The following is a 72,089-nucleotide window of genomic DNA, read 5'->3' on the forward strand; positions in this document are numbered from 1 at the left end:
ATGGCCTTTCCCAACCATTTAAATTTTTCTCTTACAAGTCTAACACTTCCGAAAAACCAATACAATGCCCACCCCGACCAATATATAAAGCTAAACGAACCGTTCACTGGGTACTTATACGTACGAAAATCCCTATAGATCTACCTGTTTTTACATGGAAATAAAATGTGAAAAAAATATTTCTACATCCCATGGCCTTTCCCAACCATTTAAATTTTTCTCTTACAGGGCTAACCCTTCCGAAAAACCAATAGAACGCCCACCCGGAACAATATATAAAGCTAAACGAACCGTTCACTGGGTACTTATCCGTACGAAAATCCCTATAGATTTACCTGTTTTTACAAGGAAATAAAATGTGAAAAAAATATTTCTACATCCCATGGCCTTTCCCAACCATTTAAATTTTTCTCTTACAGGGCTAACACTTCCGAAAAACCAATACAACGCCCACCCGGAACAATATATAAAGCTAAACGAACTGTTCACTGGGTACTTATACGTACGAAAATCCCTATTGATTTACCTGTTTTTACAAGGAAATAAAATGTGAAAAAAATATTTCTACATTCCATGGCCTTTCCCAACGATTTAAATTTTTCTCTTACAGGTCTAACACTTCCGAAAAACCAATACAACGCCCACCCGGAACAATATATAAAGCTAAACGAACTGTTCGCTGGGTACTTATCCGTACGAAAATCCCTATTGATTTACCTGTTTTTACAAGGAAATAAAATGTGAAAAAAATATTTCTACATCCCATGGCCTTTCCCAACGATTTAAATTTTTCTCTTACAGGTCCAACACTTCCGAAAAACCAATACAACGCCCACCCGGAACAATATATAAAGCTAAACGAACCGTTCGCTGGGTACTTATCCGTACGAGAATCCCTATTGATTTACCTGTGTTTACAAGGAATTAAAATGTGAAAAAAATATTTCTACATCCCATGGCCTTTCCCAACCATTTAAATTTTTCTCTTACAAGTCTAGCACTTCCGAAAAACCAATACAACGCCCACCCCGACCAATATATAAAGCTAAACGAACCGTTCACTGGGTACTTATCCGTACGAAAATCCCTATAGATCTACCTGTTTTTACATGGAAATAAAATGTGAAAAAAATATTTCTACATCCCATGGCCTTTCCCAACCATTTAAATTTTTCTCTTACAGGTCTAACACTTCCGAAAAACCAATACAACGCCCACCCGGAACAATATATAAAGCTAAACGAACTGTTCGCTGGGTACTTATCCGTACGAAAATCCCTATTGATTTACCTGTTTTTACAAGGAAATAAAATGTGAAAAAAATATTTCTACATCCCATGGCCTTTCCCAACGATTTAAATTTTTCTCTTACAGGTCCAACACTTCTGAAAAACCAATACAACGCCCACCCGGAACAATATATAAAGCTAAACGAACCGTTCGCTGGGTACTTATCCGTACGAGAATCCCTATTGATTTACCTGTGTTTACAAGGAATTAAAATGTGAAAAAAATATTTCTACATCCCATGGCCTTTCCCAACCATTTAAATTTTTCTCTTACAAGTCTAACACTTCCGAAAAACCAATACAACGCCCACCCCGACCAATATATAAAGCTAAACGAACCGTTCACTGGGTACTTATACGTACGAAAATCCCTATTGATTTACCTGTTTTTACAAGGAATTAAAATGTAAAAAAAATATTACTACATCCCATGGCCTTTCGCAACCATTTAAATTTTTCTCTTACAAGTCTAACACTTCCGAAAAACCAATACAACGCCTACCCGGACCAATATATAAACCTAAACGAACCGTTCACTGGGTACTTATCCGTACGAAAATCCCTATAGATCTACCTGTTTTTAAATGGAAATAAAATGTGAAAACAATATTTCTACATCCCATGGCCTTTCCCAACCATTTAAATTTTTCTCTTACAGGTCTAAGACTTCCGAAAAACCAATACAACGCCCACCCGGAACAATATATTAAGCTAAACGAACCGTTCACTGGGTACATATCCGTACGAAAATCCCTATAGATTTACCTGTTTTTACAAGGAAATAAAATGTGAAAAAATATTTCTACATCCCATGGCCTTTCCCAACGATTTAAATTTTTCTCTTACAGGGCTAACACTTCCGAAAAACCAATACAACGCCCACCCGGAACAATATATAAAGCTAAACGAACTGTTCGCTGGGTACTTATCCGTACGAAAATCCCTATTGATTTACCTGTTTTTACAAGGAAATAAAATGTGAAAAAAATATTTCTACATCCCATGGCCTTTCCCAACGATTTAAATTTTTCTCTTACAGGTCCAACACTTCCGAAAAACCAATACAACGCCCACCCAGGTCAATATATAAAGCTAAACGAACCGTTCACTGGGTACTTATCCGTACGAAAATCCCTATTGATCTACCTGTTTTTAAATGGAAATAAAATGTGAAAACAATATTTCTACATCCCATGGCCTTTCCCAACCATTTAAATTTTTCTCTTACAGGTCTAACACTTCCGAAAAACCAATACAACGCCCACCCGGAACAATATATTAAGCTAAACGAACCGTTCACTGGGTACATATCCGTACGAAAATCCCTATAGATTTACCTGTTTTTACAAGGAAATAAAATGTGAAAAAATATTTCTACATCCCATGGCCTTTCCCAACCATTTAAATTTTTCTCTTACAGGGCTAACACTTCCGAAAAACCAATACAACGCCCACCCGGAACAATATATAAAGCTAAACGAACCGTTCACTGGGTACATATCCGTACGAAAATCCCTATTGATTTACCTGTTTTTACAAGGAAATAAAATGTGAAAAAAATATTTCTACATCCCATGGCCTTTCCCAACCATTTAAATTTTTCTCTTACAGGTCTAACACTTCCGAAAAACCAATACAACGCCCACCCGGATCAATATATAAAGCTAAACGAACCGTTCACTGGGTACTTATCCGTATGAAAATCCCTATTGATTTACCTGTTTTTACAAGTAAATTAAATGTGAAAAAAATATTTCTACATTCCATGGCCTTTCCCAACCATTTAAATTTTTCTCTTACAGGGCTAACACTTCCGAAGAACCAATACAACGCCCACCCAGAACAATATATAAAGCTAAACGAACCGTTCACTGGGTACTTATACGTACGAAAATCCCTAGTGATTTACCTGTTTTTACAAGGAAATAAAATGTGAAAAAAATATTTCTACATCCCATGGCCTTTCCCAACCATTTAAATTTTTCTCTTACAAGTCTAACACTTCCGAAAAACCAATACAACGCCCACCCGGACCAATATATAAAGCTAAACGAACCGTTCACTGGGTACTTATCCGTACGAAAATCCCTATAGATCTACCTGTTTTTACATGGGAATAAAATGTGAAAAAAATATTTCTACATCCCATGGCCTTTCCCAACCATTTAAATTTTTCTCTTACAGGTCCAACACTTCCGAAAACCCAATACAACGCCCACCCGGAACAATATATAAAGCTAAACGAACCGTTCGCTGGGTACTTATCCGTACGAGAATCCCTATTGATTTACCTGTGTTTACAAGGAATTAAAATGTGAAAAAAATATTTCTACATCCCATGGCCTTTCCCAACCATTTAAATTTTTCTCTTACAAGTCTAACACTTCCGAAAAACCAATACAACGCCCACCCCGACCAATATATAAAGCTAAACGAACCGTTCACTGGGTACTTATACGTACGAAAATCCCTATAGATCTACCTGTTTTTACATGGAAATAAAATGTGAAAAAAATATTTCTACATCCCATGGCCTTTCCCAACCATTTAAATTTTTCTCTTACAGGGCTAACCCTTCCGAAAAACCAATAGAACGCCCACCCGGAACAATATATAAAGCTAAACGAACCGTTCACTGGGTACTTATCCGTACGAAAATCCCTATAGATTTACCTGTTTTTACAAGGAAATAAAATGTGAAAAAAATATTTCTACATCCCATGGCCTTTCCCAACCATTTAAATATTTCTCTTACAGGGCTAACACTTCCGAAAAACCAATACAACGCCCACCCGGAACAATATATAAAGCTAAACGAACTGTTCACTGGGTACTTATACGTACGAAAATCCCTATTGATTTACCTGTTTTTACAAGGAAATAAAATGTGAAAAAAATATTTCTACATTCCATGGCCTTTCCCAACGATTTAAATTTTTCTCTTACAGGTCTAACACTTCCGAAAAACCAATACAACGCCCACCCGGAACAATATATAAAGCTAAACGAACTGTTCGCTGGGTACTTATCCGTACGAAAATCCCTATTGATTTACCTGTTTTTACAAGGAAATAAAATGTGAAAAAAATATTTCTACATCCCATGGCCTTTCCCAACGATTTAAATTTTTCTCTTACAGGTCCAACACTTCCGAAAAACCAATACAACGCCCACCCGGAACAATATATAAAGCTAAACGAACCGTTCGCTGGGTACTTATCCGTACGAGAATCCCTATTGATTTACCTGTGTTTACAAGGAATTAAAATGTGAAAAAAATATTTCTACATCCCATGGCCTTTCCCAACCATTTAAATTTTTCTCTTACAAGTCTAGCACTTCCGAAAAACCAATACAACGCCCACCCCGACCAATATATAAAGCTAAACGAACCGTTCACTGGGTACTTATACGTACGAAAAACCCTATTGATTTACCTGTTTTTACAAGGAAATAAAATGTGAAAAAAATATTTCTACATCCCATGGCCTTTCCCAACCATTTAAATTTTTCTCTTACAAGTCTAACACTTCCGAAAAACCAATACAACGCCTACCCGGACCAATATATAAAGCTAAACGAACCGTTCACTGGGTACTTATCCGTACGAAAATCCCTATAGATCTACCTGTTTTTAAATGGAAATAAAATGTGAAAAAAATATTTCTACATCCCATGGCCTTTCCCAACCATTTAAATTTTTCTCTTACAGGTCTAAGACTTCCGAAAAACCAATACAACGCCCACCCGGAACAATATATTAAGCTAAACGAACCGTTCACTGGGTACATATCCGTACGAAAATCCCTATAGATTTACCTGTTTTTACAAGGAAATAAAATGTGAAAAAATATTTCTACATCCCATGGCCTTTCCCAACGATTTAAATTTTTCTCTTACAGGGCTAACACTTCCGAAAAACCAATACAACGCCCACCCGGAACAATATATAAAGCTAAACGAACTGTTCGCTGGGTACTTATCCGTACGAAAATCCCTATTGATTTACCTGTTTTTACAAGGAAATAAAATGTGAAAAAAATATTTCTACATCCCATGGCCTTTCCCAACGATTTAAATTTTTCTCTTACAGGTCCAACACTTCTGAAAAACCAATACAACGCCCACCCAGATCAATATATAAAGCTAAACGAACCGTTCACTGGGTACTTATCCGTACGAAAATCCCTATAGATCTACCTGTTTTTAAATGGAAATAAAATGTGAAAACAATATTTCTACATCCCATGGCCTTTCCCAACCATTTAAATTTTTCTCTTACAGGTCTAACACTTCCGAAAAACCAATACAACGCCCACCCGGAACAATATATTAAGCTAAACGAACCGTTCACTGGGTACATATCCGTACGAAAATCCCTATAGATTTACCTGTTTTTACAAGGAAATAAAATGTGAAAAAATATTTCTACATCCCATGGCCTTTCCCAACCATTTAAATTTTTCTCTTACAGGGCTAACACTTCCGAAAAACCAATACAACGCCCACCCGGAACAATATATAAAGCTAAACGAACCGTTCACTGGGTACATATCCGTACGAAAATCCCTATTGATTTACCTGTTTTTACAAGGAAATAAAATGTGAAAAAAATATTTCTACATCCCATGGCCTTTCCCAACCATTTAAATTTTTCTCTTACAGGTCTAACACTTCCGAAAAACCAATACAACGCCCACCCGGATCAATATATAAAGCTAAACGAACCGTTCACTGGGTACTTATCCGTATGAAAATCCCTATTGATTTACCTGTTTTTACAAGTAAATTAAATGTGAAAAAAATATTTCTACATCCCATGGCCTTTCCCAACCATTTAAATTTTTCTCTTACAGGGCTAACACTTCCGAAGAACCAATACAACGCCCACCCAGAACAATATATAAAGCTAAACGAACCGTTCACTGGGTACTTATACGTACGAAAATCCCTAGTGATTTACCTGTTTTTACAAGGAAATAAAATGTGAAAAAAATATTTCTACATCCCATGGCCTTTCCCAACCATTTAAATTTTTCTCTTACAAGTCTAACACTTCCGAAAAACCAATACAACGCCCACCCGGACCAATATATAAAGCTAAACGAACCGTTCACTGGGTACTTATCCGTACGAAAATCCCTATAGATCTACCTGTTTTTACATGGAAATAAAATGTGAAAAAAATATTTCTACATCCCATGGCCTTTCCCAACCATTTAAATTTTTCTCTTACAGGGCTAACACTTCCGAAAAACCAATACAACGCCCACCCGGAACAATATATAAAGCTAAACGAACCGTTCACTGGGTACTTATCCGTACGAAAATCCCGATAGATCTACCTGTTTTTACATGGAAATAAAATGTGAAAAAATATTTCTACATCCCATGGCCTTTCCCAACCATTTAAATTTTTCTCTTACAGGGCTAACACTTCCGAAAAACCAATACAACGCCCTCCCGGAACAATATATAAAGCTAAACGAACCGTTCACTGGGTACTTATCCGTACGAAAATCCCTATTGATTTACCTGTTTTTAAATGGAAATAAAATGTGAAAAAAATATTTCTACATCCCATGGCCTCTCCCAACCATTTAAATTTTTCTCTTACAGGTCTAACACTTCCGAAAAACCAATACAACGCCCTCCCGGAACAATATATTAAGCTAAACGAACCGTTCACTGGGTACATATCCGTACGAAAATCCCTATAGATTTACCTGTTTTTACAAGGAAATAAAATGTGAAAAAATATTTCTACATCCCATGGCCTTTCCCAACCATTTAAATTTTTCTCTTACAGGGCTAACACTTCCGAAAAACCAATACAACGCCCACCCGGAACAATATATAAAGCTAAACGAACCGTTCACTGGGTACATATCCGTACGAAAATCCCTATAGATTTACCTGTTTTTACAAGGAAATAAAATGTGAAAAAAATATTTCTACATCCCATGGCCTTTCCCAACCATTTAAATTTTTCTCTTACAGGTCTAACACTTCCGAAAAACCAATACAACGCCCACCCGGATCAATATATAAAGCTAAACGAACCGTTCACTGGGTACTTATCCGTATGAAAATCCCTATTGATTTACCTGTTTTTACAAGGAAATTAAATGTGAAAAAAATATTTCTACATCCCATGGCCTTTCCCAACCATTTAAATTTTTCTCTTACAGGGCTAACACTTCCGAAGAACCAATACAACGCCCACCCAGAACAATATATAAAGCTAAACGAACCGTTCACTGGGTACTTATACGTACGAAAATCCCTATTGATTTACCTGTTTTTACAAGGAAATAAAATGTGAAAAAAATATTTCTACATCACATGGCCTTTCCCAACCATTTAAATTTTTCTCTTACAGGTCCAACACTTCCGAAAAACCAATACAACGCCCACCCGGAACAATATATAAAGCTAAACGAACCGTTCGCTGGGTACTTATCCGTACGAAAATCCCGATTGATTTACCTGTGTTTACAAGGAAATAAAATGTGAAAAAAATATTTCTACATCCCATGGCCTTTCCCAACCATTTAAATTTTTCTCTTACAAGTCTAACACTTCCGAAAAACCAATACAACGCCCACCCGGACCAATATATAAAGCTAAACGAACCGTTCACTGGGTACTTATCCGTACGAAAATCCCTATAGATCTACCTGTTTTTACATGGAAATAAAATGTGAAAAAAATATTTCTACATCCCATGGCCTTTCCCAACCATTTAAATTTTTCTCTTACAGGGCTAACACTTCCGAAAAACCAATACAACTCCCACCCGGAACAATATATAAAGCTAAACGAACCGTTCACTGGGTACTTATCCGTACGAAAATCCCGATAGATCTACCTGTTTTTACATGGAAATAAAATGTGAAAAAAATATTTCTACATCCCATGGCCTTTCCCAACCATTTAAATTTTTCTCTTACAGGGCTAAAGCTTCCGAAAAACCAATACAACGCCCACCCGGAACAATATATAAAGCTAAACGAACCGTTCACTGGGTACATATCCGTACGAAAATCCCTATAGATTTACCTGTTTTTACAAGGAAATAAAATGTGAAAAAAATATTTCTACATCCCATGGCCTTTCCCAACCATTTAAATTTTTCTCTTACAGGGCTAACACTTCCGAAAAACCAATACAACGCCCACCCGGAACAATATATAAAGCTAAACGAACCGTTCACTGGGTACTTATCCGTACGAAAATCCCTATAGATCTACCTGTTTTTACATGGAAATAAAATGTGAAAAAAATATTTCTACATCCCATGGCCTTTCCCAACCATTTAAATTTTTCTCTTACAGGGCTAACACTTCCGAAAAACCAATACAACGCCCTCCCGGAACAATATATAAAGCTAAACGAACCGTTCACTGGGTACTTATCCGTACGAAAATCCCTATTGATTTACCTGTTTTTACAAGGAAATAAAATGTGAAAAAAATATTTCTACATCCCATGGCCTTTCCCAACGATTTAAATTTTTCTCTTACAGGTCTAACACTTCCGAAAAACCAATACAACGCCCACCCGGAACAATATATAAAGCTAAACGAACCGTTCGCTGGGTACTTATCCGTACGAAAATCCCTATTGATTTACCTGTTTTTACAAGGAAATAAAATGTGAAAAAAATATTTCTACATCCCATGGCCTTTCCCAACGATTTAAATTTTTCTCTTACAGGTCCAATACTTCCGAAAAACCAATACAACGCCCTCCCGGAACAATATATAAAGCTAAATGTACCGTTCGCTGGGTACGTATCCGTACCAAAATCCCTATTGATTTACCTGTTTTTACAAGGAAATAAAATGTGAAAAAATATTTCTACATCCCATGGCCTTTCCCAACCATTTAAATTTTTCTCTTACAGGTCTAACACTTCCGAAAAACCAATACAACGCCCACCCGGATCAATATATAAAGCTAAACGAACCGTTCACTGGGTACTTATCCGTATGAAAATCCCTATTGATTTACCTATTTTTACAAGGAAATAAAATGTGAAAAAAATATTTCTACATCCCATGGCCTTTCCCAACCATTTAAATTTTTCTCTTACAGGGCTAACACTTCCGAAAAACCAATACAACGCCCACCCAGAACAATATATAAAGCTAAACGAACCGTTCACTGGGTACTTATACGTACGAAAATCCCTATTGATTTACCTGTTTTTACAATGAAATAAAATGTGAAAAAAATATTTCTTCATCCCATGGCCTTTCCCAACCATTTAAATTTTTCTCTTACAAGTCTAACACTTCCGAAAAACCAATACAACGCCCACTCGGAACAATATATAAAGCTAAACGAACCGTTCACTGGGTACTTATCCGTACGAAAATCCCTATAGATCTAGCTGTTTTTACATGGAAATAAAATGTGAAAAAAATATTTCTACATCCCATGGTCTTTCCCAAACATTTAAATTTTTCTCTTACAGGGCTAACACTTCCGAAAAACCAATACAACGCCCACACGGAACAATATATAAAGCTAAACGAACCTTTCACTGGGTACTTATACGTACGAAAATCCCTATTGATTTACCTGTATTTACAAGGAAATAAAATGTGAAAAAAATATTTCTACATCCCATGGCATTTCGTAACCATTTAAATTTTTCTCTTACAGGGCTAACACTTCCGAAAAACCAATACAACGCCCACCCGGATCAATATATAAAGCTAAACGAACCGTTCACTGGGTACTTATCCGTACGAAAATCCCTATTGATTTACCTGTTTTTACAAAGAAATAAAATGTGAAAACAATATTTCTACATCCCATGGCCTTTCCCAACCATTTAAATTTTTCTCTTACAAGTCTAACACTTCCGAAAAACCAATACAACGCCCACCCGGACCAATATATAAAGCTAAACGAACCGTTCACTGGGTACTTATACGTACAAAAATCCCTATTGATTTACCTATTTTTACAAGGAAATAAAATGTGAAAAAATATTTCTACATCACATGGCCTTTCCCAACCATTTAAATTTTTCTCTTACAGGGCTAACACTTCCGAAAAACCAATACAACGCCCACCTGGACCAATATATAAAGCTAAACGAACCGTTCACTGGGTACTTATACGTACGAATATCCCTATTGATTTACCTGTTTTTACAAGGAAATAAAATGTGAAAAAAATATTTCTACATCCCATGGCCTTTCCCAACCATTTAAATTTTTCTCTTACAAGTCTAACACTTCCGAAAAACCAATACAATGCCCACCCGGAACAATATATAAAGCTAAACGAACCGTTCACTGGGTACTTATCTGTACGAAAATCCCTATTGATTTACCTGTGTTTACAAGGAAATAAAATGTGAAAACAATATTTCTACATCCCATGGCCTTTCCCAACCGTTTAAATTTTTCTCTTACAAGTCTAACACTTCTGAAAAACAAATACAATGCCCACCCGGAACAATATATAAAGCTAAACGAACCGTTCACTGGGTACTTATACGTACGAAAATCCCTATTGATTTACCTGTATTTACAAGGAAATAAAATGTGAAAAAAATATTTCTACATCCCATGGCATTTCGCAACCATTTAAATTTTTCTCTTACAGGGCTAACACTTCTGAAAAACCAATACAACGCCCAACCGGAACAATATATAAAGCTAAACGAACTGTTCACTGGGTACTTATCCGTACGAAAATCCCTATTGATTTACCTATTTTTACAAGGAAATAAAATGTGAAAAAATATTTCTACATCCCATGGCTTTTCCCAACCATTTAAATTTTTCTCTTACACGGCTAACACTTCCAAAAAACCAATACAACGCCCACCCGGACCAATATATAAAGCTAAACGAACCGTTCACTGGGTACTTATCCGTACGAAAATCCCTATTGATTTACCTGTATTTACAAGGAAATAAAATGTGAAAAAATATTTCTACATCCCATGGCCTTTCCCAACCATTTAATTTTTCTCTTACACGGCTAACACTTCCAAAAAACCAATACAACGCCCACCCGGACCAATATATAAAGCTAAACGAACCGTTCACTGGGTACTTATCCGTACGAAAATCCCTATTGATTTACCTGTTTTTACAAGGAAATAAAATGTGAAAAAAATATTTCTACATCCCATGGCCTTTCCCAATGATTTAAATTTTTCTCTTACTGGTCTAACACTTCCGAAAAACCAATACAACGCCCACCCGGAACAATATATAAAGCTAAACGAACCGTTCGCTGGGTACTTATCCGTACGAAAATCCCTATTGATTTACCTGTTTTTACAAGGAAATAAAATGTGAAAACAATATTTCTACATCCCATGGCCTTTCCCAACCATTTAAATTTTTCTCTTACAAGTCTAACACTTCCGAAAAACCAATACAATGCCCACCCAGAACAATATATAAAGCTAAACGAACCGTTCACTGGGTACTTATCCGTACGAAAATCCCTATAGATCTAGCTGTTTTTACATGGAAATAAAATGTGAAAAAAATATTTCTACATCCCATGGTCTTTCCCAACCATTTAAATTTTTCTCTTACAGGGCTAACACTTCCGAAAAACCAATACAACGCCCACACGGAACAATATATAAAGCTAAACGAACCTTTCACTGGGTACTTATACGTACGAAAATCCCTATTGATTTACCTGTATTTACAAGGAAATAAAATGTGAAAAAAATATTTCTACATCCCATGGCATTTCGTAACCATTTAAATTTTTCTCTTACAGGGCTAACACTTCCGAAAAACCAATACAACGCCCACCCGGATCAATATATAAAGCTAAACGAACCGTTCACTGGGTACTTATCCGTACGAAAATCCCTATTGATTTACCTGTTTTTACAAAGAAATAAAATGTGAAAACAATATTTCTACATCCCATGGCCTTTCCCAACCGTTTAAATTTTTCTCTTACAAGTCTAACACTTCCGAAAAACCAATACAACGCCCACCCGGACCAATATATAAAGCTAAACGAACCGTTCACTGGGTACTTATACGTACAAAAATCCCTATTGATTTACCTATTTTTACAAGGAAATAAAATGTGAAAAAATATTTCTACATCCCATGCCCTTTCCCAACCATTTAAATTTTTCTCTTACACGGCTAACACTTCCGAAAAACCAATACAACGCCCACCTGGACCAATATATAAAGCTAAACGAACCGTTCACTGGGTACTTATACGTACGAAAATCCCTATTGATTTACCTGTTTTTACAAGGAAATAAAATGTGAAAAAAATATTTCTACATCCCATGGCCTTTCCCAACCGTTTAAATTTTTCTCTTACAAGTCTAACACTTCCGAAAAACCAATACAACGCCCACCCAGAACAATATATAAAGCTAAACGAACTGTTCGCTGGGTACTTATCCGTACGAAAATCCCTATTGATTTACCTGTTTTTACAAGGAAATAAAATGTGAAAAAAATATTTCTACATCCCATGGCCTTTCCCAACCATTTAAATTTTTCTCTTACAGGTCTAACACTTCCGAAAAACCAATACAACGTCCACCCGGATCAATATATAAAGCTAAACGAACCGTTCACTGGGTACTTATCCGTATGAAAATCCCTATTGATTTACCTGTTTTTACAAGGTATTAAAATGTGAAAAAAATATTTCTACATCCCATGGCCTTTCCCAATGATTTAAATTTTTCTCTTACTGGTCTAACACTTCCGAAAAACCAATACAACGCCCACCCGGAACAATATATAAAGCTAAACGAACCGTTCGCTGGGTACTTATCCGTACGAAAATCCCTATTGATTTACCTGTTTCTACAAGGAAATAAAATGTGAAAACAATATTTCTACATCCCATGGCCTTTCCCAACCATTTAAATTTTTCTCTTATAAGTCTAACACTTCCGAAAAACCAATACAATGCCCACCCAGAACAATATATAAAGCTAAACGAACCGTTCTCTGGGTACTTATCCGTACGAAAATCCCTAGAGATCTAGCTGTTTTTACATGGAAATAAAATGTGAAAAAAATATTTCTACACCCCATGGTCTTTCCCAACCATTTAAATTTTTCTCTTACAGGGCTAACACTTCCGAAAAACCAATACAACGCCCACACGGAACAATATATAAAGCTAAACGAACCTTTCACTGGGTACTTATACGTACGAAAATCCCTATTGATTTACCTGTATTTACAAGGAAATAAAATGTGAAAAAAATATTTCTACATCCCATGGCATTTCGTAACCATTTAAATTTTTCTCTTACAGGGCTAACACTTCCGAAAAACCAATACAACGCCCACCCGGATCAATATATAAAGCTAAACGAACCGTTCACTGGGTACTTATCCGTACGAAAATCCCTATTGATTTACCTGTTTTTACAAAGAAATAAAATGTGAAAACAATATTTCTACATCCCATGGCCTTTCCCAACCATTTAAATTTTTCTCTTACAAGTCTAACACTTCCGAAAAACCAATACAACGCCCACCCGGACCAATATATAAAGCTAAACGAACCGTTCACTGGGTACTTATCCGTACGAAAATCCCTATTGATTTACCTATTTTTACAAGGAAATAAAATGTGAAAAAATATTTCTACATCCCATGGCCTTTCCCAACCATTTAATTTTTCTCTTACACGGCTAACACTTCCAAAAAACCAATACAACGCCCACCCGGACCAATATATAAAGCTAAACGAACCGTTCACTGGGTACTTATCCGTACGAAAATCCCTATTGATTTACCTGTTTTTACAAGGAAATAAAATGTGAAAAAAATATTTCTACATCCCATGGCCTTTCCCAATGATTTAAATTTTTCTCTTACTGGTCTAACACTTCCGAAAAACCAATACAACGCCCACCCGGAACAATATATAAAGCTAAACGAACCGTTCGCTGGGTACTTATCCGTACGAAAATCCCTATTGATTTACCTGTTTTTACAAGGAAATAAAATGTGAAAACAATATTTCTACATCCCATGGCCTTTCCCAACCATTTAAATTTTTCTCTTACAAGTCTAACACTTCCGAAAAACCAATACAATGCCCACCCAGAACAATATATAAAGCTAAACGAACCGTTCACTGGGTACTTATCCGTACGAAAATCCCTATAGATCTAGCTGTTTTTACATGGAAATAAAATGTGAAAAAAATATTTCTACATCCCATGGTCTTTCCCAACCATTTAAATTTTTCTCTTACAGGGCTAACACTTCCGAAAAACCAATACAACGCCCACACGGAACAATATATAAAGCTAAACGAACCTTTCACTGGGTACTTATACGTACGAAAATCCCTATTGATTTACCTGTATTTACAAGGAAATAAAATGTGAAAAAAATATTTCTACATCCCATGGCATTTCGTAACCATTTAAATTTTTCTCTTACAGGGCTAACACTTCCGAAAAACCAATACAACGCCCACCCGGATCAATATATAAAGCTAAACGAACCGTTCACTGGGTACTTATCCGTACGAAAATCCCTATTGATTTACCTGTTTTTACAAAGAAATAAAATGTGAAAACAATATTTCTACATCCCATGGCCTTTCCCAACCGTTTAAATTTTTCTCTTACAAGTCTAACACTTCCGAAAAACCAATACAACGCCCACCCGGACCAATATATAAAGCTAAACGAACCGTTCACTGGGTACTTATACGTACAAAAATCCCTATTGATTTACCTATTTTTACAAGGAAATAAAATGTGAAAAAATATTTCTACATCCCATGCCCTTTCCCAACCATTTAAATTTTTCTCTTACACGGCTAACACTTCCGAAAAACCAATACAACGCCCACCTGGACCAATATATAAAGCTAAACGAACCGTTCACTGGGTACTTATACGTACGAAAATCCCTATTGATTTACCTGTTTTTACAAGGAAATAAAATGTGAAAAAAATATTTCTACATCCCATGGCCTTTCCCAACCGTTTAAATTTTTCTCTTACAAGTCTAACACTTCCGAAAAACCAATACAACGCCCACCCAGAACAATATATAAAGCTAAACGAACTGTTCGCTGGGTACTTATCCGTACGAAAATCCCTATTGATTTACCTGTTTTTACAAGGAAATAAAATGTGAAAAAAATATTTCTACATCCCATGGCCTTTCCCAACCATTTAAATTTTTCTCTTACAGGTCTAACACTTCCGAAAAACCAATACAACGTCCACCCGGATCAATATATAAAGCTAAACGAACCGTTCACTGGGTACTTATCCGTATGAAAATCCCTATTGATTTACCTGTTTTTACAAGGTATTAAAATGTGAAAAAAATATTTCTACATCCCATGGCCTTTCCCAATGATTTAAATTTTTCTCTTACTGGTCTAACACTTCCGAAAAACCAATACAACGCCCACCCGGAACAATATATAAAGCTAAACGAACCGTTCGCTGGGTACTTATCCGTACGAAAATCCCTATTGATTTACCTGTTTCTACAAGGAAATAAAATGTGAAAACAATATTTCTACATCCCATGGCCTTTCCCAACCATTTAAATTTTTCTCTTATAAGTCTAACACTTCCGAAAAACCAATACAATGCCCACCCAGAACAATATATAAAGCTAAACGAACCGTTCTCTGGGTACTTATCCGTACGAAAATCCCTAGAGATCTAGCTGTTTTTACATGGAAATAAAATGTGAAAAAAATATTTCTACACCCCATGGTCTTTCCCAACCATTTAAATTTTTCTCTTACAGGGCTAACACTTCCGAAAAACCAATACAACGCCCACACGGAACAATATATAAAGCTAAACGAACCTTTCACTGGGTACTTATACGTACGAAAATCCCTATTGATTTACCTGTATTTACAAGGAAATAAAATGTGAAAAAAATATTTCTACATCCCATGGCATTTCGTAACCATTTAAATTTTTCTCTTACAGGGCTAACACTTCCGAAAAACCAATACAACGCCCACCCGGATCAATATATAAAGCTAAACGAACCGTTCACTGGGTACTTATCCGTACGAAAATCCCTATTGATTTACCTGTTTTTACAAAGAAATAAAATGTGAAAACAATATTTCTACATCCCATGGCCTTTCCCAACCATTTAAATTTTTCTCTTACAAGTCTAACACTTCCGAAAAACCAATACAACGCCCACCCGGACCAATATATAAAGCTAAACGAACCGTTCACTGGGTACTTATCCGTACGAAAATCCCTATTGATTTACCTATTTTTACAAGGAAATAAAATGTGAAAAAATATTTCTACATCCCATGGCCTTTCCCAACCATTTAAATTTTTCTCTTACAGGTCTAACACTTCCGAAAAACCAATACAACGTCCACCCGGATCAATATATAAAGCTAAACGAACCGTTCACTGGGTACTTATCCGTATGAAAATCCCTATTGACTTACCTGTTTTTACAAGGAAATAAAATGTGAAAAAAATATTTCTACATCCCATGGCCTTTCCCAACCATTTAAATTTTTCTCTTACAAGTCTAACACTTCTGAAAAACCAATAGAATGCCCACCCGGAACAATATATAAAGCTAAACAAACCGTTCACTGGGTACTTATACGTACGAAAATCCCTATTGATTTACCTGTATTTACAAGGAAATAAAATGTGAAAAAAATATTTCTACATCCCATGGCATTTCGCAACCATTTAAATTTTTCTCTTACAAGTCTAACACTTCTGAAAAACCAATACAATGCCCACCCGGACCAATATATAAAGCTAAACGAACCGTTCCCTGGGTACTTATACGTACGAAAATCCCTATTGATTTACCTATTTTTACAAGGAAATAAAATGTGAAAAAATATTTCTACATCCCATGGCCTTTCCCAACCATTTAAATTTTTCTCTTACACGGCTAACACTTCCAAAAAACCAATACAACGCCCACCCGGACCAATATATAAAGCTAAATGAACCGTTCACTGGGTACTTATCCGTACGAAAATCCCTATTGATTTACCTGTTTTTACAAGGAAATAAAATGTGAAAAAAATATTTCTACATCCCATGGCCTTTCCCAATGATTTAAATTTTTCTCTTACTGGTCTAACACTTCCGAAAAACCAATACAACGCCCACCCGGAACAATATATAAAGCTAAACGAACCGTTCGCTGGGTACTTATCCGTACGAAAATCCCTATTGATTTACCTGTTTCTACAAGGAAATAAAATGTGAAAAAATATTTCTACATCCCATGGCCTTTCCCAACCATTTAAATTTTTCTCTTATAAGTCTAACACTTCCGAAAAACCAATACAATGCCCACCCAGAACAATATATAAAGCTAAACGAACCGTTCTCTGGGTACTTATCCGTACGAAAATCCCTAGAGATCTAGCTGTTTTTACATGGAAATAAAATGTGAAAAAAATATTTCTACACCCCATGGTCTTTCCCAACCATTTAAATTTTTCTCTTACAGGGCTAACACTTCCGAAAAACCAATACAACGCCCACACGGAACAATATATAAAGCTAAACGAACCTTTCACTGGGTACTTATACGTACGAAAATCCCTATTGATTTACCTGTATTTACAAGGAAATAAAATGTGAAAAAAATATTTCTACATCCCATGGCATTTCGTAACCATTTAAATTTTTCTCTTACATGGCTAACACTTCCAAAAAACCAATACAACGCCCACCCGGACCAATATATAAAGCTAAACGAACCGTTCAATGGGTACTTATCCGTACGAAAATCCCTATTGATTTACCTGTTTTTACAAGGAAATAAAATGTGAAAAAAATATTTCTACATCCCATGGCCTTTCCCAATGATTTAAATTTTTCTCTTACTGGTCTAACACTTCCGAAAAACCAATACAACGCCCACCCGGAACAATATATAAAGCTAAACGAACCGTTCGCTGGGTACTTATCCGTACGAAAATCCCTATTGATTTACCTGTTTCTACAAGGAAATAAAATGTGAAAACAATATTTCTACATCCCATGGCCTTTCCCAACCATTTAAATTTTTCTCTTATAAGTCTAACACTTCCGAAAAACCAATACAATGCCCACCCAGAACAATATATAAAGCTAAACGAACCGTTCTCTGGGTACTTATCCGTACGAAAATCCCTAGAGATCTAGCTGTTTTTACATGGAAATAAAATGTGAAAAAAATATTTCTACACCCCATGGTCTTTCCCAACCATTTAAATTTTTCTCTTACAGGGCTAACACTTCCGAAAAACCAATACAACGCCCACACGGAACAATATATAAAGCTAAACGAACCTTTCACTGGGTACTTATACGTACGAAAATCCCTATTGATTTACCTGTATTTACAAGGAAATAAAATGTGAAAAAAATATTTCTACATCCCATGGCATTTCGTAACCATTTAAATTTTTCTCTTACAGGGCTAACACTTCCGAAAAACCAATACAACGCCCACCCGGATCAATATATAAAGCTAAACGAACCGTTCACTGGGTACTTATCCGTACGAAAATCCCTATTGATTTACCTGTTTTTACAAAGAAATAAAATGTGAAAACAATATTTCTACATCCCATGGCCTTTCCCAACCATTTAAATTTTTCTCTTACAAGTCTAACACTTCCGAAAAACCAATACAACGCCCACCCGGACCAATATATAAAGCTAAACGAACCGTTCACTGGGTACTTATCCGTACGAAAATCCCTATTGATTTACCTATTTTTACAAGGAAATAAAATGTGAAAAAATATTTCTACATCCCATGGCCTTTCCCAACCATTTAAATTTTTCTCTTACAGGTCTAACACTTCCGAAAAACCAATACAACGTCCACCCGGATCAATATATAAAGCTAAACGAACCGTTCACTGGGTACTTATCCGTATGAAAATCCCTATTGATTTACCTGTTTTTACAAGGAAATAAAATGTGAAAAAAATATTTCTACATCCCATGGCCTTTCCCAACCATTTAAATTTTTCTCTTACAAGTCTAACACTTCTGAAAAACCAATAGAATGCCCACCCGGAACAATATATAAAGCTAAACGAACCGTTCACTGGGTACTTATACGTACGAAAATCCCTATTGATTTACCTGTATTTACAAGGAAATAAAATGTGAAAAAAATATTTCTACATCCCATGGCATTTCGCAACCATTTAAATTTTTCTCTTACAAGTCTAACACTTCTGAAAAACCAATACAATGCCCACCCGGACCAATATATAAAGCTAAACGAACCGTTCACTGGGTACTTATACGTACGAAAATCCCTATTGATTTACCTATTTTTACAAGGAAATAAAATGTGAAAAAATATTTCTACATCCCATGGCCTTTCCCAACCATTTAAATTTTTCTCTTACACGGCTAACACTTCCAAAAAACCAATACAACGCCCACCCGGACCAATATATAAAGCTAAATGAACCGTTCACTGGGTACTTATCCGTACGAAAATCCCTATTGATTTACCTGTTTTTACAAGGAAATAAAATGTGAAAAAAATATTTCTACATCCCATGGCCTTTCCCAATGATTTAAATTTTTCTCTTACTGGTCTAACACTTCCGAAAAACCAATACAACGCCCACCCGGAACAATATATAAAGCTAAACGAACCGTTCGCTGGGTACTTATCCGTACGAAAATCCCTATTGATTTACCTGTTTCTACAAGGAAATAAAATGTGAAAAAATATTTCTACATCCCATGGCCTTTCCCAACCATTTAAATTTTTCTCTTATAAGTCTAACACTTCCGAAAAACCAATACAATGCCCACCCAGAACAATATATAAAGCTAAACGAACCGTTCTCTGGGTACTTATCCGTACGAAAATCCCTAGAGATCTAGCTGTTTTTACATGGAAATAAAATGTGAAAAAAATATTTCTACACCCCATGGTCTTTCCCAACCATTTAAATTTTTCTCTTACAAGTCTAACACTTCCGAAAAACCAATACAACGCCCACCCGGACCAATATATAAAGCTAAACGAACCGTTCACTGGGTACTTATCCGTACGAAAATCCCTATTGATTTACCTATTTTTACAAGGAAATAAAATGTGAAAAAATATTTCTACATCCCATGGCCTTTCCCAACCATTTAAATTTTTCTCTTACAGGTCTAACACTTCCGAAAAACCAATACAACGTCCACCCGGATCAATATATAAAGCTAAACGAACCGTTCACTGGGTACTTATCCGTATGAAAATCCCTATTGATTTACCTGTTTTTACAAGGAAATAAAATGTGAAAAAAATATTTCTACATCCCATGGCCTTTCCCAACCATTTAAATTTTTCTCTTACAAGTCTAACACTTCTGAAAAACCAATAGAATGCCCACCCGGAACAATATATAAAGCTAAACGAACCGTTCACTGGGTACTTATACGTACGAAAATCCCTATTGATTTACCTGTATTTACAAGGAAATAAAATGTGAAAAAAATATTTCTACATCCCATGGCATTTCGCAACCATTTAAATTTTTCTCTTACAAGTCTAACACTTCTGAAAAACCAATACAATGCCCACCCGGACCAATATATAAAGCTAAACGAACCGTTCACTGGGTACTTATACGTACGAAAATCCCTATTGATTTACCTATTTTTACAAGGAAATAAAATGTGAAAAAATATTTCTACATCCCATGGCCTTTCCCAACCATTTAAATTTTTCTCTTACACGGCTAACACTTCCAAAAAACCAATACAACGCACACCCGGACCAATATATAAAGCTAAATGAACCGTTCACTGGGTACTTATCCGTACGAAAATCCCTATTGATTTACCTGTTTTTACAAGGAAATAAAATGTGAAAAAAATATTTCTACATCCCATGGCCTTTCCCAATGATTTAAATTTTTCTCTTACTGGTCTAACACTTCCGAAAAACCAATACAACGCCCACCCGGACCAATATATAAAGCTAAACGAACCGTTCGCTGGGTACTTATCCGTACGAAAATCCCTATTGATTTACCTGTTTCTACAAGGAAATAAAATGTGAAAAAATATTTCTACATCCCATGGCCTTTCCCAACCATTTAAATTTTTCTCTTATAAGTCTAACACTTCCGAAAAACCAATACAATGCCCACCCAGAACAATATATAAAGCTAAACGAACCGTTCTCTGGGTACTTATCCGTACGAAAATCCCTAGAGATCTAGCTGTTTTTACATGGAAATAAAATGTGAAAAAAATATTTCTACACCCCATGGTCTTTCCCAACCATTTAAATTTTTCTCTTACAGGGCTAACACTTCCGAAAAACCAATACAACGCCCACACGGAACAATATATAAAGCTAAACGAACCTTTCACTGGGTACTTATACGTACGAAAATCCCTATTGATTTACCTGTATTTACAAGGAAATAAAATGTGAAAAAAATATTTCTACATCCCATGGCATTTCGTAACCATTTAAATTTTTCTCTTACAGGGCTAACACTTCCGAAAAACCAATACAACGCCCACCCGGATCAATATATAAAGCTAAACGAACCGTTCACTGGGTACTTATCCGTACGAAAATCCCTATTGATTTACCTGTTTTTACAAGGAAATAAAATGTGAAAAAAATATTTCTACATCCCATGGCCTTTCCCAACCATTTAAATTTTTCTCTTACAGGTCTAACACTTCTGAAAAACCAATACAATGCCCACCCGGAACAATATATAAAGCTAAACGAACCGTTCCCTGGGTACTTATCCGTACGAAAATCCCTATTGATTTACCTGTTTTTACAAGGAAATAAAATGTGAAAAAAATATTTCTGCATCCCATGGCCTTTCCCAACCATTTAAATTTTTCTCTTACAAGTCTAACACATCCGAAAAACCAATACAACGCCCACCCGGAACAATATATAAAGCTAAACGAACCGTTCACTGGGTACTTATCCGTACGAAAATCCCTATTGATTTACCTGTGTTTACAAGGAAATAAAATGTGAAAACAATATTTCTACATCCCATGGCCTTTCCCAACGATTTAAATTTTTCTCTTACAGGTCCAACACTTCTGAAAAACCAATACAACGCCCACCCGGAACAATATATAAAGCTAAACGAACCGTTCGCTGGGTACTTATCCGTACGAAAATCCCTATTGATTTACCTGTTTTTACAAGGTAATAAAATGTGAAAAAAATATTTCTACATCCCATGGCCTTTCCCAACCATTTAAATTTTTCTCTTACAGGTCTAACACTTCTGAAAAACCAATACAATGCCCACCCGGAACAATATATAAAGCTAAACGAACCGTTCACTGGGTACTTATCCGTACGAAAATCCCTATTGATTTACCTGTTTTTACAAGGTAATAAAATGTGAAAAAAATATTTCTACATCCCATGGCCTTTCCCAACCATTTAAATTTTTCTCTTACAGGTCTAACACTTCTGAAAAACCAATACAATGCCCACCCGGAACAATATATAAAGCTAAACGAACCGTTCCCTGGGTACTTATCCGTACGAAAATCCCTATTGATTTACCTGTTTTTACAAGGAAATAAAATGTGAAAAAAATATTTCTGCATCCCATGGCCTTTCCCAACCATTTAAATTTTTCTCTTACAGGTCTATCACTTCCAAAAAACCAATACAACGCCCACCCGGACCAATATATAAAGCTAAACGAACTGTTCACTGGGTACTTATCCGTACGAAAAACCCTATTGATTTACCTGTTTTTACAAGGAAATAAAATGTGAAAAAAATATTTCTACATCCCATGGCCTTTCCCAACCATTTAAATTTTTCTCTTACAGGGCTAACACTTCCGAAAAACCAATACAACGCCCACCCGGAACAATATATAAAGCTAAACGAGCCGTTCACTGGGTACTTATACGTACGAAAATCCCTATTGATTTACCTGTTTTTACAAGGAAATAAAATGTGAAAAAAATATTTCTGCATCCCATGGCCTTTCCCAACCATTTAAATTTTTCTCTTACAGGTCTATCACTTCCGAAAAACCAATACAACGCCCACCCGGAACAATATATAAAGCTAAACGAGCCGTTCACTGGGTACTTATACGTACGAAAATCCCTATTGATTTACCTGTTTTTACAAGGAAATAAAATGTGAAAAAAAAATTTCTACATCCCATGGCCTTTCCCAACCATTTAAATTTTTCTCTTACAGGGCTAACACTTCCGAAAAACCAATACAACGCCTACCCGGAACAATATATAAAGCTAAACGAGCCGTTCACTGGGTACTTATACGTACGAAAATCCCTATTGGTTTACCTGTTTTTACAAGGAAATAAAATGTGAAAAAAATATTTCTGCATCCCATGGCCTTTCCCAACCATTTAAATTTTTCTCTTACAGGTCTATCACTTCCGAAAAACCAATACAACGCCCACCGGAACAATATATAAAGCTAAACGAGCCGTTCACTGGGTACTTATACGTATGAAAATCCCTATTGATTTACCTGTTTTTACAAGGAAATAAAATGTGAGAAAAATATTTCTACATCCCATGGCCTTTCCCAACCATTTAAATTTTCCTCTTACAGGGCTAACACTTCCGAAAAACCAATACAACGCCCACCCGGATCAATATATAAAGCTAAACGAACCGTTCACTGGGTACTTATCCGTACGAAAATCCCTATTGATTTACCTGTTTTTACAAGGAAATAAAATGTGAAAAAAATATTTCTACATCCCATGGCCTTTCCCAACCATTTAAATTTTTCTCTTACAGGTCTAACACTTCCGAAAAACCAATACAACGCCCACCTGGACCAATATATAAAGCTAAACGAGCCGTTCACTGGGTACTTATACGTACGAAAATCCCTATTGATTTACCTGTTTTTACAAGGAAATAAAATGTGAAAAAAATATTTCTGCATCCCATGGCCTTTCCCAACCATTTAAATTTTTCTCTTACAGGTCTATCACTTCCGAAAAACCAATACAACGCCCACCCGGAACAATATATAAAGCTAAACGAGCCGTTCGCTGGGTACTTATACGTACGAAAATCCCTATTGATTTACCTGTTTTTACAACGAAATAAAATGTGAAAAAAATATTTCTACATCCCATGGCCTTTCCCAACCATTTAAATTTTTCTCTTACAGGGCTAACACTTCCGAAAAACCGATACAACGCCCACCCGGACCAATATATAAAGCTAAACGAACCGTTCACTGGGTACTTATATGTACGAAAATCCCTATTGATTTACCTGTTTTTACAAGGAAATAAAATGTGAAAACAATATTTCTACATCCCATGTCCTTTCCCAACCATTTAAATTTTTCTCTTACACGGCTAACACTTCCGAAAAACCAATACAACGCCCACCCGGATCAATATATAAAGCTAAACGAACCGTTCACTGGGTACTTATCCGTACGAAAATCCCTATTGATTTACCTGTTTTTACAAGGAAATAAAATGTGAAAAAAATATTTAAATATCCCATGGCCTTTCCCAACCATTTAAATTTTTCTCTTACAGGGCTAACACTTCCGAAAAACCAATACAACGCCCACCCGGACAAATATATAAAGCTAAACGAACCGTTCACTGCGTACTTATATGTACGAAAATCCCTATTGATTTACCTGTTTTTACAAGGAAATAAAATGTGAAAAAAATATTTCTACATCCCATGGCCTTTCCCAACCATTTAAATTATTCTATTACAGGTCTAACACTTCCGAAAAAGCAATACAACGCCCACCCGGAACAATATATAAAGCTAAACGAACCCTTCACTGGGTACTTATCCGTACGTAAATCCCTATTGATTTACCTGTTTTTACAAGGAAATAAAATGTGAAAAAAATATTTCTACATCCCATGGCCTTTCCCAACCATTTAAATTTTTCTCTTACAGGGCTAACACTTCCGAAAAACCAATACAACGCCCACCCGGACCAATATATAAAGCTAAACGAACCGTTCACTGGGTACTTATCTGTACGAAAATCCCTATTGATTTACCTGTTTTTACAAGGAAATAAAATGTGAAAAAAATATTTCTACATCCCATGGCCTTTCCCAACCATTTAAATTTTTCTCTTACAGGGCTAACACTTCCGAAAAACCAATACAACGCCCACCCGGATCAATATATAAAGCTAAACGAACCGTTCACTGGGTACTTATCCGTACGAAAATCCCTATTGATTTACCTGTTTTTACAAGGAAATAAAATGTGAAAAAAATATTTCTACATCCCATGGCCTTTCCCAACCATTTAAATTTTTCTCTTACAGGGCTAACACTTCCGAAAAACCATTACAACGCCCACCCGGACCAATATATAAAGCTAAACGAACCGTTCACTGGGTACTTATCCGTACGAAAATCCCTATTGATTTACCTGTCTTTACAAGGAAATAAAATGTGAAAAAAAAAAATTCTACATCCCATGGCCTTTCCCAACCATTTAAATTTTTCTCTTACAGGGCTAACACTTCCGAAAAACCAATACAACGCCCACCCGGAACAATATATAAAGCTAAACGAGCCGTTCACTGGGTACTTATACGTACGAAAATCCCTATTGATTTACCTGTTTTTACAAGGAAATAAAATGTGAAAAAAATATTTCTGCATCCCATGGCCTTTCCCAACCATTTAAATTTTTATCTTACAGGTCTATCACTTCCGAAAAACCGATACAACGCCCACCCGGAACAATATATAAAGCTAAACGAGCCGTTCACTGGGTACTTATACGTATGAAAATCCCTATTAATTTACCTGTTTTTACAAGGAAATAAAATGTGAAAAAAATATTTCTACATCCCATGGCCTTTCCCAACCATTTAAATTTTTCTCTTACAGGTCTATCACTTCCGAAAAACCAATACAACGCCCACCCGGAACAATATATAAAGCTAAACGAACCGTTCACTGGGTACTTATCCGTACGAAAAACCCTATTGATTTACCTGTTTTTACAAGGAAATAAAATGTGAAAAAAATATTTCTACATCCCATGGCCTTTCCCAACCATTTAAATTTTTCTCTTACAGGGCTAACACTTCCGAAAAACCAATACAACGCCCACCCGGACCAATATATAAAGCTAAACGAACCGTTCACTGGGTACTTATACGTACGAAAATCCCTATTGATTTACCTGTTTTTACAAGGAAATAAAATGTGAAAAAAATATTTCTGCATCCCATGGCCTTTCCCAACCATTTAAATTTTTCTCTTACAGGTCTATCACTTCAGAAAAACCAATACAACGCCCACCAGGAACAATATATAAAGCTAAACGAGCCGTTCACTGGGTACTTATACGTACGAAAATCCCTATTGATTTACCTGTTTTTACAACGAAATAAAATGTGAAAAAAATATTTCTAAATCCCATGGCCTTTCCCAACCATTTAAATTTTTCTCTTACAGGGCTAACACTTCCGAAAAACCAATACAACGCCCACCCGGACCAATATATAAAGCTAAACGAACCGATCACTGGGTACTTATCCGTACGAAAATCCCTATTGATTTACCTGTATTTACAAGGAAATAAAATGTGAAAAAAATATTTCTACATCCCATGGCCTTTCCCAACCATTTAAATTTTTCTCTTACAGGGCTAACACTTCCGAAAAACCAATACAACGCCCACCCGGACCAATATATAAAGCTAAACGAGCCGTTCACTGGGTACTTATACGTACGAAAATCCTTTTGATTTACCTGTTTTTACAAGGAAATAAAATGTGAAAAAAATATTTCTGCATCCCATGGCCTTTCCCAACCATTTAAATTTTTCTCTTACAGGTCTATCACTTCCGAAAAACCAATACAACGCCCACCCGGAACAATATATAAAGCTAAACGAGCCGTTCACTGGGTACTTATACGTACGAAAATCCCTATTGATTTACCTGTTTTTACAAGGAAATAAAATGTGAAAAAAAAAATTCTACATCCCATGGCCTTTCCCAACCATTTAAATTTTTCTCTTACAGGGCTAACACTTCCGAAAAACCAATACAACGCCCACCCGGAACAATATATAAAGCTAAACGAGCCGTTCACTGGGTACTTATACGTACGAAAATCCCTATTGATTTACCTGTTTTTACAAGGAAATAAAATGTGAAAAAAATATTTCTGCATCCCATGGCCTTTCCCAACCATTTAAATTTTTATCTTACAGGTCTATCACTTCCGAAAAACCGATACAACGCCCACCCGGAACAATATATAAAGCTAAACGAGCCGTTCACTGGGTACTTATACGTATGAAAATCCCTATTAATTTACCTGTTTTTACAAGGAAATAAAATGTGAAAAAAATATTTCTACATCCCATGGCCTTTCCCAACCATTTAAATTTTTCTCTTACAGGTCTATCACTTCCGAAAAACCAATACAACGCCCACCCGGAACAATATATAAAGCTAAACGAACCGTTCACTGGGTACTTATCCGTACGAAAAACCCTATTGATTTACCTGTTTTTACAAGGAAATAAAATGTGAAAAAAATATTTCTACATCCCATGGCCTTTCCCAACCATTTAAATTTTTCTCTTACAGGGCTAACACTTCCGAAAAACCAATACAACGCCCACCCGGACCAATATATAAAGCTAAACGAACCGTTCACTGGGTACTTATACGTACGAAAATCCCTATTGATTTACCTGTTTTTACAAGGAAATAAAATGTGAAAAAAATATTTCTGCATCCCATGGCCTTTCCCAACCATTTAAATTTTTCTCTTACAGGTCTATCACTTCAGAAAAACCAATACAACGCCCACCAGGAACAATATATAAAGCTAAACGAGCCGTTCACTGGGTACTTATACGTACGAAAATCCCTATTGATTTACCTGTTTTTACAACGAAATAAAATGTGAAAAAAATATTTCTAAATCCCATGGCCTTTCCCAACCATTTAAATTTTTCTCTTACAGGGCTAACACTTCCGAAAAACCAATACAACGCCCACCCGGACCAATATATAAAGCTAAACGAACCGATCACTGGGTACTTATCCGTACGAAAATCCCTATTGATTTACCTGTATTTACAAGGAAATAAAATGTGAAAAAAATATTTCTACATCCCATGGCCTTTCCCAACCATTTAAATTTTTCTCTTACAGGGCTAACACTTCCGAAAAACCAATACAACGCCCACCCGGACCAATATATAAAGCTAAACGAGCCGTTCACTGGGTACTTATACGTACGAAAATCCTTTTGATTTACCTGTTTTTACAAGGAAATAAAATGTGAAAAAAATATTTCTGCATCCCATGGCCTTTCCCAACCATTTAAATTTTTCTCTTACAGGTCTATCACTTCCGAAAAACCAATACAACGCCCACCCGGAACAATATATAAAGCTAAACGAGCCGTTCACTGGGTACTTATACGTACGAAAATCCCTATTGATTTACCTGTTTTTACAAGGAAATAAAATGTGAAAAAAAAAATTCTACATCCCATGGCCTTTCCCAACCATTTAAATTTTTCTCTTACAGGGCTAACACTTCCGAAAAACCAATACAACGCCCACCCGGAACAATATATAAAGCTAAACGAGCCGTTCACTGGGTACTTATACGTACGAAAATCCCTATTGATTTACCTGTTTTTACAAGGAAATAAAATGTGAAAAAAATATTTCTGCATCCCATGGCCTTTCCCAACCATTTAAATTTTTATCTTACAGGTCTATCACTTCCGAAAAACCGATACAACGCCCACCCGGAACAATATATAAAGCTAAACGAGCCGTTCACTGGGTACTTATACGTATGAAAATCCCTATTAATTTACCTGTTTTTACAAGGAAATAAAATGTGAAAAAAATATTTCTACATCCCATGGCCTTTCCCAACCATTTAAATTTTTCTCTTACAGGTCTATCACTTCCGAAAAACCAATACAACGCCCACCCGGAACAATATATAAAGCTAAACGAACCGTTCACTGGGTACTTATCCGTACGAAAAACCCTATTGATTTACCTGTTTTTACAAGGAAATAAAATGTGAAAAAAATATTTCTACATCCCATGGCCTTTCCCAACCATTTAAATTTTTCTCTTACAGGGCTAACACTTCCGAAAAACCAATACAACGCCCACCCGGACCAATATATAAAGCTAAACGAACCGTTCACTGGGTACTTATACGGACGAAAATCCCTATTGATTTACCTGTTTTTACAAGGAAATAAAATGTGAAAAAAATATTTCTGCATCCCATGGCCTTTCCCAACCATTTAAATTTTTCTCTTACAGGTCTATCACTTCAGAAAAACCAATACAACGCCCACCAGGAACAATATATAAAGCTAAACGAGCCGTTCACTGGGTACTTATACGTACGAAAATCCCTATTGATTTACCTGTTTTTACAACGAAATAAAATGTGAAAAAAATATTTCTAAATCCCATGGCCTTTCCCAACCATTTAAATTTTTCTCTTACAGGGCTAACACTTCCGAAAAACGAATACAACGCCCACCCGGACCAATATATAAAGCTAAACGAACCGATCACTGGGTACTTATATGTACGAAAATCCCTATTGATTTACCTGTATTTACAAGGAAATAAAATGTGAAAAAAATATTTCTACATCCCATGGCCTTTCCCAACCATTTAAATTTTTCTCTTACAGGGCTAACACTTCCGAAAAACCAATACAACGCCCACCCGGACCAATATATAAAGCTAAACGAACCGATCACTGGGTACTTATCCGTACGAAAATCCCTATTGATTTACCTGTTTTTACAAGGAAATAAAATGTGAAAAAAATATTTCTACATCCCATGGCCTTTCCCAACCATTTAAATTTTTCTCTTACAGGGCTAACACTTCCGAAAAACCAATACAACGCCCACCCGGACCAATATATAAAGCTAAACGAACCGTTCGCTGGGTACTTATCCGTACGAAAAACCCTATTGATTTACCTGTATTTACAAGGAAATAAAATGTGAAAAAAAAATTTCTACATCCCATGGCCTTTCCCAACCATTTAAATTTTTCTCTTACAGGGCTAACACTTCCGAAAAACCAATACAACGCCCACCCGGAACAATATATAAAGCTAAATGAGCCGTTCACTGGGTACTTATACGTACGAAAATCCCTATTGATTTACCTGTTTTTACAAGGAAATAAAATGTGAAAAAAATATTTCTGCATCCCATGGCCTTTCCCAACCATTTAAATTTTTCTCTTACAGGTCTATCACTTCCGAAAAACCAATACAACGCCCACCCGGAACAATATATAAAGCTAAACGAACCGTTCACTGGGTACTTATCCGTACGAAAAACCCTATTGATTTACCTGTTTTTACAAGGAAATAAAATGTGAAAAAAATATTTCTACATCCCGTGGCCTTTCCCAACCATTTAAATTTTTCTCTTACAGGGCTAACACTTCCGAAAAACCAATACAACGCCCACCCGGAACAATATATAAAGCTAAACGAACCGTTCACTGGGAACTTATCTGTACGAAAATCCCTATTGATTTACCTGTTTTTACAAGGAAATAAAATGTGAAAAAAATATTTCTACATCCCATGGCCTTTCCCAACCATTTAAATTTTTCTCTTACAGGGCTAACACATCCGAAAAACCAATACAACGCCCACCCAGACCAATATATAAAGCTAAACGAGCCGTTCACTGGGTACTTATTCGTACGAAAATCCCTATTGATTTACCTTTTTTTACAAGGAAATAAAATGTGAAAAAAATATTTCTGCATCCCATGGCCTTTCCCAACCATTAAATTTTTCTCTTACAGGTCTATCACTTCCGAAAAACCAATACAACGCCCACCCGGAACAATATATAAAGCTAAACGAGCCGTTCACTGGGTACTTATACGTACGAAAATCCCTATTGATTTACCTGTTTTTACAAGGAAATAAAATGTGAAAAAAATATTTCTACATCCCATGGCCTTTCCCAACCATTTAAATTTTTCTCTTACAGGTCTATCACTTCCGAAAAACCAATACAACGCCCACCAGGAACAATATATAAAGCTAAACGAGCCGTTCACTGGGTACTTATACGTACGAAAATCCCTATTGATTTACCTGTTTTTACAAGGAAATAAAATGTGAAAAAAATATTTCTACATCCCATGGCCTTTCCCAACCATTTACATTTTTCTCTTACAGGTCTATCACTTCCGAAAAACCAATACAACGCCCACCAGGAACAATATATAAAGCTAAACGAGCCGTTCACTGGGTACTTATACGTACGAAAATCCCTATTGATTTACCTGTTTTTACAAGGAAATAAAATGTGAAAAAAATATTTCTACATCCCATGGCCTTTCCCAACCATTTACATTTTTCTCTTACAGGTCTAACACTTCCGAAAAACCAATACAACGCCCACCCGGAACAATATATAAAGCTAAACGAACCGTTCACTGGGTACTTATATGTACGAAAATCCCTATTGATTTACCTGTTTTTACAAGGAAATAAAATGTGAAAAAAAAATTTCTACATCCCATGGCCTTTCCCAACCATTTAAATTTTTCTCTTACAGGGCTAACACTTCCGAAAAACCAATACAACGCCCACCCGGACCAATATATAAAGCTAAACGAACCGTTCACTGGGTACTTATATGTACGAAAATCCCTATTGATTTACCTGTTTTTACAAGGAAATAAAATGTGAAAAAAATATTTCTACACCCCATGGCCTTTCCCAAAGATTTAAATTTTTCTCTAACAGGTCTAACACTTCTGAAAAACCAATACAACGCCCACCCGGAACAATATATAAAGCTAAACGAACTGTTCACTGGGTACTTATCCGTACGAAAATCCCTATTGATTTACCTGTTTTTACTAGGAAACAAAATGTGAAAAAAATATTTCTACATCCCATGGCCTTTCCCAACCATTTAAATTTTTCTCTTACAGGTCTAACACTTCCGAAAAACCAATACAACGCCCACCCGGAACAATATATAAAGCTAAACGAACCGTTCACTGGGTACTTATCCGTACGAAAAACCCTATTGATTTACCTGTTTTTACAAGGAAATAAAATGTGAAAAAAATATTTCTACATCCCATGGCCTTTCCCAACCATTTAAATTTTTCTCTTACAGGTCTAACACTTCCGAAAAACAAATACAACGCCCACCCGGACCAATATATAAAGCTAAACGAGCCGTTCACTGGGTACTTATACGTACGAAAATCCCTATTGATTTACATGTTTTTACAAGGAAATAAAATGTGAAAAAAATATTTCTGCATCCCATGGCCTTTCCCAACCATTTAAATTTTTCTCGTACAGGTCTATCACTTCCGAAAAACCAATACAACGCCCACCCGGACCAATATATAAAGCTAAACGAACCGTTCACTGGGTACTAATCCGTACGATAATCCCTATTGATTTACCTGTTTTTACAAGGAAATAAAATGTGAAAAAAATATTTCTACATCCCATGGCCTTTCCCATCCATTTAAATTTTTCTCTTACAGGGCTAACACTTCCGAAAAACCAATACAACGCCCACCCGGACCAATATATAAAGCTAAACGAGCCGTTCACTGGGTACTTATACGTACGAAAATCCCTATTGATTTACCTGTTTTTACAAGGAAATAAAATGTGAAAAAAATATTTCTACATCCCATGGCCTTTCCCAACCATTTAAATTTTTCTCTTACAGGTCTATCACTTCCGAAAAACCAATACAACGCCCACCAGGAACAATATATAAAGCTAAACGAGCCGTTCACTGGGTACTTATACGTACGAAAATCCCTATTGATTTACCTGTTTTTACAACGAAATAAAATGTGAAAAAAATATTTCTAAATCCCATGGCCTTTCCCAACCATTTAAATTTTTCTCTTACAGGGCTAACACTTCCGAAAAACCAATACAACGCCCACCCGGACCAATATATAAAGCTAAACGAACCGTTCACTGGGTACTTATCTGTACGAAAATCCCTATTGATTTACCTGTTTTTACAAGGAAATAAAATGTGAAAAAAATATTTCTACATCCCATGGCCTCTCCCAACCATTTAAATTTTTCTCTTACAGGGCTAACACTTCCGAAAAACCAATACAACGCCCACCCGGAACAATATATAAAGCTAAACGAACCGTTCACTGGGTACTTATATGTACGAAAATCCCTATTGATTTACCTGTTTTTACAAGGAAATAAAATGTGAAAAAAATATTTCTACACCCCATGGCCTTTCCCAAAGATTTAAATTTTTCTCTAACAGGTCTAACACTTCTGAAAAACCAATACAACGCCCACCCGGAACAATATATAAAGCTAAACGAACTGTTCACTGGGTACTTATCCGTACGAAAATCCCTATTGATTTACCTGTTTTTACTAGGAAACAAAATGTGAAAAAAATATTTCTACATCCCATGGCCTTTCCCAACCATTTAAATTTTTCTCTTACAGGTCTAACACTTCCGAAAAACCAATACAACTCCCACCCGGAACAATATATAAAGCTAAACGAACCGTTCACTGGGTACTTATCCGTACGAAAAACCCTATTGATTTACCTGTTTTTACAAGGAAATAAAATGTGAAAAAAATATTTCTACATCCCATGGCCTTTCCCAACCATTTAAATTTTTCTCTTACAGGTCTAACACTTCCGAAAAACAAATACAACGCCCACCCGGACCAATATATAAAGCTAAACGAGCCGTTCACTGGGTACTTATACGTACGAAAATCCCTATTGATTTACATGTTTTTACAAGGAAATAAAATGTGAAAAAAATATTTCTGCATCCCATGGCCTTTCCCAACCATTTAAATTTTTCTCGTACAGGTCTATCACTTCCGAAAAACCAATACAACGCCCACCCGGAACAATATATAAAGCTAAACGAACCGTTCACTGGGTACTAATCCGTACGATAATCCCTATTGATTTACCTGTTTTTACAAGGAAATAAAATGTGAAAAAAATATTTCTACATCCCATGGCCTTTCCCATCCATTTAAATTTTTCTCTTACAGGGCTAACACTTCCGAAAAACCAATACAACGCCCACCCGGACCAATATATAAAGCTAAACGAACCGTTCACTGGGTACTTATCGGTACGAAAATCCCTATTGATTTACCTGTTTTTACAAGGAAATAAAATGTGAAAAAAATATTTCTACATCCCATGGCCTTTCCCAACCATTTAAATTTTTCTCTTACAGGGCTAACACTTCCGAAAAACCAATACAACGCCCACCCGGACCAATATATAAAGCTAAACGAGCCGTTCACTGGGTACTTATACGTACGAAAATCCCTATTGATTTACCTGTTTTTACAAGGAAATAAAATGTGAAAAAAATATTTCTACATCCCATGGCCTTTCCCAACCATTTAAATTTTTCTCTTACAGGTCTATCACTTCCGAAAAACCAATACAACGCCCACCAGGAACAATATATAAAGCTAAACGAGCCGTTCACTGGGTACTTATACGTACGAAAATCCCTATTGATTTACCTGTTTTTACAACGAAATAAAATGTGAAAAAAATATTTCTAAATCCCATGGCCTTTCCCAACCATTTAAATTTTTCTCTTACAGGGCTAACACTTCCGAAAAACCAATACAACGCCCACCCGGACCAATATATAAAGCTAAACGAACCGTTCACTGGGTACTTATCTGTACGAAAATCCCTATTGATTTACCTGTTTTTACAAGGAAATAAAATGTGAAAAAAATATTTCTACATCCCATGGCCTTTCCCAACCATTTAAATTTTTCTCTTACAGGGCTAACACTTCCGAAAAACCAATACAACGCCCACCCGGACCAATATATAAAGCTAAACGATCCGTTCGCTGGGTACTTATCTGTACGAAAAACCCTATTGACTTACCTGTTTTTACAAGGAAATAAAATGTGAAAAAAATATTTCTACATCCCATGGCATTTCCCAACCATTTAAATTTTTCTCTTACAGGTCTAACACTTCCGAAAAACCAATACAATGCCCACCCGGAACAATATATAAAGCTAAACGAACCGTTCACTGGGTACTTATATGTACGAAAATCCCTATTGATTTACCTGTATTTACAAGGAAATAAAATGTGAAAAAAAAATTTCTACATCCCATGGCCTTTCCCAACCATTTAAATTTTTCTCTTACAGGGCTAACACTTCCGAAAAACCAATACAACGCCCACCCGGAACAATATATAAAGCTAAATGAGCCGTTCACTGGGTACTTATATGTACGAAAATCCCTATTGATTTACCTGTTTTTACAAGGAAATAAAATGTGAAAAAAATATTTCTGCATCCCATGGCCTTTCCCAACCATTTAAATTTTTCTCTTACAGGTCTATCACTTCCGAAAAACCAATACAACGCCCACCCGGAACAATGTATAAAGCTAAACGAACCGTTCACTGGGTACTTATCCGTACGAAAAACCCTATTGATTTACCTGTTTTTACAAGGAAATAAAATGTGAAAAAAATATTTCTACATCCCATGGCCTTTCCCAACCATTTAAATTTTTCTCTTACAGGGCTAACACTTCCGAAAAACCAATACAACGCCCACCCGGAACAATATATAAAGCTAAACGAACCGTTCACTGGGTACTTATCTGTACGAAAATCCCTATTGATTTACCTGTTTTTACAAGGAAATAAAATGTGAAAAAAATATTTCTACATCCCATGGCCTTTCCCAACCATTTAAATTTTTCTCTTACAGGGCTAACACATCCGAAAAACCAATACAACGCCCACCCAGACCAATATATAAAGCTAAACGAGCCGTTCACTGGGTACTTATACGTACGAAAATCCCTATTGATTTACCTGTTTTACAAGGAAATAAAATGTGAAAAAAATATTTCTACATCCCATGGCCTTTCCCAACCATTTAAATTTTTCTCTTACAGGGCTAACACTTCCGAAAAACTAATACAACGCCCACCCGGAACAATATATAAAGCTAAACGAACCGTTCACTGGGTACTTATATGTACGAAAATCCCTATTGATTTACCTGTTTTTACAAGGAAATAAAATGTGAAAAAAATATTTCTACACCCCATGGCCTTTCCCAAAGATTTAAATTTTTCTCTAACAGGTCTAACACTTCTGATAAACCAATACAACGCCCACCCGGAACAATATATAAAGCTAAACGAACCGTTCACTGGGTACTTATCCGTACGAAAAACCCTGTTGATTTACCTGTTTTTACAAGGAAATAAAATGTGAAAAAAATATTTCTACATCCCATGGCCTTTCCCAACCATTTAAATTTTTCTCTTACAGGTCTAACACTTCCGAAAAACCAATACAACGCCCACCCGGACCAATATATAAAGCTAAACGAGCCGTTCACTGGGTACTTATACGTACGAAAATCCCTATTGATTTACCTGTTTTTACAAGGAAATAAAATGTGAAAAAAATATTTCTGCATCCCATGGCCTTTCCCAACCATTTAAATTTTTCTCTTACAGGTCTATCACTTCCGAAAAACCAATACAACGCCCACCCGGACCAATATATAAAGCTAAACGAACCGTTCACTGGGTACTTATATGTACGAAAATCCCTATTGATTTACCTGTTTTTACAAGGAAATAAAATGTGAAAAAAATATTTCTACACCCCATGGCCTTTCCCAAAGATTTAAATTTTTCTCTAACAGGTCTAACACTTCTGAAAAACCAATACAACGCCCACCCGGAACAATATATAAAGCTAAACGAACTGTTCACTGGGTACTTATCCGTACGAAAATCCCTATTGATTTACCTGTTTTTACTAGGAAACAAAATGTGAAAAAAATATTTCTACATCCCATGGCCTTTCCCAACCATTTAAATTTTTCTCTTACAGGTCTAACACTTCCGAAAAACCAATACAACGCCCACCCGGAACAATATATAAAGCTAAACGAACCGTTCACTGGGTACTTATCCGTACGAAAAACCCTATTGATTTACCTGTTTTTACAAGGAAATAAAATGTGAAAAAAATATTTCTACATCCCATGGCCTTTCCCAACCATTTAAATTTTTCTCTTACAGGTCTAACACTTCCGAAAAACCAATACAACGCCCACCCGGACCAATATATAAAGCTAAACGAGCCGTTCACTGGGTACTTATACGTACGAAAATCCCTATTGATTTACCTGTTTTTACAAGGAAATAAAATGTGAAAAAAATATTTCTGCATCCCATGGCCTTTCCCAACCATTTAAATTTTTCTCTTACAGGTCTATCACTTCCGAAAAACCAATACAACGCCCACCCGGAACAATATATAAAGCTAAACGAACCGTTCACTGGGTACTTATCCGTATGAAAATCCCTATTGATTTACCTGTTTTTACAAGGAAATAAAATGTGAAAAAAATATTTCTACATCCCATGGCCTTTCCCATCCATTTAAATTTTTCTCTTACAGGGCTAACACTTCCGAAAAACCAATACAACGCCCACCCGGACCAATATATAAAGCTAAACGAACCGTTCACTGGGTACTTATCCGTACGAAAAACCCTATTGATTTACCTGTTTTACAAGGAAATAAAATGTGAAAAAAATATTTCTACATCCCATGGCCTTTCCCAACCATTTACATTTTTCTCTTACAGGTCTAACACTTCCGAAAAACCAATACAACGCCCACCCGGACCAATATATAAAGCTAAACGAACCGTTCACTGGGTACTTATATGTACGAAAATCCCTATTGATTTACCTGTTTTTACAAGGAAATAAAATGTGAAAAAAATATTTCTACACCCCATGGCCTTTCCCAAAGATTTAAATTTTTCTCTAACAGGTCTAACACTTCTGAAAAACCAATACAACGCCCACCCGGAACAATATATAAAGCTAAACGAACTGTTCACTGGGTACTTATCCGTACGAAAATCCCTATTGATTTACCTGTTTTTACTAGGAAACAAAATGTGAAAAAAATATTTCTACATCCCATGGCCTTTCCCAACCATTTAAATTTTTCTCTTACAGGTCTAACACTTCCGAAAAACCAATACAACGCCCACCCGGAACAATATATAAAGCTAAACGAACCGTTCACTGGGTACTTATCCGTACGAAAAACCCTATTGATTTACCTGTTTTTACAAGGAAATAAAATGTGAAAAAAATATTTCTACATCCCATGGCCTTTCCCAACCATTTATATTTTTCTCTTACAGGTCTAACACTTCCGAAAAACAAATACAACGCCCACCCGGACCAATATATAAAGCTAAACGAGCCGTTCACTGGGTACTTATACGTACGAAAATCCCTATTGATTTACCTGTTTTTACAAGGAAATAAAATGTGAAAAAAATATTTCTGCATCCCATGGCCTTTCCCAACCATTTAAATTTTTCTCGTACAGGTCTATCACTTCCGAAAAACCAATACAACGCCCACCCGGACCAATATATAAAGCTAAACGAACCGTTCACTGGGTACTAATCCGTACGATAATCCCTATTGATTTACCTGTTTTTACAAGGAAATAAAATGTGAAAAAAATATTTCTACATCCCATGGCCTTTCCCATCCATTTAAATTTTTCTCTTACAGGGCTAACACTTCCGAAAAACCAATACAACGCCCACCCGGAACAATATATAAAGCTAAACGAACTGTTCACTGGGTACTTATCCGTACGAAAAACCCTATTGATTTACCTGTTTTAAAAGGAAATAAAATGTGAAAAAAATATTTCTACATCCCATGGCCTTTCCCAACCATTTAAATTTTTCTCTTACAGGTCTAACAATTCCGAAAAACCAATACAACGCCCACCCGGAACAATATATAAAGCTAAACGAACCGTTCACTGGGTACTTATATGTACGAAAATCCCTATTGATTTACCTGTTTTTACAAGGAAATAAAATGTGGAAAAAAAATTTCTACATCCCATGGCCTTTCCCAACCATTTAAATTTTTCTCTTACAGGTCTAACACTTCCGAAAAACCAATACAACGCCCACCCGGAACAATATATAAAGCTAAACGAACCGTTCACTGGGTACTTATCCGTACGAAAAACCCTATTGATTTACCTGTTTTTACAAGGAAATAAAATGTGAAAAAAATATTTCTACATCCCATGGCCTTTCCCAACCATTTAAATTTTTCTCTTACAGGTCTAACACTTCCGAAAAACAAATACAACGCCCACCCGGACCAATATATAAAGCTAAACGAGCCGTTCACTGGGTACTTATACGTACGAAAATCCCTATTGATTTACCTGTTTTTACAAGGAAATAAAATGTGAAAAAAATATTTCTGCATCCCATGGCCTTTCCCAACCATTTAAATTTTTCTCGTACAGGTCTATCACTTCCGAAAAACCAATACAACGCCCACCCGGACCAATATATAAAGCTAAACGAACCGTTCACTGGGTACTAATCCGTACGATAATCCCTATTGATTTACCTGTTTTTACAAGGAAATAAAATGTGAAAAAAATATTTCTACATCCCATGGCCTTTCCCATCCATTTAAATTTTTCTCTTACAGGGATAACACTTCCGAAAAACCAATACAACGCCCACCCGGACCAATATATAAAGCTAAACGAACCGTTCACTGGGTACTTATCCGTACGAAAAACCCTATTGATTTACCTGTTTTACAAGGAAATAAAATGTGAAAAAAATATTTCTACATCCCATGGCCTTTCCCAACCATTTACATTTTTCTCTTACAGGTCTAACACTTCCGAAAAACCAATACAACGCCCACCCGGAACAATATATAAAGCTAAACGAACCGTTCACTGGGTACTTATATGTACGAAAATCCCTATTGATTTATCTGTTTTTACAAGGAAATAAAATGTGAAAAAAATATTTCTACATCCCATGGCCTTTCCCATCCATTTAAATTTTTCTCTTACAGGGCTAACACTTCCGAAAAACCAATACAACGCCCACCCGGAACAATATATAAAGCTAAACGAACTGTTCACTGGGTACTTATCCGTACGAAAAACCCTATTGATTTACCTGTTTTAAAAGGAAATAAAATGTGAAAAAAATATTTCTACATCCCATGGCCTTTCCCAACCATTTAAATTTTTCTCTTACAGGTCTAACAATTCCGAAAAACCAATACAACGCCCACCCGGAACAATATATAAAGCTAAACGAACCGTTCACTGGGTACTTATATGTACGAAAATCCCTATTGATTTACCTGTTTTTACAAGGAAATAAAATGTGGAAAAAAAATTTCTACATCCCATGGCCTTTCCCAACCATTTAAATTTTTCTCTTACAGGGCTAACACTTCCGAAAAACCAATACAACGCCCACCCGGAACAATATATAAAGCTAAACGAACCGTTCACTGGGTACTCATATGTACGAAAATCCCTATTGATTTACCTGTTTTTACAAGGAAATAAAATGTGAAAAATATATTTCTACATCCCATGGCCTTTCCCAAAGATTTAAATTTTTCTCTTACAGGTCTAACACTTCCGAAAAACCAATACAACGCCCACCCGGAACAATATATAAAGCTAAACGAACTGTTCACTGGGTACTTATCCGTACGAAAATCCCTATTGATTTACCTGTTTTTACTAGGAAACAAAATGTGAAAAAAATATTTCTACATCCCATGGCCTTTCCCAACCATTTAAATTTTTCTCTTACAGATCTAACACTTCCGAAAAACCAATACAACGCCCACCCGGATCAATATATAACGCTAAACGAACTGTTCACTGGGTACTTATACGTACGAAAATCCCAATAATTTACCTGTTTTTATTAGGAAACAAAATATGAAAAAAATATTTCTGCATCCCATGGCCTTTCCCAACCATTTAAATTTTTCTCTTTCAGGTCTATCACTTCCGAAAAACCAATACAACGCCCACCCGGAACAATATATAAAGCTAAACGAACCGTTCACTGGGTACTCATATGTACGAAAATCCCTATTGATTTACCTGTTTTTACAAGGAAATAAAATGTGAAAAAATATTTCTACATCCCATGACCTTTCCCAACCATTTAAATTATTCTCTTACAGGTCTATCACTTCCGAAAAACCAATACAACGCCCACCCGGAACAATATATAAAGCTAAACGAGCCGTTCACTGGGTACTTATATGTACGAAAATCCCTATTGATTTACCTGTTTTTACAAGGAAATAAAATGTGAAAAAAATATTTCTACATCCCATGGCCTTTCCCAAAGATTTAAATTTTTCTCTTACAGGTCTAACACTTCCGAAAAACCAATACAACGCCCACCCGGAACAATATATAAAGCTAAACGAACTGTTCACTGGGTACTTATCCGTACGAAATTCCCTATTGATTTACCTGTTTTTACTAGGAAACAAAATGTGAAAAAATATTTCTGCATCCCATGGCCTTTCCCAACCATTTAAATTTTTCTCTTTCAGGTCTATCACTTCCGAAAAACCAATACAACGCCCACCAGGAACAATATATAAAGCTAAACGAGCCGTTCACTGGGTACTTATACGTACGAAAATCCCTATTGATTTACCTGTTTTTACAAGGAAATAAAATGTGAAAAAAATATTTCTACATCCCATGGCCTTTCCCAACCATTTAAATTTTTCTCTTACAGGGCTAACACTTCCGAAAAACCAATACAACGCCCACCCGGAACAATATATAAAGCTAAACGAACCGTTCACTGGGTACTTATCCGTACGAAAATCCCTATTGATTTACCTGTTTTTACAAGGAAATAAAATGTGAAAAAAATATTTCTACATCCCATGGCCTTTCCCAACCATTTAAATTTTTCTCTTACAGGGCTAACCCTTCCGAAAAACCAATACAACGCCCACCCGGAACAATATATAAAGCTAAACGAACTGTTCACTGGGTACTTATCCGTACGAAATTCCCTATTGATTTACCTGTTTTTACTAGGAAACAAAATGTGAAAAAATATTTCTGCATCCCATGGCCTTTCCCAACCATTTAAATTTTTCTCTTTCAGGTCTATCACTTCCGAAAAACCAATACAACGCCCACCAGGAACAATATATAAAGCTAAACGAGCCGTTCACTGGGTACTTATACGTACGAAAATCCCTATTGATTTACCTGTTTTTACAAGGAAATAAAATGTGAAAAAAATATTTCTACATCCCATGGCCTTTCCCAACCATTTAAATTTTTCTCTTACAGGGCTAACACTTCCGAAAAACCAATACAACGCCCACCCGGAACAATATATAAAGCTAAACGAACCGTTCACTGGGTACTTATCCGTACGAAAATCCCTATTGATTTACCTGTTTTTACAAGGAAATAAAATGTGAAAAAAATATTTCTACATCCCATGGCCTTTCCCAACCATTTAAATTTTTCTCTTACAGGGCTAACCCTTCCGAAAAACCAATACAACGCCCACCCGGAACAATATATAAAGCTAAACGAACCGTTCACTGGGTACTTATCCGTACGAAAATCCCTATTGATTTACCTGTTTTTACAAGGAAATAAAATGTGAAAAAAATATTTCTACATCCCATGGCCTTTCCCAACCATTTAAATTTTTCTCTTACAGGGCTAACACTTCCGAAAAACCAATACAACACCCACCCGGACCAATATATAAAGCTAAACGAACCGTTCACTGGGTACTTATCCGTACGAAAAACCCTATTGATTTACCTGTTTTACAAGGAAATAAAATGTGAAAAAAATATTTCTACATCCCATGGCCTTTCCCAACCATTTAAATTTTTCTCTTACAGGTCTAACAATTCCGAAAAACCAATACAACGCCCACCCGGAACAATATATAAAGCTAAACGAACCGTTCACTGGGTACTTATATGTACGAAAATCCCTATTGATTTACCTGTTTTTACAAGGAAATAAAATGTGGAAAAAAAATTTCTACATCCCATGGCCTTTCCCAACCATTTAAATTTTTCTCTTACAGGGCTAACACTTCCGAAAAACGAATACAACGCCCACCCGGAACAATATATAAAGCTAAACGAACCGTTCACTGGGTACTCATATGTACGAAAATCCCTATTGATTTACCTGTTTTTACAAGGAAATAAAATGTGAAAAAAATATTTCTACATCCCATGGCCTTTCCCAAAGATTTAAATTTTTCTCTTACAGGTCTAACACTTCCGAAAAACCAATACAACGCCCACCCGGAACAATATATAAAGCTAAACGAACTGTTCACTGGGTACTTATCCGTACGAAAATCCCTATTGATTTACCTGTTTTTACTAGGAAACAAAATGTGAAAAAAATATTTCTACATCCCATGGCCTTTCCCAACCATTTAAATTTTTCTCTTACAGATCTAACACTTCTGAAAAACCAATACAACGCCCACCCGGATCAATATATAACGCTAAACGAACCGTTTACTGGTTACATATCCGTACGAAAATCCCTATTGATTTACCTGTTTTTACAAGGAAATAAAATGTGAAAAAATATTTCTACATCCCATGACCTTTCCCAACCATTTAAATTATTCTCTTACAGGTCTATCACTTCCGAAAAACCAATACAACGCCCACCCGGAACAATATATAAAGCTAAACGAGCCGTTCACTGGGTACTTATATGTACGAAAATCCCTATTGATTTACCTGTTTTTACAAGGAAATAAAATGTGAAAAAAATATTTCTACATCCCATGGCCTTTCCCAAAGATTTAAATTTTTCTCTTACAGGTCTAACACTTCCGAAAAACCAATACAACGCCCACCCGGAACAATATATAAAGCTAAACGAACTGTTCACTGGGTACTTATCCGTACGAAATTCCCTATTGATTTACCTGTTTTTACTAGGAAACAAAATGTGAAAAAAATATTTCTGCATCCCATGGCCTTTCCCAACCATTTAAATTTTTCTCTTTCAGGTCTATCACTTCCGAAAAACCAATACAACGCCCACCCGGAACAATATATAAAGCTAAACTAACCGTTCACTGGGTACTCATATGTACGAAAATCCCTATTGATTTACCTGTTTTTACAAGGAAATAAAATGTGAAAAAATATTTCTACATCCCATGACCTTTCCCAACCATTTAAATTATTCTCTTACAGGTCTATCACTTCCGAAAAACCAATACAACGCCCACCCGGAACAATATATAAAGCTAAACGAGCCGTTCACTGGGTACTTATATGTACGAAAATCCCTATTGATTTACCTGTTTTTACAAGGAAATAAAATGTGAAAAAAATATTTCTACATCCCATGGCCTTTCCCAAAGATTTAATTTTTTCTCTTACAGGTCTAACACTTCTGAAAAACCAATACAACGCCCACCCGGAACAATATATAAAGCTAAACGAACTGTTCACTGGGTACTTATCCGTACGAAATTCCCTATTGATTTACCTGTTTTTACTAGGAAACAAAATGTGAAAAAAATATTTCTGCATCCCATGGCCTTTCCCAACCATTTAAATTTTTCTCTTACAGGTCTATCACTTCCGAAAAACCAATACAACGCCCACCCGGAACAATATATAAAGCTAAACGAGCCGTTCACTGGGTACTTATATGTACGAAAATCCCTATTGATTTACCTGTTTTTACAAGGAAATAAAATGTGAAAAAAATATTTCTACATCCCATGGCCTTTCCCAAAGATTTAAATTTTTCTCTTACAGGTCTAACACTTCCGAAAAACCAATACAACGCCCACCCGGAACAATATATAAAGCTAAACGAACTGTTCACTGGGTACTTATCCGTACGAAATTCCCTATTGATTTACCTGTTTTTACTAGGAAACAAAATGTGAAAAAAATATTTCTGCATCCCATGGCCTTTCCCAACCATTTAAATTTTTCTCTTTCAGGTCTATCACTTCCGAAAAACCAATACAACGCCCACCCGGAACAATATATAAAGCTAAACGAACCGTTCACTGGGTACTCATATGTACGAAAATCCCTATTGATTTACCTGTTTTTACAAGGAAATAAAATGTGAAAAAATATTTCTACATCCCATGACCTTTCCCAACCATTTAAATTATTCTCTTACAGGTCTATCACTTCCGAAAAACCAATACAACGCCCACCCGGAACAATATATAAAGCTAAACGAGCCGTTCACTGGGTACTTATATGTACGAAAATCCCTATTGATTTACCTGTTTTTACAAGGAAATAAAATGTGAAAAAAATATTTCTACATCCCATGGCCTTTCCCAAAGATTTAATTTTTTCTCTTACAGGTCTAACACTTCCGAAAAACCAATACAACGCCCACCCGGAACAATATATAAAGCTAAACGAACTGTTCACTGGGTACTTATCCGTACGAAATTCCCTATTGATTTACCTGTTTTTACTAGGAAACAAAATGTGAAAAAAATATTTCTGCATCCCATGGCCTTTCCCAACCATTTAAATTTTTCTCTTTCAGGTCTATCACTTCCGAAAAACCAATACAACGCCCACCAGGAACAATATATAAAGCTAAACGAGCCGTTCACTGGGTACTTATACGTACGAAAATCCCTATTGATTTACCTGTTTTTACAAGGAAATAAAATGTGAAAAAAATATTTCTACATCCCATGGCCTTTCCCAACCATTTAAATTTTTCGCTTACAGGGCTAACACTTCCGAAAAACCAATACAACGCCCACCCGGAACAATATATAAAGCTAAACGAACCGTTCACTGGGTACTTATACGTACGAAAATCCCTATTGATTTACCTGTTTTTACAAGGAAATAAAATGTGAAAAAAATATTTCTACATCCCATGGCCTTTCCCAACCATTTAAATTTTTCTCTTACAGGGCTAACACTTCCGAAAAACCAATACAACGCCCACCCGGAACAATATATAAAGCTAAACGAACCGTTCACTGGGTACTTATCCGTACGAAAATCCCTATTGATTTACCTGTTTTTACAAGGAAATAAAATGTGAAAAAAATATTTCTGCATCCCATGGCCTTTCCCAACCATTTAAATTTTTCTCTTACAGGGCTAACACTTCCGAAAAACCAATACAACGACCACCGGGAACAATATATAAAGCTAAACGAGCCGTTCACTGGGTACTTATACGTACGAAAATCCCTATTGATTTACCTGATTTTACAAGGAAATAAAATGTGAAAAAAATATTTCTGCATCCCATGGCCTTTCCCAACCATTTAAATTTTTCTCTTACAGGTCTATCACTTCCGAAAAACCAATACAACGCCCACCCGGAACAATATATAAAGCTAAACGAGCCGTTCACTGGGTACTTATCCGTACGAAAATCCCTATTGATTTACCTGTTTTTACAAGGAAATAAAATGTGAAAAAAATATTTCTGCATCCCATGGCCTTTCCCAACCATTTAAATTTTTCTCTTACAGATCTATCACTTCCGAAAATCCAATACAACGCCCACCCGGAACAATATATAAAGCTAAACGAGCCGTTCACTGGGTACTTATACGTACGAAAATCCCTATTGATTTACCTGTTTTTACAAGGAAATAAAATGTGAAAAAAATATTTCTACATCCCATGGCCTTTCCCAACCATTTAAATTTTTCTCTTACAGGGCTAACACTTCCGAAAAACCAATACAACGCCCACCCGGAACAATATATAAAGCTAAACGAACCGTTCACTGGGTACTTATCCGTACGAAAATCCCTATTGATTTACCTGTTTTTACAAGGAAATAAAATGTGAAAAAAATATTTCTACATCCCATGGCCTTTCCCAACCATTTAAATTTTTCTCTTACAGGGCTAACACTTCCGAAAAACCAATACAACGCCCACCCGGACCAATATATAAAGCTAAACGAGCCGTTCACTGGGTACTTATACGTACGAAAATCCCTATTGATTTACCTGTTTTTACAAGGAAATAAAATGTGAAAAAAATATTTCTGCATCCCATGGCCTTTCCCAACCATTTAAATTTTTCTCTTACAGGTCTATCTCTTCCGAAAAACCAATACAACGCCCACCAGGAACAATATATAAAGCTAAACGAGCCGTTCACTGGGTACTTATACGTACCAAAATCCCTATTGATTTACCTGTTTTTACAAGGAAATAAAATGTGAAAATAATATTTCTACATCCCATGGCCTTTCCCAACCATTTAAATTTTTCTCTTACAGGGCTAACACTTCCGAAAAACCAATACAACGCCCACCCGGAACAATATATAAAGCTAAACGAACCGTTCACTGGGTACTTATCCGTACGAAAATCCCTATTGATTAACCTGTTTTTACAAGGAAATAAAATGTGAAAAAAATATTTCTACATCCCATGGCCTTTCCCAACCATTTAAATTTTTCTCTTACAGGGCTAACACTTCCGAAAAACCAATACAACGCCCACCCGGAACAATATATAAAGCTAAACGAGCCGTTCACTGGGTACTTATACGTACGAAAATCCCTATTGATTTACCTGTTTTTACAAGGAAATAAAATGTGAAAAAAATATTTCTGCATCCCATGGCCTTTCCCAACCATTTAAATTTTTCTCTTACAGGGCTAACACTTCCGAAAAACCAATACAACGCCCACCCGGAACAATATATAAAGCTAAACGAGCCGTTCACTGGGTACTTATCCGTACGAAAATCTCTATTGATTTACCTGTTTTTACAAGGAAATAAAATGTGAAAAAAATATTTCTACATCCCATGGCCTTTCCCAACCATTTAAATTTTTCTCTTACAGGGCTAACACTTCCGAAAAACCAATACAACGCCCACCGGGAACAATATATAAAGCTAAACGAGCCGTTCACTGGGTACTTATACGTACGAAAATCCCTATTGATTTACCTGATTTTACAAGGAAATAAAATGTGAAAAAAATATTTCTGCATCCCATGGCCTTTCCCAACCATTTAAATTTTTCTCTTACAGGTCTATCACTTCCGAAAAACCAATACAACGCCCACCCGGAACAATATATAAAGCTAAACGAGCCGTTCACTGGATACTTATACGTACGAAAATCCCTATTGATTTACCTGTTTTTACAAGGAAATAAAATGTGAAAAAAATATTTCTGCATCCCATGGCCTTTCCCAACCATTTAAATTTTGCTCTTACAGGTCTATCACTTCCGAAAAACCAATACAACGCCCACCCGGAACAATATATAAAGCTAAACGAACCGTTCACTGGGTACTTATCCGTAAGAAAATCCCTATTGATTTACCTGTTTTTACAAGGAAATAAAATGTGAAAAAAATATTTCTACATCCCATGGCCTTTCCCAACCATTTAAATTTTTCTCTTACAGGGCTAACACTTCCGAAAAACCAATACAACGCCCACCCGGAACAATATATAAAGCTAAACGAACCGTTCACTGGGTACTTATCCGTACGAAAATCCCTATTGATTTACCTCTTTTTACAAGGAAATAAAATGTGAAAAAAATATTTCTACATCCCATGGCCTTTCCCAACCATTTAAATTTTTCTCTTACAGGGCTAACACTTCCGAAAAACCAATACAACGCCCACCCGGAACAATATATAAAGCTAAACGAGCCGTTCACTGGGTACTTATACGTACGAAAATCCCTATTGATTTACCTGTTTTTACAAGGAAATAAAATGTGAAAAAAATATTTCTGCATCCCATGGCCTTTCCCAACCATTTAAATTTTTCTCTTACAGGGCTAACACTTCCGAAAAACCAATACAACGCCCACCCGGAACAATATATAAAGCTAAACGAGCCGTTCACTGGGTACTTATCCGTACGAAAATCCCTATTGATTTACCTGTTTTTACAAGGAAATAAAATGTGAAAAAAAAATTTCTACATCCCATGGCCTTTCCCAACCATTTAAATTTTTCTCTTACAGGGCTAACACTTCCGAAAAACCAATACAACGCCCACCGGGAACAATATATAAAGCTAAACGAGCCGTTCACTGGGTACTTATACGTACGAAAATCCCTATTGATTTACCTGATTTTACAAGGAAATAAAATGTGAAAAAAATATTTCTGCATCCCATGGCCTTTCCCAACCATTTAAATTTTTCTCTTACAGGTCTATCACTTCCGAAAAACCAATACAACGCCCACCCGGAACAATATATAAAGCTAAACGAGCCGTTCACTGGGTACTTATCCGTACGAAAATCCCTATTGATTTTCCTGTTTTTACAAGGAAATAAAATGTGAAAAAAATATTTCTGCATCCCATGGCCTTTCCCAACCATTTAAATTTTTCTCTTACAGATCTATCACTTCCGAAAATCCAATACAACGCCCACCCGGAACAATATATAAAGCTAAACGAGCCGTTCACTGGGTACTTATACGTACGAAAATCCCTATTGATTTACCTGTTTTTACAAGGAAATAAAATGTGAAAAAAATATTTCTACATCCCATGGCCTTTCCCAACCATTTAAATTTTTCTCTTACAGGGCTAACACTTCCGAAAAACCAATACAACGCCCACCCGGAACAATATATAAAGCTAAACGAACCGTTCGCTGGGTACTTATCCGTAAGAAAATCCCTATTGATTTACCTGTTTTTACAAGGAAATAAAATGTGAAAAAAATATTTCTACATCCCATGGCCTTTCCCAACCATTTAAATTTTTCTCTTACAGGGTTAACACTTCCGAAAAACCAATACAACGCCCACCCGGACCAATATATAAAGCAAAATGAGCCGTTCACTGGGTACTTATACGTACGAAAATCCGTATTGATTTACCTGATTTTATAAGGAAATAAAATGTGAAAAAAATATTTCTGCATCCCATGGCCTTTCCCAACCATTTAAATTTTTCTCTTACAGGGCTAACACTTCCGAAAAACCAATACAACGCCCACCCGGACCAATATATAAAGCTAAACGAACCGTTCACTGGGTACTTATCCGTACGAAAATCCCTATTGATTTACCTGTTTTTACAAGGAAATAAAATGTGGAAAAAATATTTCTACATCCCATGGCCTTTCCCAACCATTTAAATTTTTCTCTTACAGGTCTAACACTTCTGAAAAACCAATACAACGCCCACCCAGACCAATATATAAAGCTAAACGAACCGTTCACTGGGTACTTATCCGTACGAAAAACCCTATTGATTTACCTGTTTTACAAGGAAATAAAATGTGAAAGAAATATTTCTACATCCCATGGCCTTTCCCAACCATTTAAATTTTTCTCTTACAGGTCTAACAATTCCGAAAAACCAATACAACGCCCACCCGGAACAATATATAAAGCTAAACGAACCGTTCACTGGGTACTTATATGTACGAAAATCCCTATTGATTTACCTGTTTTTACAAGGAAATAAAATGTGAAAAAAAAAATTCTACATCCCATGGCCTTTCCCAACCATTTAAATTTTTCTCTTACAGGGCTAACACTTCCGAAAAACCAATACAACGCCCACCCGGACCAATATATAAAGCTAAACGAACCGTTCACTGGGTACTTATATGTACGAAAATCCCTATTGATTTACCTGTTTTTACTAGGAAACAAAATGTGAAAAAAATATTTCTACATCCCATGGCCTTTCTCAACCATTTAAATTTTTCTCTTACAAGTCTATCACTTCCGAAAAACCAATACAACGCCCACCCGGATCAATATATAAAGCTAAACGAACCGATCACTGGGTACTTATCCGTACGAAAATCCCTATTGATTTACCTGTTTTTACAAGGAAATAAAATGTGAAAAAATATTTCTACATCCAATGGCCTTTCCCAACCATTTAAATTTTTCTCTTACAGGTCTATCACTTCCGAAAAACCAATACAACGCGCACCCGGAACAATATATAAAGCTAAACGAGCCGTTCACTGGGTACTTATACGTACGAAAATCCCTATTGATTTACCTGTTTTTACAAGGAAATAAAATGTGAAAAAAATATTTCTACATCCCATGGCCTTTCCCACCCATTTAAATTTTTCTCTTACAGGGCTAACACTTCTGAAAAACCGATACAACGCCCACCCGGACCAATATATAAAGCTAAACGAACCGTTCACTGGGTACTTATATGTACGAAAATCCCTATTGATTTACCTATTTTTACTAGGAAACAAAATGTGAAAAAAATATTTCTACATCCCATGGCCTTTCCCAACCATTTAAATTTTTCTCTTACAAGTCTATCACTTCCGAAAAACCAATACAACGCCCACCCGGATCAATATATAAAGCTAAACGAACCGATCACTGGGTACTTATCCGTACGAAAATCCCTATTGATTTACCTGTTTTTACAAGGAAATAAAATGTGAAAAAATATTTCTACATCCAATGGCCTTTCCCAACCATTTAAATTTTTCTCTTACAGGTCTATCACTTCCGAAAAACCAATACAACGCCCACCCGGAACAATATATAAAGCTAAACGAGCCGTTCACTGGGTACATATACGTACGAAAATCCCTATTGATTTACCTGATTTTACAAGGAAATAAAATGTGAAAAAATATTTCTGCATCCCATGGCCTTTCCCAACCATTTAAATTTTTCTCTTACAGGTCTATCACTTCCGAAAAACCAATACAACGCCCACCCGGAACAATATATAAAGCTAAACGAGCCGTTCACTGGGTACTTATACGTACGAAAATCCCTATTGATTTACCTGTTTTTACAAGGAAATAAAATGTGAAAAAAATATTTCTACATCCCATGGCCTTTCCCAACCATTTAAATTTTTCTCTTACAGGGCTAACACTTCCGAAAAACCAATACAACGCCCACCCGGACCAATATATAAAGCTAAACGAACCGTTCACTGGGTACTTATCCGTACGAAAATCCCTATTGATTTACCTGTTTTTACAAGGAAATAAAATGTGGAAAAAATATTTATACATCCCATGGCCTTTCCCAACCATTTAAATTTTTCTCTTACAGGGCTAACACTTCTGAAAAACCGATACAACGCCCACCCGGACCAATATATAAAGCTAAACGAACCGTTCACTGGGTACTTATCCGTACGAAAAACCCTATTGATTTACCTGTTTTACAAGGAAATAAAATGTGAAAAAAATATTTCTACATCCCATGGCCTTTCCCAACCATTTAAATTTTTCTCTTACAGGGCTAACACTTCCGAAAAACCAATACAACGCCCACCCGGACCAATATATAAAGTTGAACGAACCGTTCACTGGGTACTTATATGTATGAAAATCTCTATTGATTTACCTGTTTTTACAAGGAAATAAAATGTGAAAAAAATATTTCTGCATCCCATGGTCTTTCCCAACCATTTAAATTTTTCTCTTACAGGTCTATCACTTCCGAAAAACCAATACAACGCCCACCAGGAACAATATATAAAGCTAAACGAGCCGTTCACTGGGTACTTATACGTACGAAAATCCCTATTGATTTACCTGTTTTTACAAGGAAATAAAATGTGAAAAAAATATTTCTACATCCCATGGCCTTTCCCAACCATTTAAATTTTTCTCTTACAGGGCTAACACTTCCGAAAAACCAATACAACGCCCACCCGGAACAATATATAAAGCTAAACGAACCATTCACTGGGTACTTATCCGTACGAAAATCCCTATTGATTTACCTGATTTTACAAGGAAATAAAATGTGAAAAAAATATTTCTACATCCCATGGCCTTTCCCAACCATTTAAATTTTTCTCTTACAGGGCTAACACTTCCGAAAAACCAATACAACGCCCACCCGGACCAATATATAAAGCTAAACGAGCCGTTCACTGGGTACTTATACGTACGAAAATCCCTATTGATTTACCTGATTTTACAAGGAAATAAAATGTGAAAAAAATATTTCTACATCCCATGGCCTTTCCCAACCATTTAAATTTTTCTCTTACAGGGTTAACACTTCCGAAAAACCAATACAACGCCCACCCGGACCAATATATAAAGCAAAATGAGCCGTTCACTGGGTACTTATACGTACGAAAATCCGTATTGATTTACCTGATTTTACAAGGAAATAAAATGTGAAAAAAATATTTCTGCATCCCATGGCCTTTCCCAACCATTTAAATTTTTCTCTTACAGGGCTAACACTTCCGAAAAACCAATACAACGCCCACCCGGACCAATATATAAAGCTAAACGAACCGTTCACTGGGTACTTATCCGTACGAAAATCCCTATTGATTTACCTGTTTTTACAAGGAAATAAAATGTGGAAAAAATATTTCTACATCCCATGGCCTTTCCCAACCATTTAAATTTTTCTCTTACAGGTCTAACACTTCCGAAAAACCAATACAACGCCCACCCAGACCAATATATAAAGCTAAACGAACCGTTCACTGGGTACTTATCCGTACGAAAAACCCTATTGATTTACCTGTTTTACAAGGAAATAAAATGTGAAAGAAATATTTCTACATCCCATGGCCTTTCCCAACCATTTAAATTTTTCTCTTACAGGTCTAACAATTCCGAAAAACCAATACAACGCCCACCCGGAACAATATATAAAGCTAAACGAACCGTTCACTGGGTACTTATATGTACGAAAATCCCTATTGATTTACCTGTTTTTACAAGGAAATAAAATGTGAAAAAAAAAATTCTACATCCCATGGCCTTTCCCAACCATTTAAATTTTTCTCTTACAGGGCTAACACTTCCGAAAAACCAATACAACGCCCACCCGGACCAATATATAAAGCTAAACAAACCGTTCACTGGGTACTTATATGTACGAAAATCCCTATTGATTTACCTGTTTTTACTAGGAAACAAAATGTGAAAAAAATATTTCTACATCCCATGGCCTTTCCCAACCATTTAAATTTTTCTCTTACAAGTCTATCACTTCCGAAAAACCAATACAACGCCCACCCGGATCAATATATAAAGCTAAACGAACCGATCACTGGGTACTTATCCGTACGAAAATCCCTATTGATTTACCTGTTTTTACAAGGAAATAAAATGTGACAAAATATTTCTACATCCAATGGCCTTTCCCAACCATTTAAATTTTTCTCTTACAGGTCTATCACTTCCGAAAAACCAATACAACGCGCACCCGGAACAATATATAAAGCTAATCGAGCCGTTCACTGGGTACTTATACGCACGAAAATCCCTATTGATTTACCTGTTTTTACAAGGAAATAAAATGTGAAAAAAATATTTCTACATCCCATGGCCTTTCCCAACCATTTAAATTTTTCTCTTACAGGGCTAACACTTCTGAAAAACCGATACAACGCCCACCCGGACCAATATATAAAGCTAAACGAACCGTTCACTGGGTACTTATCCGTACGAAAAACCCTATTGATTTACCTGTTTTACAAGGAAATAAAATGTGAAAAAAATATTTCTACATCCCATGGCCTTTCCCAACCATTTAAATTTTTCTCTTACCGGGCTAACACTTCCGAAAAACCAATACAACGCCCACCCGGACCAATATATAAAGCTAAACGAACCGTTCACTGGGTACTTATATGTACGAAAATCCCTATTGATTTACCTGTTTTTACTAGGAAACAAAATGTGAAAAAAATATTTCTACATCCCATGGCCTTTCCCAACCATTTAAATTTTTCTCTTACAAGTCTATCACTTCCGAAAAACCAATACAACGCCCACCCGGATCAATATATAAAGCTAAACGAACCGATCACTGGGTACTTATCCGTACGAAGATCCCTATTGATTTACCTGTTTTTACAAGGAAATAAAATGTGAAAAAATATTTCTACATCCAATGGCCTTTCCCAACCATTTAAATTTTTCTCTTACAGGTCTATCACTTCCGAAAAACCAATACAACGCCCACCCGGAACAATATATAAAGCTAAACGAGCCGTTCACTGGGTACTTATACGTACGAAAATCCCTATTGATTTACCTGTTTTTACAAGGAAATAAAATGTGAAAAAAATATTTCTACATCCCATGGCCTTTCCCAACCATTTAAATTTTTCTCTTACAGGGCTAACACTTCTGAAAAACCGATACAACGCCCACCCGGACCAATATATAAAGCTAAACGAACCGTTCACTGGGTACTTATCCGTACGAAAAACCCTATTGATTTACCTGTTTTACAAGGAAATAAAATGTGAAAAAAATATTTCTACATCCCATGGCCTTTCCCAACCATTTAAATTTTTCTCTTACAGGGCTAACACTTCCGAAAAACCAATACAACGCCCACCCGGACCAATATATAAAGCTAAACGAGCCGTTCACTGGGTACTTATACGTACGAAAATCCCTATTGATTTACCTGATTTTACAAGGAAATAAAATGTGAAAAAATATTTCTGCATCCCATGGCCTTTCCCAACCATTTAAATTTTTCTCTTACAGGTCTATCACTTCCGAAAAACCAATACAACGCCCACCCGGAACAATATATAAAGCTAAACGAGCCGTTCACTGGGTACTTATACGTACGAAAATCCCTATTGATTTACCTGTTTTTACAAGGAAATAAAATGTGAAAAAAATATTTCTACATCCCATGGCCTTTCCCAACCATTTAAATTTTTCTCTTACAGGGCTAACACTTCCGAAAAACCAATACAACGCCCACCCGGACCAATATATAAAGCTAAACGAACCGTTCACTGGGTACTTATCCGTACGAAAATCCCTATTGATTTACCTGTTTTTACAAGGAAATAAAATGTGGAAAAAATATTTATACATCCCATGGCCTTTCCAAACCATTTAAATTTTTCTCTTACAGGGCTAACACTTCTGAAAAACCGATACAACGCCCACCCGGACCAATATATAAAGCTAAACGAACCGTTCACTGGGTACTTATCCGTACGAAAAACCCTATTGATTTACCTGTTTTTACAAGGAAATAAAATGTGAAAAAAATATTTCTGCATCCCATGGCCTTTCCCAACCATTTAAATTTTTGTCTTACAGGTCTATCACTTCCGAAAAACCAATACAACGCCCACCAGGAACAATATATAAAGCTAAACGAGCCGTTCACTGGGTACTTATACGTACGAAAATCCCTATTGATTTACCTGTTTTTACAAGGAAATAAAATGTGAAAAAAATATTTCTACATCCCATGGCCTTTCCCAACCATTTAAATTTTTCCCTTACAGGGCTAACACTTCCGAAAAACCAATACAACGCCCACCCGGAACAATATATGAAGCTAAACGAACCATTCACTGGGTACTTATCCGTACGAAAATCCCTATTGATTTACCTGATTTTACAAGGAAATAAAATGTGAAAAAAATATTTCTACATCCCATGGCCTTTCCCAACCATTTAAATTTTTCTCTTACAGGGCTAACACTTCCGAAAAACCAATACAACGCCCACCCGGACCAATATATAAAGCTAAACGAGCCGTTCACTGGGTACTTATACGTACGAAAATCCCTATTGATTTACCTGATTTTACAAGGAAATAAAATGTGAAAAAAATATTTCTGCATCCCATGGCCTTTCCCAACCATTTAAATATTTCTCTTACAAGTCTATCACTTCCGAAAAACCAATACAACGCCCACCCGGATCAATATATAAAGCTAAACGAACCGATCACTGGGTACTTATCCGTACGAAAATCCCTATTGATTTACCTGTTTTTACAAGGAAATAAAATGTGAAAAAATATTTCTACATCCAATGGCCTTTCCCAACCATTTAAATTTTTCTCTTACAGGTCTATCACTTCCGAAAAACCAATACAACGCCCACCCGGAACAATATATAAAGCTAAACGAGCCGTTCACTGGGTACTTATACGTACGAAAATCCCTATTGATTTACCTGTTTTTACAAGGAAATAAAATGTGAAAAAATATTTCTACATCCAATGGCCTTTCCCAACCATTTAAATTTTTCTCTTACAGGTCTATCACTTCCGAAAAACCAATACAACGCCCACCCGGAACAATATATAAAGCTAAACGAGCCGTTCACTGGGTACTTATACGTATGAAAATCCCTATTGATTTACCTGTTTTACAAGGAAATAAAATGTGAAAAAAAAATTTCTACATCCCATGGCCTTTCCCAACCATTTAAATTTTTCTCTTACAGGGCTAACACTTCCGAAAAACCAATACAACGCCCACCCGGACCAATATATAAAGTTGAACGAACCGTTCACTGGGTACTTATATGTATGAAAATCTCTATTGATTTACCTGTTTTTACTAGGAAACAAAATGTGAAAAAAATATTTCTACATCCCATGGCCTTTCCCAACCATTTAAATTTTTCTCTTACAGGTCTAACACTTCCGAAAAACCAATACAACGCCCACCCGGATCAATATATAAAGCTAAACGAACCGTTCACTGGGTACTTATCCGTACGAAAATCCCTATTGATTTACCTGTTTTTACAAGGAAATAAAATGTGAAAAAAATATTTCTGCATCCCATGGCCTTTCCCAACCATTTAAATTTTTCTCTTACAGGGCTAACACTTCTGAAAAACCTATACAACGCCCACCCGGAACAATATATACAGCTAAACGAGCCGTTCACTGGGTACTTATACGTACGAAAATCTATATTGATTTACCTGTTTTTACAAGGAAATAAAATGTGAAAAAAATATTTCTACATCCCATGGCCCTTCCCAACCATTTAAATTTTTCTCTTACAGGGCTAACACTTCCGAAAAACCAATACAACGCCCACCCGGAACAATATATACAGCTAAACGAGCCGTTCACTGGGTACTTATACGTACGAAAATCTCTATTGATTTACCTGTTTTTACAAGGAAATAAAATGTGAAAAAAATATTTCTGCATCCCATGGCCTTTCCCAACCATTTAAATTTTTCTCTTACAGGTCTATCACTTCCGAAAAACCAAAACAACGCCCACCAGGAACAATATATAAAGCTAAACGAGCCGTTCACTGGGTACTTATACGTACGAAAATCCCTATTGATTTACCTGTTTTTACAAGGAAATAAAATGTGAAAAAAATATTTCTACATCCCATGGCCTTTCCCAACCATTTAAATTTTTCTCTTACAGGGCTAACACTTCTGAAAAACCAATACAACGCCCACCCGGAACAATATATAAAGCTAAACGAACCATTCACTGGGTACTTATCCGTACGAAAATCCCTATTGATTTACCTGATTTTACAAGGAAATAAAATGTGAAAAAAATATTTCTACATCCCATGGCCTTTCCCAACCATTTAAATTTTTCTCTTACAGGGCTAACACTTCCGAAAAACCAATACAACGCCCACCCGGACCAATATATAAAGCTAAACGAGCCGTTCACTGGGTACTTATACGTACGAAAATCCCTATTGATTTACCTGATTTTACAAGGAAATAAAATGTGAAAAAAATATTTCTGCATCCCATGGCCTTTCCCAACCATTTAAATTTTTCTCTTACAGGTCTATCACTTCCGAAAAACCAATACAACGCCAACCCGGAACAATATATAAAGCTAAACGAGCCGTTCACTGGGTACTTATACGTACGAAAATCCCTATTGATTTACCTGTTTTTACAAGGAAATAAAATGTGAAAAAAATATTTCTACATCCCATGGCCTTTCCCAACCATTTAAATTTTTCTCTTACAGGGCTAACACTTCCGAAAAACCAATACAACGCCCACCCGGACCAATATATAAAGCTAAACGAACCGTTCACTGGGTACTTATCCATACGAAAATCCCTATTGATTTACCTGTTTTTACAAGGAAATAAAATGTGGAAAAAATATTTCTACATCCCATGGCCTTTCCCAACCATTTAAATTTTTCTCTTACAGGGCTAACACTTCCGAAAAACCAATACAACGCCCACCCAGACCAATATATAAAGCTAAACGAACCGTTCACTGGGTACTTATCCGTACGAAAATCCCTATTGATTTACCTGTTTTACAAGGAAATAAAATGTGAAAAAAATATTTCTACATCCCATGGCCTTTCCCAACCATTTAAATATTTCTCTTACAGGTCTAACACTTCCGAAAAACCAATACAACGCCCACCCGGAACAATATATAAAGCTAAACGAACCGTTCACTGGGTACTTATATGTACGAAAATCCCTATTGATTTACCTGTTTTTACAAGGAAATAAAATGTGAAAAAAAAAATTTCTACATCCCATGGCCTTTCCCAACCATTTAAATTTTTCTCTTACAGGGCTAACACTTCCGAAAAACCAATACAATGCCCTCCCGGAACAATATATAAAGCTAAACGAACTGTTCACTGGGTACTTATCCGTACGAAAATCCCTATTGATTTACCTGTTTTTACTAGGAAACAAAATGTGAAAAAAATATTTCTACATCCCATGGCCTTTCCCAACCATTTAAACTTTTCTCTTACAGGTCTAACACTTCCGAAAAACCAATACAACGCCCACCCGGATCAATATATAAAGCTAAACAAACCGTTCACTGGGTACTTATCCGTACGAAAATCCCTATTGATTTACCTGTTTTTACAAGGAAATAAAATGTGAAAAAAATATTTCTGCATCCCATGGCCTTTCCCAACCATTTAAATTTTTCTCTTACAGGGCTAACACTTCTGAAAAACCTATACAACGCCCACCCGGAACAATATATACAGCTAAACGAGCCGTTCACTGGGTACTTATACGTACGAAAATCTATATTGATTTACCTGTTTTTACAAGGAAATAAAATGTGAAAAAAATATTTCTACATCCCATGGCCCTTCCCAACCATTTAAATTTTTCTCTTACAGGGCTAACACTTCCGAAAAACCAATACAACACCCACCCGGAACAATATATACAGCTAAACGAGCCGTTCACTGGGTACTTATACGTACGAAAATCCCTATTGATTTACCTGTTTTTACAAGGAAATAAAATGTGAAAAAAATATTTCTGCATCCCATGGCCTTTCCCAACCATTTAAATTTTTCTCTTACAGGTCTATCACTTCCAAAAAACCAATACAACGCCCACCAGGAACAATATATAAAGCTAAACGAGCCGTTCACTGGGTACTTATACGTACGAAAATCCCTATTGATTTACCTGTTTTTACAAGGAAATAAAATGTGAAAAAAATATTTCTACATCCCATGGCCTTTCCCAACCATTTAAATTTTTCTCTTACAGGGCTAACACTTCCGAAAAACCAATACAACGCCCACCCGGAACAATATATAAAGCTAAACGAACCATTCACTGGGTACTTATCCGTACGAAAATCCCTATTGATTTACCTGATTTTACAAGGAAATAAAATGTGAAAAAAATATTTCTACATCCCATGGCCTTTCCCAACCATTTAAATTTTTCTCTTACAGGGCTAACACTTCCGAAAAACCAATACAACGCCCACCCGGACCAATATATAAAGCTAAACGAGCCGTTCACTGGGTACTTATACGTACGAAAATCCCTATTGATTTACCTGATTTTACAAGGAAATAAAATGTGAAAAAAATATTTCTGCATCCCATGGCCTTTCCCAACCATTTAAATTTTTCTCTTACAGGGCTAACACTTCCGAAAAACCAATACAACGCCCACCCGGACCAATATATAAAGCTAAACGAACCGTTCACTGGGTACTTATCCATACGAAAATCCCTATTGATTTACCTGTTTTTACAAGGAAATAAAATGTGGAAAAAATATTTCTACATCCCATGGCCTTTCCCAACCATTTAAATTTTTCTCTTACAGGGCTAACACTTCCGAAAAACCAATACAACGCCCACCCAGACCAATATATAAAGCTAAACGAACCGTTCACTGGGTACTTATCCGTACGAAAATCCCTATTGATTTACCTGATTTTACAAGGAAATAAAATGTGAAAAAAATATTTCTGCATCCCATGGCCTTTCCCAACCATTTAAATTTTTCTCTTACAGGGCTAACACTTCCGAAAAACCAATACAACGCCCACCCGGACCAATATATAAAGCTAAACGAGCCGTTCACTGGGTACTTACACGTACGAAAATCCCTATTGATTTACCTGATTTTACAAGGAAATAAAATGTGAAAATAATATTTCTGCATCCCATGGCCTTTCCCAACCATTTAAATTTTTCTCTTACAGGTCTATCACTTCAGAAAAACCAATACAACGCCCACCCGGAACAATATATAAAGCTAAACGAGCCGTTTACTGGGTACTTATACGTACGTAGATCCCTATTGATTTACCTGATTTTACAAGGAAATAAAATGTGAAAAAAATATTTCTACATCCCATGGCCTTTCCCAAAGATTTAAATTTTTCTCTTACAGGTCTAACACTTCCGAAAAACCAATACAACGCCCACCCGGAACAATATATAAAGCTAAACGAACTGTTCACTGGGTACTTATCCGTACGAAAATCCCTATTGATTTACCTGTTTTTACTAGGAAACAAAATGTGAAAAAAATATTTCTACATCCCATGGCCTTTCCCAACCATTTAAATTTTTCTCTTACAGGTCTAACACTTCCGAAAAACCAATACAACGCCCACCCGGATCAATATATAAAGCTAAACGAGCCGTTCACTGGGTACTTATACGTACGAAAATCCCTATTGATTTACCTGTTTTTACAAGGAAATAAAATGTGAAATAAATATTTCTGCATCCCATGGCCTTTCCCAATGATTTAAATTTTTCTCTTACAGGTCTATCACTTCCGAAAAACCAATACAACGCCCACCCGGAACAATATATAAAGCTAAACGAGCCGTTCACTGGGTACTTATACGTACGAAAATCCCTATTGATCTACCTGTTTTTACAAGGAAATAAAATGTGAAAAAAATATTTCTACATCCCATGGCCTTTCCCAACCATTTAAATATTTCTCTTACAAGTCTAACACTTCCGAAAAACCAATACAACGCCCACCCGGAACAATATATAAAGCTAAACGAACCGTTCACTGGGTACTTATATGTACGAAAATCCCTATTGATTTACCTGTTTTTACAAGGAAATAAAATGTGAAAAAAAAATTTCTACATCCCATGGCCTTTCCCAACCATTTAAATTTTTCTCTTACAGGGCTAACACTTCCGAAAAACCAATACAACGCCCATCCGGACCAATATATAAAGTTAAACGAACCGTTCACTGGGTACTTATATGTATGAAAATCTCTATTGATTTACCTGTTTTTACAAGGAAATAAAATGTGAAAAAAATATTTCTACATCCCATGGCCTTTCCCAAAGATTTAAATTTTTCTCTTACAGGTCTAACACTTCCGAAAAACCAATACAATGCCCTCCCGGAACAATATATAAAGCTAAACGAACCGTTCACTGGGTACTTATCCGTACGAAAATCCCTATAGATTTACCTGTTTTTACTAGGAAACAAAATGTGAAAAAAATATTTCTACATCCCATGGCCTTTCCCAACCATTTAAATTTTTCTCTTACAGGTCTATCACTTCCGAAAAACCAATACAACGCCCACCAGGAACAATATATAAAGCTAAACGAGCCGTTCACTGGGTACTTATACGTACGAAAATCCCTATTGATTTACCTGTTTTTACAAGGAAATAAAATGTGAAAAAAATATTTCTACATCCCATGGCCATTCCCAACCATTTAAATTTTTCTCTTACAGGGCTAACACTTCCGAAAAACCAATACAACGCCCACCCGGAACAATATATAAAGCTAAACGAACCGTTCACTGGGTACTTATCCGTACGAAAATCCCTATTGATTTACCTGATTTTACAAGGAAATAAAATGTGAAAAAAATATTTCTGCATCCCATGGCCTTTCCCAACCATTTAAATTTTTCTCTTACAGGGCTAACACTTCCGAAAAACCAATACAACGCCCACCCGGACCAATATATAAAGCTAAACGAGCCGTTCACTGGGTACTTACACGTACGAAAATCCCTATTGATTTACCTGATTTTACAAGGAAATAAAATGTGAAAATAATATTTCTGCATCCCATGGCCTTTCCCAACCATTTAAATTTTTCTCTTACAGGTCTAACACTTCCGAAAAACCAATACAACGCCCACCCGGATCAATATATAAAGCTAAACGAGCCGTTCACTGGGTACTTATACGTACGAAAATCCCTATTGATTTACCTGTTTTTACAAGGAAATAAAATGTGAAATAAATATTTCTGCATCCCATGGCCTTTCCCAATGATTTAAATTTTTCTCTTACAGGTCTATCACTTCCGAAAAACCAATACAACGCCCACCCGGAACAATATATAAAGCTAAACGAGCCGTTCACTGGGTACTTATACGTACGAAAATCCCTATTGATCTACCTGTTTTTACAAGGAAATAAAATGTGAAAAAAATATTTCTACATCCCATGGCCTTTCCCAACCATTTAAATATTTCTCTTACAAGTCTAACACTTCCGAAAAACCAATACAACGCCCACCCGGAACAATATATAAAGCTAAACGAACCGTTCACTGGGTACTTATATGTACGAAAATCCCTATTGATTTACCTGTTTTTACAAGGAAATAAAATGTGAAAAAAAAATTTCTACATCCCATGGCCCTTCCCAACCATTTAAATTTTTCTCTTACAGGGCTAACACTTCCGAAAAACCAATACAACGCCCACCCGGACCAATATATAAAGCTAAACGAACCGTTCACTGGGTACTTATATGTACGAAAATCCCTATTGATTTACCTGTTTTTACAAGGAAATAAAATGTGAAAAAAATATTTCTACATCCCATGGCCTTTCCCAAAGATTTAAATTTTTCTCTTACAGGTCTAACACTTCCGAAAAACCAATACAACGCCCACCCGGAACAATATATAAAGCTAAACGAACCGTTCACTGGGTACTTATCCGTACGAAAATCCCTATTGATTTACCTGTTTTTACTAGGAAACAAAATGTGAAAAAAATATTTCTACATCCCATGGCCTTTCCCAACCATTTAAATTTTTCTCTTACAGGTCTAACACTTCCGAAAAACCAATACAACGCCCACCCGGATCAATATATAAAGCTAAACGAACCGTTCACAGGGTACTTATCCGTACGAAAATCCCTATTGATTTACCTGTTCTTACAAGGAAATAAAATGTGAAAAAATATTTCTACATCCCATGGCCTTTCCCAACCATGTAAATTTTTCTCTTACAGGGCTAACACTTCCGAAAAACCAATACAACGCCCACCCGGAACAATATATACAGCTAAACGAGCCGTTCACTGGGTACTTATACGTATGAAAATCCCTATTGATTTACCTGTTTTTACAAGGAAATAAAATGTGAAAAAATATTTCTGCATCCCATGGCCTTTCCCAACCATTTAAATTATTCTCTTACAGGTCTATCACTTCCGAAAAACCAATACAACGCCCACCAGGAACAATATATAAAGCTAAACGAGCCGTTCACTGGGTACTTATACGTACGAAAATCCCTATTGATTTACCTGTTTTTACAAGGAAATAAAATGTGAAAAAAATATTTCTACATCCCATGGCCTTTCCCAACCATTTAAATTTTTCTCTTACAGGGCTAACACTTCCGATAAACCAATACAACGCCCACCCGGAACAATATATAAAGCTAAACGAACCGTTCACTGGGTACTTATCCGTACGAAGATCCCTATTGATTTACCTGTTTTTACAAGGAAATAAAATGTGAAAAAAATATTTCTACATCCCATGGCCTTTCCCAACCATTTAAATTTTTCTCTTACAGGGCTAACACTTCCGAAAAACCAATACAACGCCCACCCGGACCAATATACAAAGCTAAACGAACCGTTCACGGGGTACTTATCCGTACGAAAATCCCTATAGATTTACCTGTTTTTACAAGGAAATAAAATGTGGAAAAAATATTTCTACATCCCATGGCCTTTCCCAACCATTTAAATTTTTCTCTTACAGGGCTAACACTTCCGAAAAACCAATACAATGCCCACCCAGACCAATATATAAAGCTAAACGAACCGTTCACTGGGTACTTATCCGTACGAAAAACCCTATTGATTTACCTGATTTACAAGGAAATAAAATGTGAAAAAAATATTTCTACATCCCATGGCCTTTCCCAACCATTTAAATTTTTCTCTTACAGGTCTAACAATTCCGAAAAAACAATACAACGCCCACCCGGAACAATATATAAAGCTAAACGAACTGCGTAATTATATGTACGAAAATCCCTTTTGATTTACCTATTTTTACAAGGAAATAAAATGTGAAAAAAAAATTTCTACATCCCATGGCCTTTCCCAACCATTTAAATTTTTCTCTTACAGGGCTAACACTTCCGAAAAACCAATACAACGCCCACCCGGAACAATATATAAAGCTAAACGAACCGTTCACTGGGTACTTATATGTACGAAAATCCCTATTGATTTACCTGTTTTTACAAGGAAATAAAATGTGAAAAAAATATTTCTACATCCCATGGCCTTTCCCAAAGATTTAAATTTTTCTCTTACAGGTCTAACACTTCCGAAAAACCAATACAACGCCCACCCGGAACAATATATAAAGCTAAACGAACTGGTCACTGGGTACTTATCCGTACGAAAATCCCTATTGATTTACCTGTTTTTACTAGGAAACAAAATGTGAAAAAAATATTTCTACATCCCATGGCCTTTCCCAACCATTTAAATTTTTCTCTTACAGGTCTAACACTTCCGAAAAACCAATACAACGCCCACCCGGATCAATATATAAAGCTAAACGAGCCGTTCACTGGGTACTTATACGTACGAAAATCCCTATTGATCTACCTGTTTTTACAAGGAAATAAAATGTGAAAAAAATATTTCTACATCCCATGGCCTTTCCCAACCATTTAAATATTTCTCTTACAAGTCTAACACTTCCGAAAAACCAATACAACGCCCACCCGGAACAATATATAAAGCTAAACGAACCGTTCACTGGGTATTTATATGTACGAAAATCCCTATTGATTTACCTGTTTTTACAAGGAAATAAAATGTGAAAAAAATATTTCTACATCCCATGGCCTTTCCCAAAGATTTAAATTTTTCTCTTACAGGTCTAACACTTCCGAAAAACCAATACAACGCCCACCCGGAACAATATATAAAGCTAAACGAACTGTTCACTGGGTACTTATCCGTACGAAAATCCCTATTGATTTACCTGTTTTTACTAGGAAACAAAATGTGAAAAAAATATTTCTACATCCCATGGCCTTTCCCAACCATTTAAATTTTTCTCTTACAGGTCTAACACTTCCGAAAAACCAATACAACGCCCACCCGGATCAATATATAAAGCTAAACGAGCCGTTCACTGGGTACTTATACGTACGAAAATCCCTATTGATTTACCTGTTTTTACAAGGAAATAAAATGTGAAATAAATATTTCTGCATCCCATGGCCTTTCCCAATGATTTAAATTTTTCTCTTACAGGTCTATCACTTCCGAAAAACCAATACAACGCCCACCCGGAACAATATATAAAGCTAAACGAGCCGTTCACTGGGTACTTATACGTACGAAAATCCCTATTGATCTACCTGTTTTTACAAGGAAATAAAATGTGAAAAAAATATTTCTACATCCCATGGCCTTTCCCAACCATTTAAATATTTCTCTTACAAGTCTAACACTTCCGAAAAACCAATACAACGCCCACCCGGAACAATATATAAAGCTAAACGAACCGTTCACTGGGTACTTATATGTACGAAAATCCCTATTGATTTACCTGTTTTTACAAGGAAATAAAATGTGAAAAAAATATTTCTACATCCCATGGCCTTTCCCAAAGATTTAAATTTTTCTCTTACAGGTCTAACACTTCCGAAAAACCAATACAACGCCCACCCGGAACAATATATAAAGCTAAACGAACTGTTCACTGGGTACTTATATGTATGAAAATCTCTATTGATTTACCTGTTTTTACAAGGAAATAAAATGTGAAAAAAATATTTCTACATCCCATGGCCTTTCCCAAAGATTTAAATTTTTCTCTTACAGGTCTAACACTTCCGAAAAACCAATACAATGCCCTCCCGGAACAATATATAAAGCTAAACGAACTGTTCACTGGGTACTTATCCGTACGAAAATCCCTATAGATTTACCTGTTTTTACTAGGAAACAAAATGTGAAAAAAATATTTCTACATCCCATGGCCTTTCCCAACCATTTAAATTTTTCTCTTACAGGTCTATCACTTCCGAAAAACCAATACAACGCCCACCAGGAACAATATATAAAGCTAAACGAGCCGTTCACTGGGTACTTATACGTACGAAAATCCCTATTGATTTACCTGTTTTTACAAGGAAATAAAATGTGAAAAAAATATTTCTACATCCCATGGCCTTTCCCAACCATTTAAATTTTTCTCTTACAGGGCTAACACTTCCGAAAAACCAATACAACGCCCACCCGGAACAATATATAAAGCTAAACGAACCGTTCACTGGGTACTTATCCGTACGAAAATCCCTATTGATTTACCTGATTTTACAAGGAAATAAAATGTGAAAAAAATATTTCTGCATCCCATGGCCTTTCCCAACCATTTAAATTTTTCTCTTACAGGTCTAACACTTCCGAAAAACCAATACAACGCCCACCCGGACCAATATATAAAGCTAAACGAGCCGTTCACTGGGTACTTACACGTACGAAAATCCCTATTGATTTACCTGATTTTACAAGGAAATAAAATGTGAAAATAATATTTCTGCATCCCATGGCCTTTCCCAACCATTTAAATTTTTCTCTTACAGGTCTATCACTTCAGAAAAACCAATACAACGCCCACCCGGAACAATATATAAAGCTAAACGAGCCGTTCACTGGGTACTTATACGTACGAAGATCCCTATTGATTTACCTGTTTTTACAAGGAAATAAAATGTGAAAAAAATATTTCTACATCCCATGGCCTTTCCCAAAGATTTAAATTTTTCTCTTACAGGTCTAACACTTCCGAAAAACCAATACAACGCCCACCCGGAACAATATATAAAGCTAAACGAACTGTTCACTGGGTACTTATCCGTACGAAAATCCCTATTGATTTACCTGTTTTTACTAGGAAACAAAATGTGAAAAAAATATTTCTACATCCCATGGCCTTTCCCAACCATTTAAATTTTTCTCTTACAGGTCTAACACTTCCGAAAAACCAATACAACGCCCACCCGGATCAATATATAAAGCTAAACGAGCCGTTCACTGGGTACTTATACGTACGAAAATCCCTATTGATTTACCTGTTTTTACAAGGAAATAAAATGTGAAATAAATATTTCTGCATCCCATGGCCTTTCCCAATGATTTAAATTTTTCTCTTACAGGTCTAACACTTCCGAAAAACCAATACAACGCCCACCCGGATCAATATATAAAGCTAAACGAGCCGTTCACTGGGTACTTATACGTACGAAAATCCCTATTGATCTACCTGTTTTTACAAGGAAATAAAATGTGAAAAAAATATTTCTACATCCCATGGCCTTTCCCAACCATTTAAATATTTCTCTTACAAGTCTAACACTTCCGAAAAACCAATAAACCGCCCACCCGGAACAATATATAAAGCTAAACGAACCGTTCACTGGGTACTTATATGTACGAAAATCCCTATTGATTTACCTGTTTTTACAAGGAAATAAAATGTGAAAAAAAATTTCTACATCCCATTGCCCTTCCCAACCATTTAAATTTTTCTCTTACAGGGCTAACACTTCCGAAAAACCAATACAACGCCCACCCGGACCGATATATAAAGCTAAACGAACCGTTCACTGGGTACTTATATGTACGAAAATCCCTATTGATTTACCTGTTTTTACAAGGAAATAAAATGTGAAAAAAATATTTCTACATCCCATGGCCTTTCCCAAAGATTTAAATTTTTCTCTTACAGGTCTAACACTTCCGAAAAACCAATACAACGCCCACCCGGAACAATATATAAAGCTAAACGAACCGTTCACTGGGTACTTATCCGTACGAAAATCCCTATTGATTTACCTGTTTTTACTAGGAAACAAAATGTGAAAAAAATATTTCTACATCCCATGGCCTTTCCCAACCATTTAAATTTTTCTCTTACAGGTCTAACACTTCCGAAAAACCAATACAACGCCCACCCGGATCAATATATAAAGCTAAACGAACCGTTCACAGGGTACATATCCGTACGAAAATCCCTATTGATTTACCTGTTCTTACAAGGAAATAAAATGTGAAAAAATATTTCTACATCCCATGGCCTTTCCCAACCATGTAAATTTTTCTCTTACAGGGCTAACACTTCCGAAAAACCAATACAACGCCCACCCGGAACAATATATACAGCTAAACGAGCCGTTCACTGGGTACTTATACGTATGAAAATCCCTATTGATTTACCTGTTTTTACAAGGAAATAAAATGTGAAAAAATATTTCTGCATCCCATGGCCTTTCCCAACCATTTAAATTTTTCTCTTACAGGTCTATCACTTCCGAAAAACCAATACAACGCCCACCAGGAACAATATATAAAGCTAAACGAGCCGTTCACTGGGTACTTATACGTACGAAAATCCCTATTGATTTACCTGATTTTACAAGGAAATTAAATGTGAAAAAAATATTTCTACATCCCATGGCCTTTCCCAACCATTTAAATTTTTCTCTTACAGGGCTAACACTTCCGATAAACCAATACAACGCCCACCCGGAACAATATATAAAGCTAAACGAACCGTTCACTGGGTACTTATCCGTACGAAGATCCCTATTGATTTACCTGTTTTTACAAGGAAATAAAATGTGAAAAAAATATTTCTACATCCCATGGCCTTTCCCAACCATTTAAATTTTTCTCTTACAGGGCTAACACTTCCGAAAAACCAATACAACGCCCACCCGGACCAATATACAAAGCTAAACGAACCGTTCACGGGGTACTTATCCGTACGAAAATCCCTATAGATTTACCTGTTTTTACAAGGAAATAAAATGTGAAAAAAATATTTCTACATCCCATGGCCTTTCCCAACCATTTAAATTTTTCTCTTACAGGTCTAACAATTCCGAAAAAACAATACAACGCCCACCCGGAACAATATATAAAGCTAAACGAACTGCGTAATTATATGTACGAAAATCCCTTTTGATTTACCTATTTTTACAAGGAAATAAAATGTGAAAAAAAAATTTCTACATCCCATGGCCTTTCCCAACCATTTAAATTTTTCTATTACAGGGCTAACACTTCCGAAAAACCAATACAACACCCACCCGGATCAATATATAAAGCTAAACGAACCGTTCACTGGGTACTTATATGTACGAAAATCCCTATTGATTTACCTGTTTTTACAAGGAAATAAAATGTGAAAAAAATATTTCTACATCCCATGGCCTTTCCCAAAGATTTAAATTTTTCTCTTACAGGTCTAACACTTCTGAAAAACCAATACAACGCCCACCCGGAACAATATATAAAGCTAAACGAACTGGTCACTGGGTACTTATCCGTACGAAAATCCCTATTGATTTACCTGTTTTTACTAGGAAACAAAATGTGAAAAAAATATTTCTACATCCCATGGCCTTTCCCAACCATTTAAATTTTTCTCTTACAGGTCTAACACTTCCGAAAAACCAATACAACGCCCACCCGGATCAATATATAAAGCTAAACGAGCCGTTCACTGGGTACTTATACGTACGAAAATCCCTATTGATCTACCTGTTTTTACAAGGAAATAAAATGTGAAAAAAATATTTCTACATCCCATGGCCTTTCCCAACCATTTAAATATTTCTCTTACAAGTCTAACACTTCCGAAAAACCAATACAACGCCCACCCGGAACAATATATAAAGCTAAACGAACCGTTCACTGGGTACTTATATGTACGAAAATCCCTATTGATTTACCTGTTTTTACAAGGAAATAAAATGTGAAAAAAATATTTCTACATCCCATGGCCTTTCCCAACCATTTAAATTTTTCTCTTACAGGGCTAACACTTCCGAAAAACCAATACAACGCCCACCCGGACCAATATATAAAGCTAAACGAACCGTTCACTGGGTACTTATATGTACGAAAAACCCTATTGATTTACCTGATTTACAAGGAAATAAAATGTGAAAAAAATATTTCTACATCCCATGGCCTTTCCCAACCATTTAAATTTTTCTCTTACAGGTCTAACAATTCCGAAAAACCAATACAACGCCCACCCGGAACAATATATAAAGCTAAACGAACCGTTCACTGGGTACTTATATGTACGAAAAACCCTATTGATTTACCTGTTTTTACTAGGAAACAAAATGTGAAAAAAAAATTTCTACATCCCATGGCCTTTCCCAACCATTTAAATTTTTCCCTTACAGGGCTAACACTTCCGAAAAACCAATACAACGCCCACCCGGACCAATATATAAAGGTAAACGAACCGTTCACTGGGTACTTATATGTACGAAAATCCCTATTGATTTACCTGTTTTTACAAGGAAATAAAATGTGAAAAAAATATTTCTATATCCCATGGCCTTTCCCAAAGATTTAAATTTTTCTCTTACAGGTCTAACACTTCCGAAAAACCCATACAACGCCCACCCGGAACAATATATAAAGCTAAACGAACTGTTTACTGGGTACTTATCCGTACGAAAATCCCTATTGATTTACCTGTTTTTACTAG

This window comes from Paroedura picta, chromosome 9 (genome assembly GCF_049243985.1).
Source record: "Paroedura picta isolate Pp20150507F chromosome 9, Ppicta_v3.0, whole genome shotgun sequence".
Classification (NCBI taxonomy): Eukaryota; Metazoa; Chordata; class Lepidosauria; order Squamata; family Gekkonidae; genus Paroedura; species Paroedura picta.